At 38.4% G+C, this 72,089-nt stretch overlaps 1 long non-coding RNA gene across 1 annotated transcript; it reads right to left on the reverse strand.

Moving 5' to 3' along the window:
- Nucleotides 1-19,537: 19,537 nt before the first annotated feature.
- Nucleotides 19,538-52,721, reverse strand: LOC135231745 (uncharacterized). Its single transcript, XR_010322503.1, has 3 exons — nt 52,705-52,721; nt 25,508-25,573; nt 19,538-19,952 (listed from the first exon to the last, which is right to left on the reverse strand). It is a non-coding gene; the product is annotated as an uncharacterized LOC135231745 (long non-coding RNA).
- Between the last annotated feature and the right edge of the window lie 19,368 nt (nt 52,722-72,089).

The following is a 72,089-nucleotide window of genomic DNA, read 5'->3' on the forward strand; positions in this document are numbered from 1 at the left end:
TCACTTCAGTATCTTCTGCATTTAGCATATTCCATGGTAGAATTAAAAAAAAAAAAAAAAGAGCTTGTTGCCACTGAGTCGATTCTGAATCACAGCGACAGAGTAGATAGGATAGAGTAGAACTACCGCATAGGGTTGCATGGTAGAACAGGACTCAACAAATACTGAGCTGAAATGATTTCCACATCACAGAAGTTAAAACATTTTAAATGAAAGTGACTCTTGGTCACAACTCACAGAGCCTTTGTTGAAGGAAGCCGATTACCGGGACTTACTTCCACGGGGTAGATTTGAACTGCCAACCTTTTAGTTAGTAGTCCAGTGCTTAATCATCTGTACCACCCAGGGACCTTTATCTTTCCCACAACTCACAGAGCCTTTACACTACCTTAATGCAGTGTTGGAATGGCACTTAATGGATCTGCATATTTAAAGGTAAACTTTGGTGGGTTTGTTTTTCTTGTTTGTTTGGTCTGAATCATCTGGGAAACTTGCTTACCTTAGCATTTTCCTGGTCATACCTGCCTATTAACTCAAGTTGAACCTAAAGTACTAACAGAAGAGGAAAGAAAAACTGATGCTACCTACTATAGGACAGGGTAGAACTGTCCCATGAGGTTTCCAAGGAGTGGCTGGTGGATTTGAACTGCTGACCTTTTGGTTAGCAGCCAAGCTCTTAGCCACTGAGCCACCAGGGCCCCAATGCTACCTAGTAGAGACCAAAAACTAAACCAGTTGCTGACAGGAAGCAGATCCCCAGGCCTTCCTTCTGAGGCAGCTCTGGGTGGATGAAAACCTCCAATCTTTCATCTAGTAGCTGAGCGCGTAACTGTTGGTGTCACCTAGAAAATCCCTAGTAGAAAAAGAGGGTAGTTTTCATTTGAAGGAAACCCCGGTGGCATAGTGGTTAAGTGCTACAGCTGCTAACCAAAGGGCTGGCAGTTTGAATCCGCCAGGCACTCCCTAGAAACTCTATGGGGCAGTTCTATTCTGTCCTATAGGTCACTATGAGTCGGAATCGGCTTGACTGCACTGGGTTGTGTTGTGGGTTTCATTTGAAAACTTCCAAAAACTTATATGAGGTGGGAGTGATGTATCTCTTAAATCTAAAGATTAGACTTTGCCATTTGTAGCTCTGCACAGAGCCTGGTTCCTTCTGGGAATTCTCACTCAGCATATAGAGCCTGGGTTTTTCTGAGGACTCTTACACTTGGCACACAGCCTTGATCCTTTTGAGGAATCCTGCCACCTGGAAATGGTCTTCTGAGCTCTGAAATTCACAGGAGTACTTCCTAATTATTTCATGGTTTTTCCGCTTCACAACTGTTGAAACAACATTCAAGGCAAATTTGCTGCACAAAGAAATTTTGTTCGAAAAGTTCCTGAGCAAAATATTCTTAAGAAAATGGTGTTTTTCCTGGTCATAACGTAGCTTTCTTAATATCAATCTTACAAAAGACACTGAACTGGGGAATCAATGACATGCCACGGCTCTAATGCAAGGCAACAGAGTCCAATATTTTTAATGACAAGTTTCAACATAACAATAAGGTGTTCTGTCCCCCATTAAATATATTTTCTTCACAGGGCTAAAATGGAATGAAGTCCTTCAAACACTGGAAATAGGATGCTTTACATATCCAGATTGGAACCACTGAGGGCTAAAGAGGATTCGTGTGTTACAGCACAGCACACCATCTTGCTTGCTCCTCTCCTCCTCTCTTTTTCTTCTCTTCATTTCCTTCTTTTCAAATCCCCCTAATCTCTCAGTATTTCTCCTTCCTCTAAAACCTTGAGGAAACCCTGATAGCAGAGTGGTTAAGAGCTTCAGCTGCAAACCAAGAAGCTGGCAGTTTGAATCCACCAGGTGCTCCTTGGAATCCCTAAGGGGCAGTTCTACTCTGCCTTATAGGGTTGCTATGAGTCGGAATTGACTCGACAGCAACTGGTTTTCTAAAACCTTGACACTAGCCAAAACCCAGATTCTGGTGGCTAAACATCTACCTTAAATTGATCTTTTAAGGCATATTTCACAATGAAATGGAATGCATCCTAACTAACAGAAATACTTGTACTAACTGATAGGGAAATCTTAAAATCTGCGTTTTATTATAAATTAACGTGGAACAGTTGTGATATCAGAAGTGAAGTAGAACACCCATTTGGGTCAAAAAAAGAGGGACTGGCCAGCTATATCTAGGAAGGTTTATGAAGATTCTACAAAGGACATGACACTTAATCTTTTTTTTTTTTAACAGCTCCTGACTCAGGTTTATTTGTACAAATAGCACAGGAGGACACCAGCCCCAAGCAGATGATGGCAGCCGAGGGGCCACACCAGTATTTCTGTCCTCATGTTGGCATCTGGAGGATTCTACCACTGAGCCTTTGTGGAGACCTGATCAGCCTTGGGAGCCTGACACCCAGACCCAGAATCTGAGTCAGAACCTTAGCCTTACTTTGATCCTTTGCCGTGACCTTGGCCTTGGCCTTTGGCCAGCAGAGCCTGAGGGCATAGGCGAGGCAACGTTTTGTTCTGTTATACGTAAGGTCATCGTGAGTTGGAGCTGAGTCTGCAGCAACTAAGCCCAACCTAATAGGGTTGTTGTGAAATGCTTGTTTGTAAAGTACTTCGTGACATTTTTGGCACAAACCATTCACTCAGTAATGCTGTTTTATTATTGTTGTTACTAGTAGTAGTAGTAATATTTTATTTCATGTTTTACATACATTGTTTAATTTAACCATGTAACAAACTTGTCAAAAAGCATCACATATATATTTTTATTTCACATTTTGTTAGACTATCGTGATTTTCATGCATTATATTTATTACCTCATTTCATTTTGACACCACATCTATGAGTTAAGCATTTTTTACTCTTTAACCAGGCAAGGAAGGAGCCCTGGAGGCACAGCGGCTAAGCACTCAGCTGCTAACCAAAATGTTGATGGCTTGAACCCATTAGCCACTCTGCAGGAGAAAGACCAGTCAGTCTGCCTCCATAAAGATTATAGCCTTGGAAACTCTGTGGGGCAGTTCTACTCTGTTCTATAGGGTCGCTATGAGTTGGAATCAACTTAACCAGGCGATGGAATTGAGGCTCAGAAAAGCTAAATGATTTGCCCAAAGCCGTACAGCTAATGAGTGTCAGGCTGGGTATTGGAATCCTAATCTATGTTCTTTACTCCATACCAATGGGCTAAAGAAAAATAAAACTCTTACAAATATTGAAAAAAAAAAGAAAGGAAAAAGTGTGAAAAAATTATTAGTTGAAGAAAAGTTAGATGACAGTAGTTAAACAGAATGTAACTAAATAGCATTACACATACGCAGTGGCTGATAGTCACTAAACTGCCACAGGTAAGTAAGCAGTAGATCAACCACCCGCCTTGTGTATTGGAAGGATTAGTTTCCCCATCTCATACAGTAAACAGGTCTACTCTCCTATTATGTAGGCTGTGCATTTTGGTTGTCGAAATGAGAGTCACTTATTTTGACTCAGGTGATAAAAGGAGGGACATATGTGTTCCTATGAGAGGGTCAGCAAGAAGGAAAACAGGGCCTTGGAAGGGGGAAATGGAAGGAAAAAGGAAGAAACGGGGAATGCTAGGTTAAATAATGGCCCCCCAAAGATGTCCACGTCCTTATTCCTGGAACCTGTGACTATGTTACCATACATGGTAAAATGAATTTTGTAGATGTGATTAAGAATCTTGAGCTGTGAAGATTATCCTGGACACAAGTGTCCTTATAAAAGGGAGGCAGGAGAGCTAGAGTCAGAGAGAGTATGTAGGAGGGAAATGGAGGTCATAGAGGAGAGAAGATGCTGGGCTGCTGGCTTTGAAGACAGAGGAAAGGGCCACAAGCAAGGAAAGCAGGCAGCCTCCAGAAGCTGGAAAAGGCAAAGAAACATTCTACCTTAGAGCCTCCAGAAGAATCATTGATGTGCCAACACCTTGATTTTAGCCCAGTGAAGCTGATTTTGGACTTCTGACCCCAGAATTGTAAACTTATTATCTTATGGTGACTCAAGCTACTTAAATTTCCCACTCTTTGTTACAGCAGCAATGAGAAACTAATACATAGGGAAAGACAAGAAAGGAGGGAATGAAGGAAAAAGAAGGGACAGGAAGAAGGGGAAGGAATAACAGAAGGAAAGGAAAAAGCAGAAGCAAATTAAGGAAATGTGAAGTCAGAATATTTGGAAATTCAATCACTCTAAATATAAAAAAATGGGGGGAAATTTGTACTTACTAGAATTTCTCTTAGGAGAGTTTCGTATGTGGTTGAAAGAATGTGGAAGAGGTGAGATTAGATCACACAGAGTATGTCCAAGCAACAACAGTTGGTCCCTAGTCTTCTTAGCCTTGGGGAGAAGGAAATGGAGGGAAATTTACATTTGTATTTAGTAAGTACAGTACCTACAATGAGTTAGTCATTGGTTTTTGCAATAGAAATTATTATTCCCAATTTTATAAAGGAGAAATATGGAGATTCAGCAAGTATGAGTAAAATATACAGTCAGAATTCAAAACCAAGTTGGTCTCCTTCTAGAATAAGGAATTTAAGTATTTGAAAGGGAGAAAAATAGGTAGAATAAGAATGCCCAAAGAAGAAAAGGAAAGAAAGGGTGTATGTGAGAGAGAGAGAGATGAAAGGAGTCTGAGAGTTACTGATGTGCTTGCCAAAATATTGGTTGATAAAACAGTTAACAAGGAATGAATTTCAAGATTTCTGGGTCTCTACAATGTATGTTAACTTTAATTTGTGGCAACCTTTCTGGAAAGCACTGATGTCAGTCCACAGACAGTATCTTTCCAATTGAGTCACTTCCAGTACCATTGCTTTCTATAGCTCTCCTGATGCATTTCTCTTTATAAACATGTTTTATCAGGCACAAATAAGTCAACCCTACTTAGACTCTGCTTTTACTCTCCTATGAACTGAAATGACAGATTCTATTATTGATCTTAACTGCTTCTTAAAAGTGTCTTTGTACTTTCTCTCTGATACATACTCATTGACAAAATTCCCCTGTACCAAGCCCCCTTTTTAATTTTTCCTCGCTATTTTTTTATACATTTTTTTAAAAACAAAGCAAAACTTGATTTGAACTCCTACCATGTGCCAGACAATGAGCTAGAGGGTACAATAGGCACCGTCCCGTATGCTAATAGGAGTAATAGGAACTTATGCAATCTTCCAAAATCTCAAATGTGATGAGGTCAGTGATACTGAATGTCTAGGGTGGAATAGGTGTTCTATGAAGGAGCATGCAACCGAACATGTGGAGTTAGGAAAGCTCAAGTGGGCTGGATTATACTGTGGAGACTTGGGTAAATTGGCAACTATGTTTTCTAGAATTCCTTTTCCTATATGGTTCTAGGTTAGAGTTGATCAAAAAGAAACCTGTACAAAATTTTCAAGGCAGAAGTCTATCAGTGGTTATTAACCTTGGAAGGTATTTGAAGTCAGCTACAATGATGAATAGATGTGGGCATGACCAGATGATGCCAGACTGTCCTTGCTCTTCTCTGGTCAGTATCTAGCTCATCTTCCTAAATGCTGGTTTTGCTGATGAACAGAAGCCTCAGGTCCCCCACCACACGGTTGGCAGCAGACCAGTAGAGACACTAGCTATACAGAGGCAACAGCTTCTTACTGGCCTCTCTCACAAGCTCCTGTTCTATGAGCTCACCCAGGCACGTTCCCATGCTTGCCTTCTCAGATATCTCTGTGCTCTGGCTTGCCCATAGGCAGTACCTTCTCTGATACTCTGACTACCCCTTCTAGATCTTCACTTCCCAGCTTTTCCCACAATTGTGTAAGGCCTCATTTGTATGATTAATTCTTTCTCATGATACTCATAGTGGCTCTGCTTCCCTGGCTGAATCCTGATGTATAAACAAAGCAATAAAAAAAAATGATGGATCTGCAACATCTGTAACAAGATTAGGAGCATTTTATTCTCCAATATCCAAAATACAAGGGGTTGAGGATAAAACCTTGATATCAATAGTGTGTAGTGGTATTTCCTGGTTGGTTTAATTTGCAATTCTCTAATGACATTGATATTGAGAATCTTTTAATATACTTATGTGCAATCTGTATATTTTGAGTCTGTTCAGTTCTTTTGCCCACTTTTTAATTTTTTTTCTTATTGTTGAGTTTTGAGTGATCTATGTATATTTTGGATACAAGTCCTATATCAGATACTGTTTTGCAGATATTTTCTGCCAGTCTATGGCTTTTCTCTTCATTCTCTTAGTATTATCTTTCACAGAGCATAATTTTTTTAAATTTTAATCAAGTCCGAATTCTCAATTATTTTCTTTTATATATTGGGCTTTTGGTGTTATATTTAAAGTCTTTGACAAATGCAGGGTCACCTAGATTTTCTCCTGTATTATCTTCTAGGTGTTGTATAGTTTTGCATTTTACATTAAGGCCTATGATCCATTTTGAGGTAATTTTTTAAGAAAGGTGTAAATTTTGGTTTAGATTAATTTTTTTTTCTTTTTTGCATGTGGAAGTCCAGTTGTTCCTGCACCATTTGTTGAAAAGACTATACTTTCTTCACTAAGTTGCTTTTGTGTCTTATCAAAAATCAGTTGACTATATTTGTGTGAGTTTACTCCTGGACTCCCTATTCCGTTTCACAGATCTATTTGTCTATTTCTTCACCAATATTGCACTCTCTTGATAACTGTAGCTTTATAGTAAATCTTGAAGTTGAGTAGCATCAGTCCTCCAACTCTGTTCTTCTTCAGTATTGTATTGGATAATTTGGGTCTTTTCCCTTTCCATAAAAGTTTAGAATTATTTTGATGATATTCACATGGTAACTCTGTGGGATTTTGATTGGGATTATTTCAAATTTATAGATCAAGAACTGATATCTTGGGAATAACTAATATCTTAAAAATATTCCCTTCCATATACATGGAATCTATTTATTTAGATCTTCAATTTATGCCATCAGAGTTTTGTAGTTTTCCTCACATATATTTTGTACATATTTTGTTAGATTTATACCCAAATAGTTCATTTTTGGGTGCTAATATAAATGGTGTTGTGTTTTTAATTTCTAATTTCAATTGTTTATTGCTAGTATATAAGAAAGAAATTGACTTTTATATCTTTAAAAAAAAAACTCACTATTGCAGGTTCCCACTCAAACTTCCCTCATTTTTCAAATCTACCACCTCTGTTTATCCAAAGATATCCCAAGTCTTTAGTCAAAACTCATTCATAGACCATGCTTTCCTCTATCTTCTCATGACCATGGATAATGATGCAGATGACATTTAAATATGCACTTATATACATTATCTCACTTGCTTTTTATAACTCTCTAGCTGGCTATTATTACTGTCCAGAAATCCACAGAAAAGGAAGGGGTGGCATGGTGATTCAGGCAACTTGTTCGGAGTCACCACAGTGAGTAGGCATTGGGTTTGAACAACCATCACGGTATATTGTGTTCTTATGAAAACCCCCATGTGTTCTTATGAAAACCCCCATGTGTTCTTATGAAAACCCCAAGTTCAAACTGTAGAAGGAAGTAGAATCAGGGGTCATTAAAATGACAATATATTTTAGTTACAAAGTCATAATTACTCTACTTCGTATCACTAAAAAATCAATTCAAAAAGAAACAATTGCTGGAATAACTGAAAAGACTAGTATCTGCTTTTCCCTGAAGGTAAACTTTGGTGGAGATACTCTGAACTAGGCACAATGAGTACTCTGGAATATGACCTTGGCAGATCTTTTGTTTATTCCGGTATCTTTCCTAGGTAGCACCTTGTGGAGTGGTCCGTGGGACAGTATTGCTGAAGTAACTGAGGTAGCCCATAAGTTCTGTTACCGTTGGGTCGGTTCCGGCTCATAGCAACCCTATAGGACAAAATAGAACTGCCCCGTAGACTTTCTAAGGAGAGCCTGGTGGATTTGAACTGCCGACCTTTTGGTTTGCAGCTGTAGCACTTAACCACTATATCACCAGGGTTTCCAGCCCATAAGGAGTTGAACCCTAAAACCTGCTGCATGACTGTGTTATGAATTGAATCTCTCTGAGTGTTAGTTTCTAAATCAGAGGAGGTAACAATTTTTTTTTTTAAATACTGCTCAAAAAGTAATATTTAGGATTGAATGACCATCACAGTGGCCAGTAATGCATATTGTTCTTTTTAAACTAAAATCCATAAGGCAAGTTTAGTCTCACCTTTTGAAGCTGGTGGAAGGGTATATATAAGAAAAAAAGAAAAAAAAATCAAAAAGAAGGGCTTCACAATGATGGGGAAAAGTCTTGTAGGCAACACTTAGTCTGGATAGAATCAAACCTCTTTTAGTATAGATACAGAGAATACTCACAAGGCTTCTTTTGTTTGTAGGCAGGACATTGGTAGAACACCCTGACATTCAAGAAGAAAAATACCTTAAAGATACCCCAAATTTGCACATATATGGGCATAAGAATTAGGAGATATAGAGGAATATCTAGAGAACTAGAAACACAATTGATGGAGTCTGAGGTCGAAAAGGCAGCCTCTGTACTTTATTAAAATAAATACTTTACATTTAGCTAATAGTTATCCTGTATCAGATACTGTTCTAAGTGCTTTATGCATATTAATTCACTGAGTTATCATTGGAATCCTAAGAAGTAAGTAACATTATTACTCTTATTTTACAAATGAAGAAACTGAGACTCAGAAAAATTAAATAACCTGCCTTGGCTCACAGTGCTCATAAATGACAGATAAGATTCAAGCCCAAACTACCACCTGTAAGCCAGGGCTTTATCCATTACACTGTGCTGTGTCTTACACTTGAAAAGACAGAACATTGAACTGTTTCGGGTGAAGAGGCTGAAAACCCTCTGTAGCTGACATGCCAGAACTGATACATGGAAATGACCAATTGGATATGGAATACCTTGAAACGTGGACCACTATGGGACAAATCCCTGACAACAGAAATTAAAGAGTGATCCAGATCGGGGCTTAAAAGGAAAGAAAAGAAAAGATACATTTGAGGATAGCCACACAACGAAGCCAGTTACTCCTAGCCGAGAGCTTCTCTTAGACCCTATGGAGGAAGTATGGTAGTTATAAGAGACACTGTTGTTGGTAGCCTGTCCTTATCCCCTTTACTAGCTGGTGTACTCACTTCACTGCTGTGAGCATTTCCCCATTCTCAGGAAGCTCCCCGTCCCCCCTCCCTCAGATCCATAGATTGTGGCCAGTGACTGACTGGGGGATAGCAAATCCTCCCTCGTGCCCCACTGTGAGACCAAGACTGTGGTGATCTTTCTGCTTCAGAGTTTCCCTGTGAGAACAAACTGAAGCGAGTTTCCACTGAGACTTCCTTCTAGATTCACTTTTCTACTGCCCTATGCTATATCTGGAAACCCTGGTGGTGCAGTGGTTAAGTGCTACAGCTGTTAACCATGAGGTTGGCAGTTCAAATCCATCAGGCGCTTGTTGGAAACTCTTTGGGGCAGTTCTGTTCTGTCCTACAGGGTTGCTATGAGTCAGAATCGACTCAACGGCAGTGGGTTTGGTTTTGGAAACCCTGGTGGCATAGTGGTTAAGTGCCACAACTGGTAACCAAAGGGTCGGTGGTTCAAATCTGCCAGGCGCTCCTTGGAAACTCCATGGGGCAGTTCTACTCTGTCCTATAGGGTCGCTATGAGTTGGAATTGACTCGACAGCACTGAGTTTGGTTTTTTTGGTTTATGGTATATCCTGCTTCTCTTGCTGCCCATTAGAATTTAGGGAAGCAAAAGCATAAAATCAACTGTTTTGGATGTCACTACTACTTGTGGCAAACTGCCTTTTACTGTTCTTTGCGGCATGATCTTTTCTGCTCTCACCAACCAAATCATAAGGTCCTAGGTCAGTTACCAAATCAAAAGCAACTTAAGCTAATACTGTGAAAAAAATTTAAGGTACTAGATAATACGTGCTAAAAATCAGAAAAATCTGTTTGAATTTTAAACATAAAATTAACTATATGTATGCTTATCCTTAAATGATATAATATTAATCATCTTAATATCTGTGGATAGAAATCTAGAAAAAATAAGAATCTTTCTAAAATTTGTAACATTGAGTTTGAAATAAGATTCACTATGCTTCTTTAGCCTTCTAAAGTACACTTATTTGGGACTTTTAAATTGCTGATTTTACTATTCACATGCCCACAATAAATATTTTTTATGACTGCATCAAAAACAAAAGATTTTTATGGGGCTATTTATAGTACTTCCTCACAAAAGCTTGTACAGTTACATTCAAAAATCTCTATATACTCCGAATGTTAACCGTATGACCATCATTAGCTGTGAGTCCTGGTGAAAATGGCCAGAAACACTGTAGTATAGGGGCGTAAAAACAGATGTAAACCAAAGCTGAAGTATGTGTTCTGTTTATACAGCTAGGCACACTCATTTTCATTCTAGATCTGATTTTTTAAAATGGCTTTCATCATATTAAAAAAGAAAAACTTAATAATTCTATTGCCATCAGGGCTCCATCGCTTAAACTATGGTCTTTGACTCCACTGGCTCTTCAGGTCATACTAAATTTGTTTATTTATTCTCACTTTTCCTTTCATGTTTCTGAGCTAAGACAGCATCCTACCTGTATTTTCTAATAATATTCAACATTAAAATAAGATGCCAACTGTCTTCATTTCCTAGAGCTGTGGTGATAAAATAAACAAAATGGGTAGCTTTCAAAAACAGAAATTTATTTTCATGCAGTACTGGAGGCTAGAAGTCCAAATCAGGGTCTCAGCCATGTCACTTTCTCTTGGAGGCTTCGAGAGAGTAACTGTTCTATGCCTCTCTCCCAACCTCTGATGGTTGCTGGAAATCCTTGGTGTTCCTTTGCTTGTAGCTGGATCCCCACATGGTGTTTTCCCCCGTATGTGACCCCATCTACACGTCCATGCTCCCGTTTCATTAAACGCCATTCCAAAAGGATTAGAACTAGGACTCACCCTGCACCAGTATGTTGTAACTGATAATATCTTTGAAGAAAGACCTTATTTCCCAAACAAGGTCACATTGACAAGTACAGGGGGTTAGGACTTTAACATATCTTTTTACAGAGCACAGTTAAATCCATTCCATAAATCTAAAATAAACTGCGGCAGGAAAACAACAGCTCAATCCCAGTTCCTAAAAGATAGACTCAAATTCTGAAGCTGGGGCTTAGAAGCCATAAGGGAAATAAGGGCTGGAACATGACAGCCTCATAATCCTCCGGGATTTTTCTGAGTCTGGTGTTTGTCTTGGTTTGACTGTATGTTTGTATTTTTGTTGAGACCAAATGAAGACTATTGTTTTTCATTCATAATGCAATAGTATATTCCTGTATTTTTATGCAATTGAATATTTTATGCCAAGTCATAGCATTATGGTTTTGTTTTACTAGATTCTGCAAAATGATAAACTGTTTCATAACCATGTTTTATGTACAAACTATTCCATTTGTTCCAAACCGTAATCTGAACCCAAACACTGGGTTTAATAGCTATAGATTAAACCAAACAATTTTGAGAAAATCGTTTTTATGTTTAGTTGATTTTACCTGAGGTTCCAAACATGATTCAAGTTTGTTGTCAGCCTGTTTGTCAAAGCATGTCATTGTGTATTCTCAATGCCTCCAGGACAAGCTGTGCAAGGTTTAGATTCCAGAGCAGCAGACTGGGATCCATTTTCAACAACCCCTCCTTGCCTTCTGCCACCAGCTTCCATGAATCAGCAATCAAAAATAGGCAGGCTCTGCTTAGGTAACGTGTCAGGCTTCATGTGAAAAAATGCTACATCTACAAAACAAATCTCCCAATATGTGATATGTGGTAGGAGTTTATTTGAACTTTGTCCCCAAGTTTGTGGTGTGCAAACACACACACAAACACATACACAGGTTTTAAGTCTTTTTTAAATGTCTTCCAATAAAAATTTTTAGTCCATAAAAACCCTGTACATTTTCAAGTACACTTTTATGGAGATAAACATACAAAATTATAGATATACAGTTTAATGATTTCCACAAAATAAGCACAAGCATGTAACAACACTCACATTCGGAAACAGAATATTTTACCTTGTGCCCCTTCCTAGCCACAGCATTTTCTCTGTAGGTAATAAATATCCTAACTTCTAACATCATGGATTAGTGTTGTCCGTTTTTGAAATTTATATAAATAAAATTGTCATGGATTGAACTGTGTCCCCACAAAAATATGTGTCAGCTTGGTTAGGCCATGATTCCCAGCATTGTGTGGTTGTCCTCAATTTTGTAATTGCAATTTTATGTTGAGAGGATTAGGGTGGGATTGTAACACCACCTTTACTGGGGCCCAATGTAAACGGAGTTTCCCTGGGGTGTGGCCTGCACCACCTTTTATCTCTCAAGAGATAAAAGGAAAGGGAAGCAAGCAATGAGTTGGGGACCTCATACCACCAAGAAACCAGCACCAGGAGCAGAGCGCGTCCTTTGGACACAGGGTCCCTGCACCTGAGAATCTCCTTGACCAGGGTAAGATTGAGGACAAGAACCTTCCTCCAGAGCCGACAGACAGAAAGCCTTCCCCTGGAGCCGACGCCTTAAATTTGGACTTGCAACCTACCAGACTGTGAGAAAATAAATTTCTCTTTGTTAAAGCCATCCACTTGCGGTATTTCTTTTATAGCAGCACTAGATAACTAAGACAAAAATCATAAAACCTATATATATTTTTTTTTTAACCTAAGGTTTTGTGAAATTTTATCCATGGGTTGTATGTTGCAATGGCTTGCTCGTTTTCATTGCATTGAACTGAATAAACATATCACAATTTATTTGACAATTCAATCGTTGATGGTCATGTGGCTTATTTCCAGGTTTCTTTATTACAAATAATGCTGTACGTCTTTTAGTAAACATGTGCACATATTTTTGTTGAGTATATATCAAAGAAAAGAATTTGAGTCATGGAATCAACCTTAGAAGATAGTGCTACACAGTTTATCAAATTGACTTGTAAATTTACCAATTTACAATCCCAGCCACTGTATGAGAATTCCAGTTGTTTCATATCCTCACCAACGCTTCATCTTGTCTGTCTTTCATATTTGCTATTCTGCTGGGCATAGGGTAATATCTCATTGTGATTTGCAGTCCTAGATGTTGAACACCTTTTCATATGCTTATTAGTCACTTAGATAACCTCTTTTCTAAAAAGTCTGTTCAAGTTTTTATCCTTTTTTAAACTGAATTTTTAATTGGATAGATTTTAATTTTCTTTTCCTTAATGATTTGCCAGAGTAGACATACATTCTGCATAATAATCCTTTGTCAGATATATGTATGAAAAATATCTCCTCCCAATATGTGGCTTGCCTTTTCACTCTCTTAGTGTTTACTTCTGATAAACAGAGGTTATTAATACAATAAAGTCCAATTCATCAGTCTTTTTACTGTTGATGGTGTTTGGTCCATTTAAGAAAACTTTGCCTACTCCAAGTGTATGAAGATATTCTATGTTTATTTTTAGAAACTGTATTATTTTACCATTCACATTCAGATTTATGATACATCTGAAATTAATTATTGTATATCATGTGTTTTGTGTGTAGTGAGTTCAGGTTTGCTTCTTTTTTTACTATCCAATTGACCCAGCACCATTTATTGAAACGATCTTTTCTCCGTTGCACTTCAGTATCATAGGCATAAATGCTGATTGTTGATCTTTTGCACTTTGATGTAAGTCTTAGATTCAGTGTGTCAATTTACAAAAAAACTTCCTGTTGGGATTTTGATTGAGATTTCACTTAATCTATAGATCCATTTGGGGATGATTTATATCTTTACAGTATTGAGTGTGCCAAATGATTAAATAACATAGTTTCCCATTTAAGTATTATTATTTTTTCTCATTCAAAAATTTATACACAAATTGTTTTGTGACATTGGCTGCAATCCCTGCAGGGTCAGCACTCTCCTCTTTTCTGCCCCGGGTTCCCTATGTCCATTCATCTAGTTTTCCTGTTCCTTCCTGCTTTCTTGTCGTTCCTTTTGAGCAGGTGTTGCCCATTTGGCCTCTTATACTTGATTGAACTCAGAAGCACGTTCCTCACGTGTGTTATTGTTTTTATTTTTAATAGGCCCGTCTAATCTGTGGCTGAAAGGTGGACTTTGGGAGTCGCTTCAGTTCTGAGTTAGCAGGGTGTCTGCAGACCATAATCTCCAGGGTTCCTCTAGTCTCTGTCAGACCTTTTTTTGTGAACTTGAATTTTGTTCTACATTTTTCTCCCACTCTGTCTGGGATCTTCTATTGTGATTCCTGTCGAAGTGATCAGTGGTAGCAGATGGGCACTGTCTAGTTCTGGGTTCAGGCTGGTGGAGGCTGTGGTTCATGTGATCCATTAATTCTTTGGACTAATATTTTCCTTGTGCCTTTGGTTTTCTTCATTTGCCTTTGCTCTGGACAGGATGGGACCAATAGATGTATCTTAGATGGCTGCTTGCAAGCTTTTAAGACCCCAGATACTACTCATCAAAGTAGGATGTAGATTATTATCTTTATGAGCTATGTTATGCCAATTGATCTAGATGTACCCCGACACCATGGTCCCCATCCCTTAGCCCCAGTGCATCGGTCCCTCAAGGTGTTTGGATGTGTCTAGGAAGCTTCTTTGACTTTGTCAAGCTGTGCTGACTTCTCCTATATTGTATGTTGTCTTTCATTTCACCAAAGTTAACACTTGTCTACTATCTAGTTAGTGATTTCCCCTCCCCACTCCTCTCCTCCCTCATAACCATCAAGGATTGTTTTGTTTTGTTTTTCTGTGTGTAAACATTTTCTTGATTTTTTATCACAGTGGTCTCAGACAATATTTGTCCTCCTGTGATTGACTTGTTTTACTCAGCATAATGTCCTCCAGAGTATAGTTTTCAGTTGTAGTTTCAGGTTTCGAATACTTTTCTTTTTTAGATTTGTTCCCTAGGAATTAAAAATTTTTTGATATTACTTTAAGTAGTAAATTATTTAACTATTATTTTATAATTTTTGTTTTTTGGTTATAGCAATATAGTTGATTTTTTTATATTGACTTACTGTACAACAACCTTGCTAAAATTCATCTATTAATTTTTATAATTAGCCTACTCTTTCAGATCTTCTAAATCTACAATCTTTTAATCTGTACATGATCAAAGTTTTTATTTCTTTCTCTCCGTTTCTTACATGTTTATTTCTTTTTCTTGTCATGCTGGACTGGTGAGTACAAAAAAAAAAAAAAACTGGTGAGTACACAGCTCTAATACAATGCTGAACAGAAGTGGTGATACTGAGACTCTTGTCTTGCTTCAGCCAAGTGTTGAACCCAGAACATTTGGCTCCAAAACCCACATGTTTAATTATTACTCTATAATTTTCTCCAATATTCCACTGTGGACGTTATTGGGGATAGGTTTTGAGACAGCCATGAAAACACACTGCTAAATTTTCCTACTGGTCAACCAAACCAAACCCACTGCTGTTGAGTTGATTTTGATTCATAGCAAATGAATAGGACAGAGCAGAACTTTCCCATAGAGTTTCTGAGAAGCACCTGGTGAATTCGAACTGCCAACCTTTTGGTGAGCAGCTTTAGCTCTTAACCACTATGCCACCAGGGTTTCCTCTCCTACTGCAGGCAGCATAAATGAGCAGCGGTTCCAGCTGCTGCTATTCTGAATCAACTACCACGTTTATGTTAATGACTGAGCAAAGCAGATGCATACTACAGAGACAGAGGACTCCCCATGTGGGTAACTTTGGCATAATGAAGACTCCTCATCAGTCCTTTTTTACTTCAGTCCTCTTCCCTTCTATCCCTCCTTCCACAGATATCAGGCCAGCATTATGGTCTAAAGACTTTGTTGAATGTCTTAGGCTGTGTTCTCTAGAGAAGCAAAACCAGCAAAGTGTATAAATATCTATATAAAGAGATTTATATCAAGGAAATGGCTCATGTGATTGTAGAGGCCGGAACGTCCCAAAACTGTAGGTCAGCTTGGAGGCTTCTCCTAATTCACGTAGCTGCAGGGGCTGGCAAACCCAAGATCGGCAGGTCAGAGAGCAGGGCTCTTGCTCACGGGCAGTGAAGACCAACGAATTCTAAGATTGGCAGGCAAGACCACAGGTAAACTACTAGCTCAGGTCCCAAGAACCGGAGGTCAGAAGAACAGGAGCCAGCTGCAAGGTTCAGTGTGAGCAAAAGCCCAGGAACCTTGCCAGAGAGTCCCCTCTAATTCGACTCAGGCCACACCCCCAAGGAAATCCCCTTTCAACTAATTGGCTGTTCACAGCAGATCCGATCACGGAGGTCATCACATTATCATACGACTGCCAAACTATATCATACCTGCCAAACCACAGAGAATCATGGCTCAGCCAAGTTGACATACAACCTTAGTGATTACACCGTGTATTCTCTCACTCTTTCCCCATTAAATCACTTGTGTATATAATCTTGACTTGGTGTCTTATTCTCAGCAAATACAAACTAACACAGTTCTGATCTAAAAAATAATGCAATGCTAGAATGAAAGAATAATGAAAATAGGACAGTGTCTTAGTAAGGGTTCAAAAGAGAAACAGAACCATTAAAAAAATAAAATAAAATAAGGAATTGGTTCACGCAGGTGTGGCAGCTGGCAAATCTAAAATCTGTAGATCAGACAACAAACAGGAGATTCTCTCTTGTGTTCCAGAGTCTACAGGTCAGGTGACTGGAAGAGATTCCTGCAGTCTTGTGACCTAAAATCTGTAAGTCAGGCAATGGGAAGACCAGATGTCTATTTATAGCCTGAAAACAGGATATTCCCTAGGGAAAACTCCCTTTTTTGCTCTTAAGGCCTTCAATCGATGGATGAGGCTACACATTATGGAGGGTAACCTGTCTACTTAAGGCAGCTGATTTAATCACATGTAACTACTTGACGACACTGGGTTTGTTTTTTTTGCTTTTTTAACTACTTCATAATAGTGTCTAGACTAGTGTTTGACCAAACAACTGGACACCACAGCCTATCTAAGTAGATAATAAAATAACCATCACAGAGAATTAGAAAGCTTCTGGGGCTTTCAGATCTGTGGGAGGCTAGTATGAGTCTGTGGCTTTTCGTGGTTGGACTTTTCTTTGGAGCTCCTGCACACCTTTGCATTTCATTCAGGTCTCTTTCTGTTCTTTGAGCTTGGAAATCCCTTTCTTAGAAGACCCTCTAGAATGTTAGTGAGGCCTGTGTGGGGCCACTGTCCAGAGTCCAGTTTTACATAAAAAGAGAAGGAAATGATGTCCTTCAATGCTGTTCAGCTCTGTTTACCTGGTAGAAGATAAGCAGTGCTATCAAGCATGTTTTCTCCATTGTCATTCTATTCAGTATTTCTATCAGCATCTCTCAGGGGATTGAAAATGGGGTACAAGTGCAAGAGAGTGATGAATCTCAACAGAGCAAATGGGCGTTTGAAGAAAGCTTAAACCAAATGTTGAATTTATGGCTCTTTTCAAACACCATCTCAGTATAATAATGACAGGGAAATGTTACCCTCTTATCCCCCCCAAACCTAAGGACAACAGCACCATCCACGGGACTACCACTCATGCTGAGGATTTTGTCCATAAAACTAGAACCTCTTTATTTACTACTTCTCTTTCACTGATGCTGCAATGAGTGACATAATTCAAAGATTATAAACTTGGGAATTAGATAAACCTCACTTTGAATATCAGCTTTCTTTCTAATGAGTGCCATTAAGCAATTCGCTTCTATTTTTCTGAGCCTTAATTTTCTCACTTGAAATCAGGGGATAATAATGTGTACATTGCAGGATTTTTAAGAGGAATAAAGAAAAATTATCTTCTTTAGTAGATGCCAAGTAAATATTAGTTTTCTCTCTCCCCTCTCCCTGGCCCCACCTTCATACAGCTTCCGTTCCTTACTAACCCTGACTCCTACTTGCTTGGTAAATACGGCCACTACCATCCCTCCAACACATCCAGACTCAAATTTTCTTTCCTTCATATACTGCATCTAATATATTGCCATATTATTTAGTTTTAACCACCACCATACTGTTTTGGCTTTACTTCTCTTACTATTGGTATTGTTGAGCCCTAAGTGAAGAGGTCTTAAAGTATTTACTGATGAAGATCAAAGCCTAGAGTCTTCAATATGGATTACATCTCGACATAAAGAAAACAAAAATCCTTACAACTAGACCAATAAGCAACATCATGGTAAATGGAGAAAATATTGAAATTGTCAAGGATTTCATTTTACTTGGATTCACAATCAACATCTGAAAAAGGTACAGCCAAGAAATCAAACAACATATTGCATCAGGCAAATCTGCTGCAAAAGACCTCTTTAAAGTATTAAAAAGTAAAGATGTCACCTTGAGGACTAAGATGTGCCTGACCCAAGCCATGGTGTTTTCAATTACCTCATACACACGTGAAAGATGGACAATGAATAAGGAAGACCGAAGAAGAATTGATGTCTTTGAATTATCGTGTTGTCAAAGAATATTGAATATACCATATCGTTCGGAAGAATAAATAGATTTGTCTTAGAAAAGTATAGCCAGAATGCTCTTTAGAAGTGAAGATGGCAAGATTTCATCTTATATACTTTGAACATGTTATCAGGAGGGACCAGTCCCTGGAAAAAGATATCAAGCTTGGTAAAGCAGAGGGTCAGCAAAAGAGAGGAAGACCCTCTATGGAGATGGATTGACACAGTGGCTGCAATGATGGGCTTGAGCATAGCAACAATTGTGAGGACGGCAGAGGACCTGGCAGTGTTTTGTTCTGTTGTGCATAGGGTTGCTATAAGCTGGAATTTACTCAACGGCACCTAACAACAATTATGCCTTTATTTTCCATTCCCAGATACTCCACTTGCCTCCTCACTGTTCTCTCTTCTTCTAGTCTCTCTCCCTTTCCTGATTGGGCTCCACTTGGCTACTAGTTTAAACTTTCTAAAGCAGATTCATTTTCATAGCTGATATTCCCTTTCAGGTCTACTTTACTATCTGGGTTATCACAATAGTCATCCAATCAGTCTCTCCTTCTGTTACATTCTCATCCTACACTGCCAGACTTCTCGCTTGTCTTATCGGCTTCTTGAGTGCATGAAAAATCTCTATTAAAATTGTTCCATATCATGGTGTCTATTCTGTTATTGGAACTCTATGCATTATTTATCCTTATAACATGATGCAAATAAGCATTGTTATTCCCACTTTGCAAATATGGAAAATGAACCTTAAAGGTTTAAATAAATTCTCCACAGTAACGCAGCTGGTATGAGATGGGGTTGGGCTCAAGGCTCATTTTACTGGACTCCAAAACCTATGCTTTCTCCATTTTACTTTTTTTTTTTTTTTCTTAACTACTCTTGTGTCTCTGATGCTTAACACATGCTAAAAAAAATATTTAATTTGAATTAAATGAACTCAGTATCATACTTGTGAAAAAAAAAAAAACTTGTGAACTTCCTGGTTATTCAGCTCAGAAAACAGCAGAGGGCAGTGTAAGAGCTTCACATTACATAAAGTAGTCCACAAAATGCTATAAAACTTCAAAATAAAGAGGAAATATTCTCCCGGCCCACAGTTTCTGGAAGAATTCATCCCTAGGCAATGTTGAGCATGTCGGAGAACGTTTTCATCAAGGATTCTCTAGATTTTTGAAAAGCAATTCTCCTTGCTGACAGTGAGACTGTGCTAAAAATTGCTTTGCCCACTCCCCAGCTTCAGCTCCTCTTTACTTAGTTCATGTAACACCATATATGGGTAAGCAAATCACGGCAGGACAAGCCAGCTGCATGCCACTTACATCTGCAAAATTTGCAGGCTTCTCTGGGTGAGCTCCTTGTTCAACACACTTTTTTAATCCACCCTGGAGAGAGAAAAATGTGACTTTGGATCAAGAATGAAACTGTTACCCCACCTCATTATATAAAAAAAAATATATAAAAAAATCTGTTCTTTCCACATTATTGCAATGGAAAATTTCCAAGACAACTATCTTATCCTAGTTGGCTTTTCTAATTTGCAGAGCATTTATTTATTTATTGACTCAGTGGGAAATGTATATTGCCTAGGAATTTAAATTCAGGCAGAGGGGGTAGTGGAGGGGAGGGGGGGCAGGTTATATTAAATCTAGACAGAACACTAGTCATTTTTGCTTTGCTTATTTACTGTGAGAAGATAATGGTTTCCATATTAAGAATATCATAAATATCAATTGCATTGTTTAGTAATTCCTACATCCCTCACCAAAAGAAAAAATTACCTAAACTGAGCATAAAATTTCTCATTTACTTGGATAGGGACTGTGTGAACTCACTAATACTATATGTTTATGTGAATATATAACCACATTGTCAGGACCTAAAAGAAAGCACCCTGTTTTCTTTGTTTCATTATATGTTTTCATTATATATATCAAACCAAACCTGCTGCAGTCGAGTTTATTCTGACTCAAAGCGACCCTATAGGACAGAGTAGAACTACCCCATAGGGTTTTCAAGGAGTAGCTGGTGGATTTGAACTGCCAAATTTTGGTTAGTAGCACTTAACCACTGTACCACCAAGGAGATATATATATGTGTATGTATATATCTATATACATATATAGATATACATACATATACAGAAATACATATAGACTCACATACACACACACCACACGCACACACAGACACACACACACACACATATATATATATAGCTGGACTGTATGAGGAAGGATGTGGCATCAGGATCGGACAAAGACTCATTGACAGCCTGTGATGTGAAGGTGACACAACTTTGCTTGCTGAAAGCAAAGAGGACCTGAAGCACTTACTGATGAAGATCAAAGACTACAGCCTTCAGTACACATATACACACACATATATTTACATATATATATTATGAAAGCAGATTGTCACATCTTTCTTCCACAGGGCAACTGGTGGTTTTGAACTGCTGATCGTTCAGTTAGTAACTGAGTGCTTAACGATTGCGACACCAGAGATCCTATATACATTGGGTTGGGTTATATATACATAAATAAAATTTTCCTGACGATAATTCAAAAACATTTGCAGCAGTACACCAAAAGGAACTGCCAGAAATTCAAGATGGATTCAGCAGAGGATGTGGAACGAGGGACATCATAACTGATGTTAGATGGATCATGGTCGAAAGCAGAGAATACCAGAAAGATATTTATCTGTATTTTATTGACTATTCAAAGGCATTCAACTGTGTGGTTCATAACAAATTATAGGCAACATTGGGAAGAACGGGAATTCCAGAACACTTAATTACGTTCATGTAGAACCTGTATATACACTAAGAGGCAGTCTTTCGAACAGAATAAGCAGATACTACGTGTATGCTGGGCAAATAATCCAAGAATCTGGACTACATGAAGAAGGATGTGGCAACAGGATTGGACGAAGGCTCATTGACAACCTGGGAAGTGCAGGTGACACAACTTTGCTTGCTAGAAGTGAAGAGGACTTGAGGCATTTACTGATGAAGCTCAAAGACTACAACTTTTAGTATAGATTATACCTCAATCTAAAGAAAATGAAAATCCTCACAACTGGGCCAATAAGCAACATCATGATAAACAGAGAAAATACTGAAGTTGTCAAGGATTTCATTTTACTTGGATCCACAATCAACAACCATGGAAGCAGCAGTCAAGAAATCAAAGGACATACAACATTTGTAAATCTGCTGTAAATGACCTCTTTAAGGTGTTAAAAAACAAAGAAGTCACTTTGAGGACTAAGATGTGCCTGACCCAAGCTATTGTATTTTCAAACACCTCCTATGCATGTGAAAGCTGGACAGTGAATAAGGAATGCTGAAGAGGAATTGAAGCATTTGAATTATGGTGTTGGCGAAGAATATTTAATGTACCAGGAACTGCCAGAAGAATTAATAAGTCTGTCTTGGAAGAAGCACAGCCAGTATGCTTCTTGGAAGCAAGGATGGCGAGATTTTTATCTCACATATTTTGGACATGTTATCAGGACGGAACAGTTCCTGGAGAAGGACATCATGCTTGGTAAAGTAAAAGGTCAGCAAAAAAGAGGAAGACCCTCAACAAGATGAACTGACTCAGTGACTGCAAGGATGGGCTCAAATATGGAGAAGGACTGGACAGAGTTTCATTCTGCTGTATACAGGGTTGCTATGGGTCAGAACTGACTCAATGTCCCCTAAAGACAACAACAATATGTATAATACTTTGAGGAGGCAGCTCTTCCTCAGTCATATTTTGAGTGCCTTTTTTCCAACATGAGAGGCTCATCTTCCAGCAGTGTATCAGACAATGTTCCACAGTTATTTATTAGGTTTTCAAGGGCCAGTTTTTTCAGAAGTAGACCATCAGGTCCTTCTTCCTAGTCTAAGTCTGAAAGTTCTGCTGAAAACCGTCCATCATGAGCGACCCAGCTGGTATTTCAAATACCGGTAGCATATATCTGTGCATGTGTGCAGCTAAGGATATCCTCAAGGTCGTACTTTGGCTCTCATGGACTTGTTTTAATTTTCTTCAGCTTCAACTTGGACTTGCATATGAGCAATTGATGGTCTGTTCCCTAACTGGCCCCTGGTATTCTTCTAACTGATGATATTGAGCTTCACCATAATCTTTTTCCACAGTTGTAGCGAATTTGATTCCTGTGTATTCCGTCCCTCGAGATCCATGTGTGTAGTTGCTGTTTATGTTGTTGAAAAAAGGTATTTGCAATGAGTAAGCAGTTGGTCTTGCAAAATTTTATCATGTGATTCCCACGTTGTTTCTCTCACCAAGGCCATATTTTCTAACTACTGATTCTTCTTTATTTCCAACTTTCACATGCAAATTGCCAGTAATTATCAATGCCTCTTGATTGCGTATTTGATCTATTTCAGACTGCAGAAGTTGGTAAAAATCTTCAAGTTCTTCATCTTTGCCATTAGTGATTGGTGTGTAAATTTAAGTAATAGTCGTATTAACTAGTCTTCCTTGTAGGCATATGGATATTGTCCTATTGCTGACAGCGCTGTACTTCAAGATATGTCTTAAAATGTCCATTTTGAAGATGAATGCATGCCATTCTTCTTCAATTTGTCATTCCTGGCATAGTAGATCATATGATAGTCTGATTCAAAATGGCTAATACCAGTCCATTTCATCTCACTAATGCCTAGGATATCAATCTTTATGCACTACATTTCATTTTTGATGACTTCCAATTTTCCTACTTTGTATATTCCATGTCCTGATTATTAACGGATGTTTTCAGCTGTTTCTTCTCATTTTAACTCCTACCACATCAGCAAATGAATGTCCCGAAAGCTTTACTTCATCCGTGTCATTAAGGTTGTCTCTACTTTGAGAAGGAATCTATTCCCCAGTCTTATTTTGAGTGTCTTCCAACCTAATGGGCTCATCTTCCGACACTATATCACTATATCAGACAGAGTTCCACTGCTATTCATAAGGTCTTCACTGGCAAATTTTTTCAGAACTGGACCATCAGGTCCTTCTTCCTAGTCTGTCTTAACCTGGAAGCTCTGCTGAAGCCTGTCCATAATTGGTAACCCTGCTGGTATTTGAAATAATGGTGGCATAGCTTCCAGCATCACAGCAACACACAAGCCACCACTGTTTGACAAACTGACAGATGAGATTTGATGCAGTGAACATCAATGACCAAAGACCAGACTAGTAGTGGCATGACATCAAGGCCATTATACATGAAGAAAGCAAGAGGTAATTAAAAAAAGAAAAGAAAACAGGAAAGAAAGACCAAAATGGAAGTCAGAAGAGACTCTGAAACTTGCTCTTGTATGTACAGCAGCTAAAGCGAATGGAAAAATGAAGAAGTAAAGAGGTGAACAGTAGATTACAAAGGGTGGCTCAAGAAGACAAAGCAAAGTATTATAACGAAATGTGCAAAGACCTCAAGTTAGAAAACCAAAAGGGAAGAACATGCTTGGCATTTCTCAAGCTGAATGAACTGAAGAAAAAGCCTTGAGTTGCAATTTTGAAGGATTCTATGAGCAAAATATTGAAAGATACAGGAAGCATCAAAAGAACATGAAAGGAATATACAGAATTATTGTATCAAAAAGATTTGTTCAATGTTCAGACATTTCGGGAGGTAGCATGTGATCAAGAACTGACAGTATTGAAGGAAGAAGTCCAAGCTGCACTGAAGGGAATGGTGAAAAACAAGGCTCCAGGAACTGATAGAATACTAATTGAGATGTTTTGATAAAGAGATGCAGTGCTAGAGGTGCCCATGCGTCTATGCCAAGAAATTTGGAAGACAGCTACCTGGCCAACCAACTGAAAGAGATCAATGTTTGTTCCCATTCCAAAGAAAAGTGATCCAAAAAATTGGGGAAATTATTGAACAATATTATTAATATCACATGCAAGTAAATTTTTGCCGAAGATAATTCAAAAGCTGTCACAGCAGTACATTGACATGGAACTGCCAGAAATTCAAGACGGATTCAGAACAGGATATGGAATGAGGGACATCATAACTGATGTCAGATGGATCATAGCTGAAAGAAGAGAATACCAGAAAGACGTTTACTTGTGTTTTATTGACTACGCAAAGGGATTTGACTGTGTGAACCATAACAAATTACGAGTAACATTGGGAAGAATAGGAATTCCAGAACACTTAATTATGTTTCTGAGGAACCCGTATATAGGTCAAGAGTCAGTAGTTCAAACAAAACAAGGGGATACTGCATGGTTTAAAATCAGGAAAGGCATGTGTCAAGGTTGTGTCTTTTTCCCATTTTTATTCAATCTGTATGTTGAGCAAACAACCTGAGAATCTGGACTATATGAAGAAGAATGGGGCATCAGGACTGGAGGAAGATTCATTAACAGCCTGCAATATGCAGATGACAACATTACTTTCTGAAAGTGAAGAGGACTTGAAGCAGTTATCGATGAAGATCAAAGATCATAGCCTTCAGTATGGATTACTCTTCAACATAAAGAAAACAAAAATCCTAACAACTGGACCAATAAGCAACATCATGATAAACACAGAAAATGGTAAAGCTGTCAAGGATTTGACTTTACTTGGATCCCAAGCAATGCCTGTGGAAGCAGCAGTCAAGAAATCAAACGACATATTGCATTGGGCAAATCTGCTATAAAAGACATCTTTACAATGTTAAAAAAGCACAGTTGTCACTTTGAGGACTAAGGTGCACCTTACCCAAACTGTTGTATTTTCAATCACTTCTTTTGCATGTGAAAGCTGGACAATGAATAAGCAAGACTGAAGAAAAATTGATGCATTTGAATTAGGGCGTTGGTGAAGAATATTGAATATACCATGGACTGCCAAAAGAAAAAACAAATCTGTCTTGGAAGAAGTACAGCCAGAATGCTCCTTAGAAGGGAGGATGGTGAGCCTTTGCCTTACGCACCTTGGGCGTGCTATCAGGATGGACCAGTCTCTGGAGAAGGACATCATGCTTGGTAAAGTAGAGGGTCTGTGAAAAAGAGAAAGACTCTCGATGAGATGGATTCGCACAGTAGCTACAGTAATGGGCTCAAGTATAGCAATGATCGTGAGATGGCGCGGGACGGGACAGTGTTTTGTTCTGTTGTATATAGGGTTGTTATGAGTCAGAATTGACTCAATGCCCCCTAAAAACAACAATATGTGTGTGTATTGCAGTAACTGAGATTTTTAAATTGGGATATAAGCAGACCATGAAAAGAGTTGTTTAAAAAAATAGAGCCCACTGGAATGGTTCCTATATAAAAGGGTCTCTTCCTGGAATGGGAAATATGTGAGATTTACTCCTAGAGGTTTGTGTAGCCAGCTAAGGGGATAGGATGTAGAGTGGGTTTTTCTGTCCCTTCTGGTCCCTCCTCACTAAGGAGCTAGTGAGAATCTCTGTGTGGTCATGTAATAGCCTCTATGATTATCTCATGTGTGTTCTCTTCTGGGGTTTCACATCATTTTCATTGAACATGATCTAATCTGGGGCAAACTATCTAGTTCTTCTTTTAGAAAATTTCACCACTAAGGCTAATCACTGCCTATTCAGTTGCTTGCAGCCATTGCTTACTGTGTAACCTGGAGCAAGGTGCTTATTTTCTCTAAGCCTTACTTTACATATCTGTAAAATGACAGTAATAGTGTCTATCTTCTAGGGTTGAAAAAATTAAATATGATAATGTCTGTAAGGTGCCTGGTACACGCTAAATGCTCAAAATGTTAGTTGTTATTATTATTTTTTTTACATATTATAATTTTTCTATAAATTGCTGTGCTTTCTGTATCAAAGCACTCATCCTCCTTCCTTGCAATGCCTTATTTGTCTTTCCTTCCAGAGTGTAAGCTATAAGAGAATGGAAACAGTACTATACAATAATAATTTCATATGTATTCATCAAAAGAATTAATATCTGATTATTGAATCTTTATTAAAGGATTTCTACAGAATATTTTGCTTTCCATCTGTACTTACTACACCTTGGAGCCCTGGTGGTGCACTGTTAAGAGCTTGGTTCCTAACCCAGAAGTGGGCAGTTTGAATCCACCAGCTGCTCCTTGGAAACCCCCATGGGGAAGTTCTACTCTGTTCTATAGGGTTGCTGAGTCAGAATTGATTTGTAGGGAACGGGTTTTTGTTTTTTTAATTTGTCATGACTGGAAATACCAGAGCTCCTTTGGTTTTTAACTGTAACTTGAGACAAAGTCATGTGCTCACAAAACCATTTTATTTTCTTCCTTGGCACACTAAAAGACTGTATGCCCCACCTCCTTACAACTAGGTGAGACCATGAAATGGAATAGCATTGAAGTGACATGTCATGCACAATCTTTCATTCTTTCTCTATCCCCATTTTATGGCCTTAAAAAGAAGGGCTTCAAGATGATGAAGGAGCCATAACATGGAAAAAACTCAAATCTCCAAATGACTGCATTTAGAAGATTTACTCAAAGGGCTGTAATATGAAGGAGAAATAGCATTTTACTTACTGTGTTAAGTGACTGAAGTTGAAGGATTTATTTTTACCACAGCTTAGTTTAGATTACACGACTAATATGCTGTTTCAAGTTTGGAGATTTTATGTTCTATTTTGGTGAGAAGCATCAGTTTGGAGTGGGGGCTGAAGTTAAATACCTTATGTACCCAATAACATTAAGAGAAAATCTAGTGCCATCGAGTCGATTCCGACTCATAGAGACCCCATAGGACAGAGTAGAACTGTCCTATAGAGTTTCCAAGGAGTGCCTGGCGGATTTGAACTGCCAACCCTTTGGTTAGGAGCCTTAGCACTTAACCACTATGCCACCAGGGTTTTCTTACTCCTTCTATATTAAATGCTTGATAAAATATCTCCTGAGAAGTACCAGTTCAAAAGAAACTCAGAATTCTCTGCTTAATCACTTGATGCCCAATATTATTCACTCACTCACTCATTCATTTATTCAGCAAATAGTGAGCGCCTACAAAGGGTATTGAGAATACAGTGGTAAACAAGAACGACAAGTCCTTTCCTCATGGAGCCTACTAGTGTGTGGGAGACACACTATGGACAATTTTTAAAAAGGAATTCATAATTTAATGTCAGTGATACATGCTATAGTATAAAATAAAGTAGGGACTGTCTTATTTTTATTGGTATCCCCAATATTTAACAACACATGGCACATAGAAGATGGTGAATGAAATGGGATTTAGGTTGTTTGGGAAGAAATATTTCTGCCCCTTTTGCCCTCATGTTCAGAGCTCAGAACATTGGGTGGTTCACTTTTTGCCAGTGGAGTATTCACTAAAAAGACAGATTCCGGACTAGGCACTAAGGTTTTGGATGCTTGGCCAGTTGTTAATAAAGTAATTCTGGTACTTTCTTTGCCCTTTGTTTCTCCTTTTACTTTTTTTCCCCCATCCATTCCACACCACTTTATTTCTACTTTTATTCATATCTTTGAGGCATAAACTTATGCTGAATTTAGAGGTTACATCATGCCACACAGTATTCTAATTAATTTTTTTTCTTTATGCTCATTGTTTCATTATAAGCAATTTTTCTTTGATGACACTACATTATCCTATGACTAACAATAGGATTATAATGACAACAACACAACTATTTCTTTGGATCCAGATACCTGAGAATTCTTGGTACATGTGTCTCTTATGAGTTCCACAAATTAGCCTTCTTGGCCACCAAGTATTTTTTCCTCTTCCCCCCATTTTCTGCTCTGACTTTGTAGTCACAGTCCTGTAACTTCACTACCAAAACTCAGAACCATGTTCTTACTCCTGGTAAAAGCACAACAGCTAAACCTTGCCAAAAGTGCCCACACTGCTCTTCATGCCTAAGTGTTCACACCAAGATCACCACTGCCCAAGGTGCAAAGGGCTGGCTGGTGTTTGGGCAGAGGTCACTATCTTCAGTAGTAACCTGTACTGATCCTCCTTTATTGTCATTACAATTGTCCATTGTCCTTGAACTAAATTCATGTCCCTCAAATCTCTCCTTTTAAGTTGAATGATTATCAGAAGACTCCTCAGTTCCTTACCAGTCCTCCAGACCATCTCAGATAGAATTGAATCCTAACTGTACCCTGGCTCTCCTATATAATTTTAAATTTCTTGGGAATAAAGCTCATCATTCTGATATCTTCAACAACTTCTGACCCAACTTTGGGCACACAGGAAACTCAAAATGAGCAAAAGAAGTTCACCTATGCTTTTTCATAGGGAATGTTAACTCAAGCTTGGCTTTTAGCAAATTGGAATCTAACATGTGGCCCATAAATTTCTGTATTATTGTTGTTTGCTAGCTATCATTGAGTTGACTCTGGCTCATGGTGATGCTATGTACAACAGAAGGAAATGTTGCCCAGTCCTACATCATCCTCACAATCACCAGCATGTTTGAGTCCATTACTGTGGTTACTGTGCTGATCCATCTCATCGAGGGTCTCTCACACAACTTGCTGGCTCTCTACTTCATTGAACATGATGTCTTCTTCCAGCGATTGATCCCTCCTGATGACATGTCTAAACCAAGAGAGTTGGACAATGTTCTGTTGTGATCCATAAGGTTTTCACTGGCTATTTTTAGGAATTAGATCACCAGGTCTTTCTTCCTAGCCTGTCTTAGTCTGGAAGCTTCACTGAAACCTGCCCACTTTGGGTAGCCATGCTTGTATTTGAATTACCAGTGACATAGCTTTCAGCGTTATAGCAACATGCAAGCCACCACAGTACAATGAACTGATAGACAGGTGGTGGTATATAAGGGTTGTTGTTGTCAGGTACCACTCATAGTGACCCCATGTGACAGAGTAAAACTACCCATAGAGTTTTCTAAGCTGTAATCTTTACAGGAACAGATCTCCAGGTCTTTTTCTTGCTGAGCCTCTGGGTAGGTTCAAACTGCCAATTTTTTGGTTAGCAGACAAGTGCTTAACTGTTGTGTCACCAGGCTCCTTGTAAAATAGTAAAACCAAAACCAAACCCATTGCTGTTGAGTCAATTCCAACTCATAGTGACCCTGTAGGACAGAGTAGAATTTCCACATAGGATTTCCAAGGAGCAGCTGGTAGACTCAAACTGCCAACCTTCTAGTTAGCAGCCTGAGTTCTTAATCACTGAAGCTGGATGCATATCAGAATCCCGTGCATGGCTTTATAAAAATGTAAGTGCCTGGGCCTCACACAGATGCTATAGTTGAGAATATTTATGATAGATATGGGGACCTTATAGCTTCAGGTCTCTTCAGGTGATTTTAAGGCTGCCAACCTGAAGATTTTTTTGGGGAACTGCTCTACCAGGAAAATGTAATATTCAATTCCAACATTTACTAAGCACTTACTTCCTGTCAGACACTGTGCTAAATGATGTGCATACAAATTGAACAAGTTAGTCCCTGTCCTCAAATTGCTCATAATATAATAGAGGGTGGCATCTGAAATGTAAAGAAACAATTAGAAGAGGATGTGATAATGAAGCAAGAAGTCTCTATAGCACTAGCTGTAGCTACACTCTTTTCTTTCTCTCTGTCACTGCCACTTTTTGCTATCAGCAGTAGAATTTTAGCATTGGGAACCATTTCCATGGAAACTGAGTTAACCTATTTTCTTAAATGGTGTTTGGATTATTTTTCAGAAAGAGGCTTTATGAGGCATAGTCCTTGTAAGCTTCCCTTCTCTCCCCAAAAGGACAATAAGTCTAGCTGAGATTAAAATGGAATTCACTCTATTTTCCCCATTTTTATTGCTTTGAAAGACAACTCTGAGTTCCAACACACTTATGTTAGATTTGTTTAATTTTTACTGATTTATTTTTACATTTTTCTATCTTGTATGTGATTGTGGTGGACAAAGCTTGGTGCAGTCAACCTAGCTACAGTCTTGAAACACTCATGGTGCTTTTTTTTTGTGGTTACTGCAGGTGGTCACTAATAACAGAAAATGTCATACTGAGCAATTTTTATTTTCAGCATCAAGTCTAGCTCATTCCATACATCTCTGAGAATAAATATCCCCCTCTACCCACACCACAGCAACCCAATTGTTGCCATGGAAATTCTTTGCTAAATCAGGAAATTGGTTTACTGAATCCTTGATAGGGGAGACAGCAGAAGGAGGTGGATAAGAACACAGGCTTGGGAATTAGAAAACTTCAGTTCAAATCTCAGCTAGGTCACCTTTGGAAAGCTCATCTCTTTGAGTCACAGTTTCCTTTTCCACAAAATGAGGATAATAATATTCATATGATGGCATTGTTAAGGGGATAATATACAAAAAGCACAATAAAAGGTAATCATTTGTAGTAGGCAGAAAAATGGTCCCCCCAAAATGACCATATCTTAATTCCAGAACCTGTGAATGTTACCTTATGTGGCAAAACGGACTTTGCAGATGTGATTAAGGCTAACGACCTTGAGATGGGGAGATTAGCCTGGAATATCCAGGTGTGACCAATACATGAGTCTTTAAAAGTGAGAACCTATCCAGGCTGTGGTTAGAGAGTGAAATGTGAGAATAGAAGAAGGGCAGGGCTTCCAAATGGTTATTTTCCATTCAGCCACCTGCTAAGACTTTGCATTTTGACCCCAGATATAAGGAATCAGGATCTACAGATTCTGTAGATCTGGGATCGAAAGTTAGCAAAAGAGTCAAACCCATTGCTGCTGAGTCAATTCCAACTCATAGTGACTCTATAAGACAGAGTAGAACTGCCCCATAGGGTTTCCAAAGAGTGGCTGGTGGATTTGAACTGGTGACCTTTAGGTTAGCAGCCAAGCTCTTAACAACTGCACCACCAGGGCTCCTTGTTTTGCTCCCTCCTCGACTTTCCCTCTGACTCCATTCTGCTTTTTACTTTGCTGGGGCCAAATAGAACAGCTTGTAGTGAACACCATGACCACCCAAACCACACATGCTCTTTCCTCTGCCTGGGATGAATCATCTGCCTTTTTCTCGCCTACTTTATTTCTTCTCATCTTTCAAGAATGAACTCAAGATCAACTCATCCAAAAACCTATTTACAACTTGTTCAGGCTAAACTACTTGTTACTATCTGTGGGTATCAATAATAATAGCACTGGAAGACAGTGACCTTGCCAAGTGAATGGAAGTAAGCCATAAATGTGCCCTTTCCAGAGTAAGGTGACCCAACAGAATGTGGAAGTTATCGAACTATATCATTAATATCACACATAAGTAAAATTGTGCTAAAGACAATTCAAAAATGATTGCAGCAGTACATCCATATGGAACTGCCAGAAATTAAAGCTGAATTCAGAAAAGGACATGTTATGAGGGTTATCATAGTTGATGTCAGGTAGATAATGGCTGAAAGCAGAGAATACCAGTGAGATGTTTACCTGTGTTTTATTGACTATGCAAAGACATTTGACTGTGTGGATCATAGAAAATTATGGATAACATTGCAAAGAATGGGATTTCCAGAACACTTAATTGTGCTCCTGAAGAACCTGTATGTAGACCAAGTGGCAGTGGAATAGAACAAAGGGATACTCAGTGGTTTAAAGTCAGGAAAGGTTGCATCAAGGTTGTATCCTTTCACCATATTTATTCAATCAGTATGCTGGCACAAAATCTGAGAAAGCTTGACTATATGAAGAGGAATGAAACATCAGGATTGGAGGGAGGCTTATCAATAACCTTCAATATGCAGATGACACATTTTGCTTGCTGAAGTGAAGAGGATTTGAAGCACTTATGGATTAAGATAAAAGACTACAGCTTTCAGTATGGATTTCACCTCAACATAAAGAAAACGAAAATCCTCACAACTGGACCAATAAACAACATCATGATAAATGAAGAAAATACTGAAGCTGTCAAGGGTTTCATTTTACTTGGATCCACAATCAACACCCATGAAAGCAGATGATGTATTACATTGGGCAGATCTGCTGCAAAAGACCTCTTTAAAGTGTTCAAAAGCAAAGTTGTCACTTTGAGGACTAAGGTGTGCCTGACATGCCTCATACTCATGCAAAAGCTGGGCAAGACCGAAGAAGAATCGATGCCTTTGAATTACAGTGTTGGTAAAGAATTTTGAATATACCATGGACTGCGAGAAGAACGAACAAGTCTGTCTTGGAAGAAATACAGCCTTGCAAGCAAGGATGGTGAGACTTCATTTCATGTACTTAGGACATGTTATGAGGAAGGACCAATTCCTGGAGAAGGTCATCAGGCTTGGTAAAGTAGTGGTTCAGTGAAACAAAGGAATACCCTCAGGGAGATGGATTGACACAGTGGCAGCAACAATGGGCTCAAACATAGCAATGAATTAGAGCCAACTGGACAGAACTTAACAACAAGTAGAGAAAACTTCATGGTATTAAAAATACAATAATTTTTGATGGCTATATTAACTGAATAAAATTATATAAACTATAAATTATAGAATATTATATTTGCTAAAGGTAGTTGCTAGGCACAGGGCATTATTGTAGATATTAAATATATGGTGGTAAAGAAAAAAATCTACCTTTCCTCTGTTGTTGTTTTTAGGTACTGCCGAGTTAGTTCCGACTCATATCAACCCTATGCACAACAGAATGAGACATTGCCCAGTCCTACACCATCCTCACAATCATTGTCATACTTCAGCCCATTGTTGCAGCCACTGTGTCAACTGATCTCGTTGAGGGTCTTCCTCATTTTCACTGACCCTCTACTTTACCAAGCATGATGTCCTTTTCTAGAGATTGATTCCTCCCGCTAACTTGTCCAATGTATGTGAGACATAGTCTCACCATCTTTGCTACTAAGGAGCATTCTGGCTGTACTTCTTCCAAGACAGATTTGTTCATTCTTTTGGCAGCCCATGGTATATTCAATACTCACCAATACCATAACTCAAATGCATCAATTCTTTTCCAGTTTTCCTTATTCACTACCCAGCTTTTCCATGCATACGAGATGAATGAAAACATCATGGCTTGGTTCAGGTGCATCTTAGTCTTCAAGGTGACGTCTTTGCTTTTTAACACTTTAAGGAGGTCTCTTGCAGCACAGTTGCCCAATGCAATACATCGTTTGATTTCCTGATTGCTGCTTCGATGAGTGTTGATTGTGGATCCGAGTAAGATGAACTCCTTGACAACTTCAATCTTTTCTCCATTTATCATGATGTTGTTTATTGGTCCAGCTGTGAGGATTTTTGTTTTCTATATGTTGAGGTGCAATCCATACTGAAGGCTATAGCCTTTGATCTTCATCAGTAAGTGCTTCAAGTCCTCTTCACTTTCGGCAAGCAAGATTGTGTCATCTACATATCTCAGATTGTTAATGAGTCTTCCTCCAATCCCGATGCCCAATTCTTCTCCATATAGTCCAACTTCTCAGATTATTTGCTCAGCATACAGATTGAATATGTGGTAAAAGGATACAACCCTGACGCATACCTTTCCTGACTTTAAACAACCCAGCATCCCCTTGTTCTGTTCAAACAACTGCCTCTTGGTTTATGTACAGTTCCTCATGAACACAATTAAGTGTTCTGGAATTTCCATTCTTTACAGAGTTATCCATAATTTGTTATGATCCAGTTGAATGCTTTTATGTAGTCAATAAAACACAGGTAAACATCTTTCTGGTATTCTCTGTTTTCAGCCAAGACCCATATAACATCATGTCATGTCCTCTTCTGAATCCAACTTGAATTTCTGGTAGTTCCCTGTGGATGTACTGCTGCAACCACTTTTGAATGTGAAATTGTTCACTACACATGATCTGTGAAGCAGGATAAGTACCATGCTTACCTTGCCTATTGGATAATCTGCCTCTGGGAGAATGTTCAGCCTTGGTTTGCTTTTCTAAGTACATTCCACATAGCAAACAAGGGTGAGGACCTACTTTGCGTTAACTATTCGGCCTCACAGAAATGAAGCAGACTATGTTGATAATATAGTTAAGAAGACAGATTCATTTTTATAATTCTAAGTGCTGAGCAGATTGTGATGAGAACTATAAGTGAAGGGTACAAAACAAGTCTTCAAAAGGAACATTTCCTGAGCACGCCATTCTCTCATGTATCTCTGTGCCTTTGTATGTGTTCTTTTGTTCTCCCATTTCTTTTTAAATGATTTCAGCCTCCTTAGTTTTTTGAGTCAGTTAATACTTCAGATGCCTTTTAATAATGTTATTTATTGGGTAAATACCATACAATCAAACCTGTACCAGGTACTGAGGAAGATGCAACAAATTAAAAGATTGAATCCTATCCTTCAGAGCTGAAGGTAATGAAAGATTAAAGTCAAAATGTTCTGAACTGAAATTCTGGTTCAGCCACTTACCAGTTGTGCGACTGTAGCTGACTCACAAGCTTCCCAACTATCTATTTTCCACCCAGACATTTAGATGGTGGACATTTGGACAGATACATGCCAAGAGACCATTAAACACTTATCTACAATCTGTTGTGAGAGTCTCCCGTGCTCCAGACCACATTATGTACGCACCAAAAGTGGTACATTATGGGGAAGTGTAAACATCTGATTTGAGATCAGGACAGTGTTTGCTGGAATCTGGGCCAGCACATCTAGGAGAAAGAAAACTGTTTGAATTTGGGTGCAGAAGTACTATATCAAGCGTATGTTTGCTGAGCATTTCATGACAGAGAAGAGCCAGAGCCTCCAATTCGCCATTAATCCCAAAACACAGCTGCTGAAAAATATCCAATGCAACCATCTCCTGTGGATGTCAGGCTAAAGAGCAAGAGAAGTAGAAATAATTGGTTATCCTTTCGATTAATACTTTCAGGCTGTGAAAAAAAGAGGAGGCACCTCTAAGCCAGACAATATGGGTTCCAGTCCCAGATGTGTACATGGCGCAATTTACTCTGTGAACCATCAATTTCTTCCTTTGCAAACTAGGCTGGTGTTACCTATGTTACAGTTTCTTTGTAAATATCAAGGAGTTTAATATATATGTAAGGTGTGTAGCAAAGGGCCTGACACATATTCGACACTCAAAAGAGCTAGTGTCTTCCTCCATTCTACATTCAGGTTACATTTATCCTACTCAGATTTCTTCAGGCACTGGAGCTATTCATTAATATTTTACTTGCTGGTGGGAAGACTCCATGTATCTCTTTCTCTTGAAGCCAATCTCACTGATCTTTCTTTTGCCTTTTAAGTGCATACATCTGAGGAACTCTATAGCTTAGGAAAAAAAATATATTTTTATCATCAATTGGAGCTTAGATGCTTTTAAAAGTAAATGGAGTGAAATTATGTAAATATGCATTTAAAACAATTCTTTAAAATATGCCTGATAATCAATGTGAATAATAAATAAAGATTCATTTCCTTCTTGGTAACCTCTCCCATGTGCCTGATTGTGCCTACAGATCTATCCTCAAAGTCCTACCTACTGATACTTTCATTAGTATTCCAGCCATGAAAATTGTAAATATTTTACTATTATAGGTTTTTGCAAACACTGGTATTTTTAATGCCTTCAGCAATTCCCAGCTTCTAAATATTTCATCTTCTTGGGTAGCATGCAATATGTGAAATGAGGTTCTGCTGCCAACTTCCCAGATCTTAAAAACCTGCAGGTCTTCAAGTTAATATTGAAGAGTGTTAAGATAGGTATTTTTTTTTATTTTCTGTGTAAGTTTGTTGTTGTTTCCTTTTAATGAAACTGAAAAGTAGCAGACATGTTGATCAATGAAAGAATTTTCCCCCAAATTTCCAAACAAATGTACACATTTGTATGGATTTTTCATTGTTTTGCAAAGCACTGGTCCATATGAAATTGTACTTAAGAGCCAAGAAAGAAGGAATAGCTCTAGTATTGATTCAATGGCAAAGCCACCTTGTCACGTAAATGAGATGAATGCTGTACACTCCCATCTTTATTGCACAAAGGAAAAGGTCACCTCGAAGTACTTTTCAGCTCCAGGGGTAAAGATCTTTTCCTACTTTCCAAGACAAAGGAAGGAAAACAGAGTGGTCTGAACACTAACATCAAGTTAGTAACTGACTACAGATGGGGGAGATGGGACATGGCAAAGACAAGCCTCAGAATTCCTTTTCATGATACGCTTACAGGCAACCACCATGAATCTGCAAGGGCTGGTGCTGGAAGTCATAACTATTTGTCGTTTCAGGATTTTATTATTATTATTTTGTCTACAGATTTACCTTATATGCCCCAGGGAGAGGAAAAAAAAAAAAAAAAGAACTATTTCAACTATTCAACTGGACACATGGAAAGCCTCCAAAGCTACCAACTACCAACTCAGTACATTGCTCAGTAAAAATTGAGGAGAAACAAAATGAGCATCTGATCATTGTCAGGGAAAGGCCCCATCAGGCACTATGATCTCACTCAGTCTCTGCTCTTCCAGGGCACTGCTCTTGTTTCATTCCCCCAAAGCGCCATGCTCTTGCCCACCACAGAGTCTTTACACACGCTGTTTCTTTTATAAGGAAAAACCTTTCTCTCACCGCTCTACTTTTCCTTGTTTTCCTCAGATCTCAGTCCAGTCATCACCTCAGAGTCACTTCCCTGAATCTCCTGACAAGCACTCCTTTAGAGTGCAAATCTCGGGGTAATTTCACTTTTGCTTGTGATTTTTAGAATTAAAGTCTGACTCTGCAATGGCAGGGGCAGGTCTGGTTTTGCTCATCGTTGTTTCCTGAGCACTGAGCTCAACATCTGGTACATATCAAAACCAGTTGCCATCAAGTCAATTCCAACTCGTGGCAACCCCATATGTGTCAGAGTAGAACTGTGCTCCATGGGGTTTTCAATGACTAATTTTTTTTCTTCTGGGGCACCTCTGAGTGCACTAGAACTTCCACATTTAAGTTAGCAGCCAAGTCCATTAACTGTTTGCAGCATCCAGGAACTTCATTGGGACTTATTAAGTGCTTAAATATTTGTTGAAGGAGTAAATCAATGACTAAAGGCCATGTACGTTTTCCCACACTTCGTTATTACCAGGACTCTAATAAGGATAATTGTCACAGTCTTTCTGCCCATTTTTAAATTTACTGGGGTAGAGAAAATCAGTTTTTCACTAATTCCCAACTGTGCTTTTAGGTTTGTTAAGAGGCCCTTGCCGTAATCCCAGGTGTTGTAATCCAGCACAGTGAAAATGTAGCTAAGGCATCATGGCAGAAGAAGATGCCAAGAACGTGGCTATAAGACAGACCAGAACTTCCTTGTGTAGTAAAAATTGATAGGGTCCATAGAGGAACGTCTATGTGACTCGAATATAACTGGATTTTTCATAGATTTGCAAAGAGGGACCCAAATATCACTCCAACAGACCCCTTCTAGTGCACAATTAGAGCTTTATTGTTTCCTGTTGACATATTTTGTCTTTTTTTTCTTTGGAAATATTCTCAGAAATGGTGGCATGTAAACTGATGCCTAGCACAACACTTAACACAGGAATTAGCTTATCAGTGCATATTTATTGGTACTAGCCATCAGAATGGAGGGAGATAATAATTAAAACCTTTCAACAGTGGGAATGATCTGCCCAGGAAAGAATGAAACGCCCATTGCTGAGGACAGTCAAGTAGAAGCTGGACATTTAATTGTGAAGAATGCAATGGAGGGGATTGTTGCAAATATGGAAAGGATGACCCGAGATTCTTTCTGATTATAAAATGGTATGAGCTTCTGGTCCTGTTTCTAAGGAACTAGAGAGGAATGCCTTTCAAATGCAGATGAAAGGCACAGAAGGGTGCTGTCTGATACAAATCTGAAAAATGACGTTTGCAAGGTTAGTGACAGGCAAAATCATAACTTCCCTAAGCTTCAGTTTCCTTTTCTTCATAATGACTATTTCAAGGGTTTTAAACTCATCAGAGAAGGATGAAACTGTAAAATTTTATGTAAATTATATAGAACTCTGTGCTTTTTTTGGCTGTAATTATATCAGTAAAAACTCCTTGTCTCTTCATGGCTATAAGTTTCTGGACAAGTAACATCAAAGGAGTGCTGTTATTTCTCCCTTCCCCATTTTCCTAAAGGCAGAAAGGTGATAGACTTGTCCAGGGCATTTGAATTCACCCATGAGTTCAGTCAGCTTCTTTCTTGGGACACCAGAACACAACACCTCTGTATTTGAACTTTTCAGAGTGAAAAAGAAAAAAGTGGAAACAGGACACAAATACCAAAAGCCATGAAATAAGGCACATGTTTTTTTTAGGGAGCCCTGGTGACACAGTGGGTAAGAGATATGACTGCTAACCAAAAGGCTGGCAGTTCAAATCCACCAGCCACTCCTTAGAAACTCTATGGGGCAGTTCTACTTTGTCCTGTAGGGTTGCTATGAGTTGGAATCAGTTCAATGGCAATGGGTTGTTTTTGATTTGTTTACGCTTCTTATAAACAGAGATGATTTGAAAACAGCATCAAAGCAAATTTCTCTTATCTCTTGTAAAATCTCAGTTTGTTCTCCAGCTGCCACCATCAGCTTGTCTCTTTGTTTTTACTCCCTCTCTTCTTCCACATTAAACCAGTAAGCCAGTTGTTGTTGAGTCAACTCCAATTCATGGTGACTGCATGTGTGTCACAGTAGAACTGTGCTCCGTAGGGTTTTCAGTGGCTGTGATCTTTTGGGTGAGCCCTGGTGGCTTAGTGGTTAAAGAGCATGGATGCTAACTAAGCAGAAGGTCGACAGTTTGAATCCACCAACCGCTCCTTGGAAACCCAATGGGGCAGTAGTGCTCTGTCCTATAGGGTTGCTATGAGTCAGAATCACCATGATGGCAACAGGTTTGGTTTTTTGGTTTTGATCTTTTGGAAATAGATTGCCAGGCCTTTCTTCCAAGGCACCTGTGGGTGGACTTGAACATCCAAACTTTTGGGTAGCAGCTGAGCATGTTAACCATTTGTATCACCCAGGGACTCCTCTTCCCCATAATAATTCCACTATTCATTCATTTATTCATTTGATAAATATTTACTGAGCCCTTGTTCTGAACCAGACATTGAGCTAGGTGGTGGAGAAATAGTGAACAAAATGGACATGGTCCCTGCCCTCATGAAGCCTACATCTTATGCAGAAAGACATGTAAAAATTAAAAAAAAAAAAAACTATTTTAGAAATAAAAGTCAAATAGCAATGGTGATAGAGATATGAAGCAGGGGTATACAGGAGACTGACACTGTGTAATAGAATTATTGACCTGGACAGATAGGTCAGGATGATCAAGCTGAGTTCTAAAGGATAAACTGAGCTGAAGTTACCTGGGACAAAAGAGGCTTAGGGATAAGAGCAAAGTAAAACTTTGTAGAGGAAGAAGTCAGAATGTCTTAAAGGCTAGAAGCTTTAGAAATTGCCTTAGATGAACTAGAACTCCACAGGCTCTCCAAGACCCTTCACCTGGATGGGGGAGGAAATTATGAGATCATTTATTGTCCAGGTCAGACCATGATCCATCAAACCCATAAACTTGCTCAAAAACAAAGCAGAACAAAAACATTTAAGCGTGTGTTTGAAGATGGCATTGTTCCCTTCTTGAATATTCACCTTCACCAGCTTAGAAACTTGCTCCAAGGTTACTTTCTCTCTGACACATCAGCTAGAATTTACCGTTCCCAATATTTTTTTTTAATATTAATCTAAATATAATCTCTCCTGTGTACTCTGACCCTCTGTCACACACCCACGTACACACGTATACACACACACAAAGAAAAGGAAATAAAAAGAAAGGGAAGAAGAAATAGAGGGAAGGAGAGAAGAAAGAAAGAATGAAGGAAAGAAAGGGAAGGAGGGAGAAAGGAAGGGAGAAAGAGAGAGGGGGAGACAAAAAAGCCCCTGGTGTTTTCCTCTTTCTTACCCATTTCTCTTCTTTTATGCATGTTTTACTTCTATTTCCTTCCTTTATTGATTACCATCCAAATCCTTTCTGCTATGCTTTCTGCAACTCTCATTCCTTTTTTAACTAACTTCTCTGAAACCCCAACCTTTATATAAAATTTTTCTCTACATTCAGCATCAACTAAACCACAGCTTTCTTGGGAGGGCCCAAGTTTGGCTACTATTCCTGTTTTCAGCCTTTAGTATAATCCTGGCTGCACATTAGGTCAACAGAGGTGCTTTTAAAAATTACAGATACTTGAGTTTCATTCCCAGAGATGAGGCTTTAATTGGCCTGGTATGTGTCCTCTTCATAAATATTAAAACTGTCCCAAATGATTAATGTGAACCAAGGGCTGAAAACCACTGCAGAGACTGAGTGATTCCAGGACAGAGTTTTTATCTTACATACTTGAATTTTTCTAATCCTTAAACAGTGCTGGCACATGATATGGTCTCAATAAATGCTCACTGCTTTAAACAAAACTTCAACCTCCCCTTATATTTTATTCACTCACTGCACAGAAATCCACAGGGTTCTCATTTCCTCTTCCATAATTGTTTTGGAGAATTTAGAGTTCAGCATTCCATGAGGAAAGCGTGTAGCTTGTTCCCTAAAGAATTTTTTCCTTCTGCTAGCCTCATTCAAGTTTTATCAACAATAGGTCTCTAAACATCAGCTTGCAAGCACATGGAAGCATATCACAAGGCTGCTAAACAAGTCATCTCCTCCATCCCAACAGACAAACAGATAAGCTGACTTGCAATTAAATTAATAAACAGAGCATATAAGGTCAGGGATTTTAACCAGGGCTTCCAACTGGTTCTTCCCAGTTTGGTCATGCTGAGGAAGCAAAACTGGAACAGCCCTGAATTTTTAAAATTTAGGTGAACCAGAATGATAACCCAATCTCCCTCTTAGGAAACAAGGGCAGCATACTTGTTGCATAGCAACCAAATCTCTTTCCCTTAGGATTTTGAACAGAGTTGGAAACAGTGGTGCCCCACTCTAACATGGCAGCCCATTGTGCCACTTTGAATGTGTATCACTCTCCACAGTCCCGCCAATAATTCTATCTCATGCATCAGGCTCCTGAAAGGGCTTACTAGTCTCTTCTGAGTCTCCCACTCCAGGGCTTAGACTTGTAATTTTTCCTGTTCCAGTTCTCATACCCGATCACCCAAATTGTAAAAATTTGGATCTGTTGGTTCCACTTCATCAGCCGTGATTGAACTAGTTTGAACTGGTTCCAAGCCCTGATTTTAAGTGCAGAACAAATCCCACACATTCAAATTAAACAGTAAGTCATTCTAGGATATTGTAGTCACCTGGGCTGTACTTACCTTAACCAAACCAAAACCCGTTGCTGTTGAGTTGATTCTGACTCATAGCGACCCTATAAAAAAAGTAAAACTGCCCACAGGGCTTCCAAGGCTGTACATCTTTGTGGAAGCAACTGTCACATCTTTCTCCCACAGAGCCACTGGTGGGTTTGAAGAGCCGACCTTTCAATTAGCAGCCAAGTGTTTAACCACTGCACCACCAGTGTTCCTAGTACTTACCTTAGGACTCCTAAAAATATCATTCTGTTATACAAAAGGACTTCGGGAGCATTAAGAATCATAATCAGGCAGGAAAGTACTTCAATTAATATTTCAACCAAAACCATCTTAATGTTATAGAATTTGTCTTGGCCTACAGAGAGTCTAGAATTCCTAGCTTCATTGAATATATTACTGTTTTACTGATTTTCCCTTCTTTACCTCAAGACATACTGAGAAAATTTATGCTAAGGAAGGAGAGGGCACAAGATCTATACCAACGAAAGAAAGTGTGAACATTGGATCATGAGAGAAAGCACGTGAAAAACATAATTACTGCTTGATTATAACAGTATATATATGAACACAGATGTTATCTTTGATATTGCCTTACGTTTGAAAGAAGGAAAGGCATATATTAACAACTCTGTTTTACAGATGAAGAAATTAAGGTTCAGAAAAGGACTCATGGCTGGTAATTGGTGGAGTGAAAACTAAAATACTGGTGTTTTGACTTCCAGTTTAGGGCCCTTTTCAATATACTATACTATCTTTCTAAAAAGATACATCCAGCATTTGAGAGAAATGGCATTTTCTGTGGTAGGGCCACCAAATTTTTAGTGTATCAAGCAAGATACACTGTTATTTCTTCTAGAAATTATCCCTTATGCAAATATGTTTCATATGGACATCTAATTCTTACATCCCCAATTGTTGAAAAGATGTAGTTTCCTTCAGTGAATTATTTTGGTGTCAATATAGAAAATCAACTAACTGTATGTACGCGGTCTATTTCTGAATTCTCTATTTTGATCCATTGACTAATTTTATCTAATTTTACAGTACCACATTAACTTGATTATTGTAGCTTTATAGAAAAACATGAAATCAAGTAGCATAAGTCCTTCAATTTTTTTCTTTTTCAAGATTATTTCGTTTTTTTTTTTTCCAGGTCATTTGCAATGCTGTTTAAATTTCTCAGAAAGCTTATAAATTTATACCAAAAAAGCCTATTGGGATTTTGATTGTTTTGAATGTATATAACAGTTAGGGTAGAAATTACACGTTAACAAGATTGAATCTTCCATTTCATAAACATGGCATATCTCCCCATTTATTTAGATTCTCTTTATTTTATTGTTTTTGGTGTACCTGGTTTTGCACATATTTTTCTAAATTTATCTCTAAGAATTTTATATGTTCTAATGCTATTGAAATGATATTTTAAAAAATTTGTTACAACAGCTCAATAACATGTATAAATATACAATTGATTTTTATGTTAAATTTGCATCCTGTGACCTTTCAGATATTTTGTAGATTCCTTTGAATATTTTACATCCTTTCTAATCATTATGCCTTTCTTTCTTTTTCTTGCCTAAATGTGTTAGCTAGAATCTCTAGTACAATATTAAATAAACATTGCGAAAGTGGACATTTTTAGTTTATCCCAGTCTTAATGGGAAAGCATTCAGTCTTGCTAGTTGTCTTTCTTTTTTCTTTTTTTTTTTTTTATTAACTTTTATTGAGCTTCAAGTGAACGTTTACAAATCAAGTCAGTCTGTCACATATAAGTTTATATACATCTTACTCCATACTCCCACTTGCTCTCCCCCTAATGAGTCAGCCCTTCCAGTCTCTCCTTTCGTGACAATTTTGCCAGCTTCCAACTCTCTCTATCCTCCCATCCCCCCTCCAGACAGGAGATGCCAACATAGTCTCAAGTGTCCACCTGATATAATTAGCTCACTCTTCATCAGCATCTCTCTCCTACCCACTGTCCAGTCCCTTTCATGTCTGATGAGTTGTCTTCGGGGATGGTTCCTGTCCTGGGCCAACAGGAGGTTTGGGGACCATGACTGCCGGGATTCCTCTAGTCTCAGTCAGACCATTAAGTATGGTCTTTTTGTGAGAATTTGGGGTCTGCATCCCACTGATCTCCTGCTCCCTCAGGGGTTCTCTGTTGTGCTCCCTGTCAGGGCAGTCATCGATTGTGGCCGAGCACCAACTAGTTCTTCTGGTTTCAGGATGATATAGGTCTCTGGTTCATGTGGCCCTTTCTGTCTCTTGGGCTCTTAGTTGTCGTGTGACCTTGGTGTTCTTCATTCTCCTTTGCTCCAGGTGGGTTGAGACCAATTGATGCATCTTAGATGGCCGCTTGTTAACATTTAAGACCCCAGACGCCACATTTCAAAGTGGGATGCAGAATGTTTTCATAATAGAATTATTTTGCCAATTGACTTAGAAGTCCCCTTAAACCATGGTTCCCAAACCCCTGCCCTTGCTCCGCTGACCTTTGAAGCATTCATTTTATCCCGGAAACTTCTTTGCTTTTGGTCCAGTCCAATTGAGCTGACCTTCCATGTATTGAGTGTTGTCCTTCCCTTTACCAAAAGCAGTTCTTATCTACTAATTAATCAGTAAAAAACCCTCTCCCTCCCTCCCTCCCCCCCTCGTAACCACAAAAGTATGTGTTCTTCTCAGTTTATACTATTTCTCAAGATCTTATAATAGTGGTCTTATACAATATTTGTCCTTTTGCCTCTGACTCATTTCACTCAGCATAATGCCTTCCAGGTTCCTCCATGTTATGAAATGTTTCATAGAATCGTCACTATTCTTTATCGATGCGTAGTATTCCACTGTGTGAATATACCACAATTTATTTACCCATTCATCCATTGATGGACACCTTGGTTGCTTCCAGCTTTTTGCTATTGTAAACAGAGCTGCAATAAATATGGGTGTGCATATATCTGTTTGTGTGAAGGCTCTTATTTCTCTAGGGTATATTCCGAGGAGTGGGATTTCTGGGTTGTATGGTAGTTCTATTTCTAACTGTTTAAGATAACGCCAGATAGATTTCCAGAGTGGTTGTACCATTTTACATTCCCACCAGCAGTGTATAAGAGTTCCAATCTCTCTGCAGCCTCTCCAACATTTATTATTTTGTGTTTTTTGGATTAATGCCAGCCTTGTTGGAGTGAGATGGAATCTCATCGTGGTTTTAATTTGCATTTCTCTAATGGCTAATGATCGAGATTATTTTCTCATGTATCTGTTAGCTGCCTGAATATCTTCTTTAGTGAAGTGTGTGTTCATATCCTTTGCCCACTTCTTGACTGGGTTGTTTGTCTTTTTGTGGTTGAGTTTTGACAGAATCATATAGATTTTAGAGATCAGGCGCTGGTCAGAGATGTCATAGCTGAAAATTCTTTCCCAGTCTGTAGGTGGTCTTTTTACTCTTTTGGTGAAGTCTTTAGATGAGCATAGGTGTTTGATTTTTAGGAGCTCCCAGTTATCTGGTTTCTCTTCGTCATTTTTGGTAATGTTTTGTATTCTGTTTATGCCTTGTATTAGGGCTCCTATGGTTGTCCCTATTTTTTCTTCCATGATCTTTATCGTTTTAGTCTTTATGTTTAGGTCTTTGGTCCACTTGGAGTTAGTTTCTGTGCATGGTGTGAGGTATGGGTCCTGTTTCATTTTTTTGCAAATGGATATCCAGTTATGCCAGCACCATTTGTTAAAAAGACTATCTTTTCCCCAATTGACACTGGGCCTTTGTCAAATATCAGCTGCTCTTATGTGGATGGATTTATATCTGGGTTCTCAATTCTGTTCCACTGGTCTATGTGCCTGTTGTTGTACCAATACCAGGCTGTTTTGACTACTGTGGCTGTATAATAGGTTCTTAAATCAGGCAGAGTGAGGCCTCCCACTTTCTTCTTCTTTTTCAGTAATGCTTTGCTTATCCGAGGCTTCTTTCCCTTCCATGTGAAGTTGGTGATTTGTTTCTCTATCACCTTAAAAAATGACATTGGAATTTGGATCGGAAGTGCATTGTATGTATAGATGGCTTTTGGTAGAATAGACGTTTTTACTATGTTAAGTCTTCCTATCCATGAGCAAGGTATGTTTTTCCACTTAAGTATGTCCTTTTTAATTTCTTGTAGTAGAGCTTTGTAGTTTTCTTTGTATAGGTCTTTTACATCTTTGGTAAGATTTATTCCTAAGTATTTTATCTTCTTGGGGGCTACTGTGAATGGTATTGATTTGGTTATTTCCTCTTCGATGTTCTTTTTGTTGATGTAGGCAATCCAAATGATTTTTGTATGTTTATCTTATAACCTGAGACTCTGCCAAACTCTTCTATTAGTGTCAGTAGTTTTCTGGAGGATTCCTTAGGGTTTTCTGTGTATAAGATCATGTCATCTGCAAATAGAGATAATTTTACTTCCTCTTTGCCAATCTGAATGCCCTTTATTTCTTTGTCTAGCCTAATTGCCCTGGCTAGGACTTCTAGCACGATGTTGAATAAGAGCGGTGATAAAGGGCATCCTTGTCTGGTTCCCGTTCTCAAGGGAAATGCTTTCAGGCTCTGTCCATTTAGAGTGATGTTGGCTGTTGGCTTTGCACAGATGCCCTTTATTATGCTGAGGAATTTTCCTTCAATTCCTATTTTGGTGAGAGTTTTTATCATAAATGTGTGTTGGACTTTGTCAAATGCCTTTTCTGCATCAATTGATAAGATCATGTGGTTTTTGTCTTTTGTTTTATTAATATGGTGGATTACATCAATGGTTTTTCTAATATTAAACCAGCCTTGCATACCTGGTATAAATCGCACTTGGCCGTGGTGAATTATTTTTTTGATATGTTGTTGAATTCTGTTGGCTAGAATTTTGTTGAGGATTTTTGCATCTGTGTTCATGAGGGATATAGGTCTGTAATTTTCTTTTTTTGTAGTCTTTACCTGGTTTTGGTATCAGGGAGATGGTGGCTTCATAGAATGAGTTGGGTAGTATTCCGTCATTTTCTATGCTTTGAAGTACCTTTAGTAGTAGTGGTGTTAACTCTTCTCTGAAAGTTTGGTAGAACTCTGCAGTGAAGCCGTCCGGGCCAGGGTTTTTTTTGTTGGGAGTTTTTTGATTACCGTTTCAATCTCTTTTTTTGTTATGGGTCTATTTAGTTGTTCTACTTCTGAATGTGTTAGTTTAGGTAGGTAGTGTTTTTCCAGGAATTCATCCATTTCTTCTAGGTTTGCAAATTTGTTCGAGTGCAATTTTTCGTAATAATCTGATATGATTCTTTGAATTTCAGTTGGGTCTGTTGTGATGTGGCCCTTCTCGTTTGTTATTCGGGTTATTTGTTTCCTTTCCTGTATTTCTTTAGTCAGTCTAGGCAATGGTTTATCAATTTTGTTAATTTTTTCAAAGAACCAGCTTTTGGCTTTGTTAATTCTTTCAATTGTTTTTCTATTCTCTAATTCATTTAGTTCAGCTCTAATTTTTATTATTTGTTTTCTTCTGGTGCCTGATGGATTCTTTTGTTGCTCACTTTCTATTTGTTCAAGTTGTCGGGACAGTTCTCTGATTTGGGCTCTTTCTTCTTTTTGTATGTGTGCATTTCTCGATATAAATTGGCCTCTGAGCACTGCTTTTGCTGTGTCCCAGAGGTTTTGACAGAAGTATTTTCATTCTCATTGCATTCTATGAATTTCCTTATTCCCTCCTTGATGTCTTCTTTAACCCAGTCTTTTTTCAGGAGGGTATTGTTCAGTTTCCAAGTATTTGATTTCTTTTCCCTAGTTTTTCTGTTATTGATTTCTAGTTTTATTGCCTTGTGGTCTGAGAAGATGCTTTGTAATATTTCGATGTTTTGGATTCTGCAAAGGATTGTTTTATGACCTAATATGTGGTCTATTCTAGAGAATGTTCCATGTGCGCTAGAAAAAAAAGTATATTTTGCAGCAGTTGGGTGGAGAGTTCTGTATAAGTCAATGAGGTCAAGTTGGTTGATTGTTGTAATTAGGTCTTCCGTGTCTCTATTGGGCTTCTTACTGGATGTCCTGTCCTTCTCCGAAAGTGGTGTGTTGAAGTCTCCTACTATAATCGTGGAGGCGTCTATCTCACTTTTCAGTTCTGTTAAAATTTGATTTATGTATCTTACAGCCCTGTCATTGGGTGCATAAATATTTAATATGGTTATGTCTTCCTGATCTCTTTTTTCTTTTTTATAGATGCCCTTTATCAGGAAGTTTATTGAGTCAGTTTACTTCTAGTACGTTGAGAGTTTTATCATAAATAAGTATGGCATTTTGCCTTTTTTTTTTTGCTTCCTTTGAAATGATTATATATATATATTTTTTTTTCTTTTATTCTGCTTGTATTTTGAATTACATTGATGGGTTGATTCTGAATGTGAATCAAAATTGAAATACTGGGAGAAACCTAACTTGTTCATGAGATTTTATATTTTTATACAATTTTATTTAAAATATATATATATTTGATTTATTCATAAACCAATATGCTTGATGAATATTACTCTTAATAGGTTTTTCTTGTGAATTATTTATTTGATTTTGGTTTGGTATTTTTTTTTTTATCAGGTAAGACAGCCCCATAAAAGGATCTGGGAAGTATTTTCTCATTTTCTATTTTCTGAAAAAGTTTAGTATATAATATTCCTGATTAGCTAATTCCAACCTCTTTGTCATTTCTGCATCTCTTTATATTGATCAGTTTTTCTCCTGGCTATAAGTCACATATTTCTGCTTCTTTTTTTTTTTTTTTTTTACTCGTCGAGTAATATTTTATTTAATCCTGGATTTTGTGGATGCTACATTTTTGCTTTTCTTATTTAAAGAGGGCTGAGTTTTGTGCTTGTAAACTCTTAATTTACTGTGTATCAGCTGGGTTCTTTTGAGACTTGTTTTTATGCTTTGATAGGATTGACACGACAGCTGAGCGTTTGGGGTATTCAGTAGGTCTTTCTACTCTGGATGGTTGAAACATAAATGTTTCCAATACATATGCACGCTCTGAATCTCCATCGAGATCTCGGCCTCTGGTAGTTGTTCTTTGCCTGGCCTTTCAGAATCTCACCCTATGAATGCACAGCTTTGTACTGAGCCAAAGACTAAATGGGAGCTACTTTTTTGCACACCTGTCTGGAGTCCCTGGGTAGTGAAAGGATTAACACGCCCCACTTCTAACAGAAAGGTTGGCTATTTGAGTTCATCCAGAGGTACCTTGGAAGAAAGGCCTGGTGATCTAATTGTGAAAGCCCTATGGGGTGCAGTTCTACTCTGACACACATGGGGTCACATTGATTTGATACACCTTTAAGGCAATTACATGATGTGTGTGTGTGTGTGTGTGTGTGTGTGTGTGTGTGGTTTTTATCTCCTTTCTAGTACTCTGCCCAGAAAATTCTAGCCCCGACATTATCTCCAAACTATGATCTCTTTTCTCCTCACTAAAATGATTTAAATTTTAAATGTGTGCTCTTCTTGATCTCTAGCTTCAAGTGCTATTGTCAAGAAAGTGCCTCTGAGCTGAAAACTGGGGCAATCACGAAGCCTACCTCATTTGTTTTCCTTATTCTGTTCTGTCTGTTACACAATGTCTGAAAATACTTTTACTTTTCATATATTTTGTCCAGTTTTATAGTTGTCTGTGGCAAGAGGGATAGACTAGTGCCAGTTACTGTGTCATTGCCAGAATCAGGAGTTCTCTCCCTACCCACGAACACTGTAAAAATCAAGTGAATAAATAGAGAAGATAGCAAATTATCCCCATTTTCACAAATATGCTGAATCCTGACATTGGTGCTTAGGAGCCTCAACTTCTATCTCATTTAGTTAATGAGATTTTAGGGTGGAGTAAATATCACACTTCAGAGTTATGTGAATTTTTGCAAGCTTTTTTTAATGTCTCTGAGCCTTCCTTCCCTCGTATTTAAAACAAAGAAATAAACTATGTTATAGTCTTGAGGTTTAGAAATAGTGTTTTAAAAACATAGCACAGCATTTGATACATGTTAAGCACTCAGCTAATGGATATTATTATTCTGAAGTCAAAATTTAAATCATTTTAGTGATGTTTAAAAATATTTTTATTGTTATGAAAATAGTCATATAATAAAAAGAATCCAGGTAATATAAAAAGTTACACACTAAGAAGCATCTGTCTACCACCCTAGACCTTCAATCTTACTTCTGTGAGATAACATTATCAACAGTTTCATATGTATCCTTCCAGAATTTTGACAAGGTTATACAGGTATGAGTGTCTGTAGTTTCATTTCGTGCAAATTGGAGCTTTTTATACATACTTTTCTCTACTTTGTTTTTACTCAGTGTTATATCTTGAGTTCTGTCCATTTCGACACATACAAATATGCCTCATTCTTTAACAGCGACATTATATTTCTTTGCATAGATGTGACATAATTTATGTAAGCATCCCTACTGACAGAATTAAGGTTTATTTTTATTTTTTCTATTAGTAATAAAACCATAATGATCATCGTTGTACAACACATCTCTGTGTACATGTATAAATGTGACTCTAGTCAAATTTTGAATCATAAGATTGCTGGATTAAATAGCTATGTGTATAGCTTTGCATTTTGGTCAGTATAGCCAAGATTTCTTCCGAAGAGCTTCTTCAATTACACTCCCACAAACATTGCTTATTTCCCCAGACACTTCCCAACAATTTTTTTTTAATCTTTCTCGAATGATGTGGGAAGCACAGAATCTTAATATGTTAATTTGCATTTCTTTTACTCTGACTGAAATACAGCATTTTTATCTTTTATGAGCTGTTTGTGTTTTTTTCTCTTTAAACTGCCTGTTCTTCATCTTTGATCCCTCTCCTATTTATTTTCAATTGGCTTGTCTTTCTTATTGATTTGGAAGATGTTTAAGTAGAATCAAAGGATTAGTTTAATCTTTGATATGCATTGCAGATATTATTGACTTTTTCATACAGAGGTTTAATTTTCTTTTTTTTACAATTTGTTATTTTATTTGGCTTGGGGGTTTCTTTTTTTTTCCCTTTAGAGGTTTAAAATTTTGATGAAGACAATCTAATTTTCGATCATTTCCATCAAGGTTTTCAGGTTTTGCAAGATTGTTTAAAAATTATCCTGTGACATATATATATACACACACACATATATACATACATATATATATATATACACACATAGGTATACATATTTATATATACATACATATATATGCATATATAATCTGTATTTGAAATTTTTTTAATATTTTAATTTTTATTTTTGTATAAGGACTAATGTAATGATCCAGTCCGTTTTTTTATTTACTAGTAAAACACTTGTCCCAATGTCACTTATTGAATAATTTCATTTCCTTAGTGACTCACTGGAAATCCAAATCAATGCTATGTTTTATTTTTCATTTTGAATGCTGTGTTTCTATTCTAACTCTAGAAGCTTTTATAAATCTACTGTAGTGGGTTAAATTCACTAACTTGTTTTCTGCTGGAAATTCTAATTCATGTATATATACATACACATATAAAATAAATATACCATATTAGAAAAGTTTCTGATTTATTGATTCTGATGGTCAATCTAAATTGTACATGATATTTACCATATTCATTCTCTCTACTATTAAAACTAAAATACATTCTATAACAGCAAGCCCGAGTCATGAGGCTTAACATGAATTCTCTCAGTGAGAGTTTCTGTCTGGCCATATAGCAGTTCAGAGGGATGCCTTGCTCAGGAGAGGGAATGAGATCTGTGCATTCAACTGCCAGTGTGATTGGATTTACAAATTAACAAAATGAGAAAGATCAAAGTCCTCTTGTCAAGCAGACCTACAAGCCTAGAGCTTGCTTTTGAAACAAATATTGTTCTGTGCTCCTAATCTTTCTAATCTCAACCCCACAGAAGGGGATTTTGGGTTTAAGACTATGTCATCAAGATGCAAAATTCAGTCCCAGGTCACATTCCAGTTTCTTTTAACATGGTTGAACCCTCCCTTGGTGAGTAAGTAGGTAACACTATGGAAACTTCAGGCCTCAGACAGAATTTCCAATGCCACTTAACTAGTGTTCAGCAAGCACGTTGAGTTTCGTGGTTACTAAAGAGAAGACCAGGCTTGCATGCCTATTCTTAATCGCAACCCCATTTTTCCCAAATACTACGAACTCTGTCATTCTTATATTTGTAACTTCTGCGCCTAGCGCTGTGCAGGCCACACAGCAATTTTTTCAGAGGATAAATATTTTTTGTTTGTAAAGAATCAAAGTAAAATATTCAGATCGTACAGCTTTTAAATTATAGGTTTGAACCCTAAACCTATACTGATTCAGAGCTAGGCAGGAATGCAAGTTGTTTGGGAAATTTGAAATTGAGAGTATTTTTCTTTTTTTAGGCAAAGAATGAGGTTCTCACCTTTCGGACTCATGTTATGCAGAAACAACATTTCCTTAGTTATGTTAGTGAGCTCTTTCTTATCCTGTTAAAAAGACTGGAGCATTTTGAAATGTTTGTTTTAGCAGAAAATTTATCATGCACAGATTGCTGTCTTGGAAAAAATTAGAATTCCTCAAAAATGCTCAGTTTGAAACTGTGATGAAAACTAAACTTATGGAAGCAGGGGAGGCTTCAGCCTAGTCCAGTTCCTCAGGGTCACTGTTATAATGTCATTGATCTATGTATTCACCGGTTCCCTTACTGCTATCATTATTCTACTTAAGAATCGTTTTCGGAGTTGATGGCAACAAACAAAAACAACAAGTTCCCGAAGGAGTTCTTGGTTGGTACAAACGGTTAGCATGCTCGGCTAACCAAAAGGTTGAAGGTTCAAATCTACCCAGAGATGCCTCAGAAGAAAGGCCTGATGATCTACTTCCCAAAAATCAGCCATTGAAAACCTTATGGAGCAAAGTTCTACTCACCATGAGTCGGAGTCAACTTGGCAGCAAATACTTTAAGTTCCTTCTCTCCTTCACTTTTGAGACTTTGCTTATGCAAGACTCCCTAGTGGGAAAACACCTTCTGCTATTTCCCTTTTCACTTAGCTCCTTCTACTGGCCTTAAGAAGCTATCATCTTTCTGAACTGATAAACTTGGCTTCCAAAGCTTGGTTAGATGATCTTCTCATGTGTTCCCACAGCACTTATGCATATTTCTCACAATCGGCAGGAGTTAAGAAGTACTTTCCTCATTTATGAAGCATATAAACCATACTTGTTCTCAACTGAACCTAGATGGAGCCCCAGAATACTCTTTTATTTGGGGTCACTATGAGTTGGAATTGACTCTTTGGCAATTTTTTTTTTTTTTTTGGAATGAGGTATAATTGACATACAATAAATTGTGTATGTTTCAAACGCACAGTTTGACAGTTTGATGTGTTTTTACATATATACACATCCATGAAACCATCCCAAAAACCAGATAATATATGTATCAAACCCCAAAGATTCTTCATCCGCCCCCTTTTTTTAATAATTTTTATTGTGCTTTAAGCGAAAGTTTACAAATCAAGTCAGTCTCTCACACAAAAACCCATATACCCCTTGCTACACACTCCCAATTACTCTCCCCCTAATGAGACAGCCCGCTCTCTCCCTCAACTCTCTCTTTTCGTGTCCATTTCGCCAGCTTCTAACCCCCTCCACCCTCTCATCTCCCCTCCAGACAGGAGATGCCAACATAGTCTCAAGTGTCCACCTGATCCAAGAAGCTCACTCCTCACCAGCATCCCTCTCCAACCCACTGTCCAGTCAAACCCATGTCTGAAGAGTTGGCTTCGGGAATGGTTCCTGTCCTGGGCCAATAAAAGGACTGGTGGCCATGACCACTGGGGTCCTTCCAGTCTCAGTCAGACCATTAAGTCTGGTCTTATGAGAATTCGGGGTCTGCATCCCACTGCTCTCCTGCTCTCTCAGGAGTTCTCTGTTGTGTTCCCTGTCAGGGCAGTTATCAGTGTAGCCAGGCACCATCTAGTTCTTCTGGACTCAGGATGATGTAGTCTCTGGTTCATGTGGCCCTTACTGTCTCTTGGGGTCGTAATTGCCTTGTGTCGTTGGTGTTCTTCATTCTCCTTTGATCCAGGTGCGTTGAGACCAATTGATGCTTGCTAGCGTTTAAGGCCCCAGACGCCACTCTTCAAAGTGGGATGCAGAATGTTTTCTTAATAGATTTTATTACGCCAATTGACTTAGATGTCCCCTGAAACCATGGTCCCCAGGCCCCTAACCCTGCTACACTGACCTTTGAAGCATTCAGTTTATTCAGGAAACTTCTTTGCTTTTTGTTTAGTCCAATTGTGCTGACCTCCCCTGTATTTTGTGCTGTCTTCCCCTTCACCTAAAGTAGTTCTTATCTACTATCTAATTACTGAATGCCCCTTTCCTACCATCCCTGCCTTCCCCTTCTCGTAACCACAAAAGAATGTTTTCTTCTCAGTTTAAACTATTTCTCAAGTTCTTATAATAGTGGTCTTATACAATATTTGTCCTTTTGCAACTGACGAATTTCACTCAGCATAATGCCTTCCAGGTTCCTCCATGTTATGAAATGTTTCACAGATTCCTCACTGTTCTTTATCAATGCCTAGTATTCCACTGTGTGAATATTCCATAATTTATTTATCCATTCATCCATTGATGGGCACCTTGGTTGCTTCCATCATTTTACTATTGTAAACAGTGCTGCAGTAAACATGGGTGTGCATATATCTGTTGGTGTAAAGGCTCTTATTTCTCTAGGGTATATTCCAAGGAGTGGGATTTCTGGGTCATATGGTAGTTCTATTTCTAGCTTTTTAAGGAAGTGACAAATCGATTTCCAAAGTAATTGTACCATTTCACATTCCCACCAGCAGTGTATAAGTGTTCCAAACTCTCCAGAGCCCCTCTGACATTTATTATTTTGTGTTTTTTAAATTAATGCCAGCGTTGTTGGAGTGAGATAATATCTCATTGTAGTTTTGATCTGCATTTCTCTAACAGCTAGTGATCGTGAACATTTCCTTATATATCCGTTAGCTACCTGAATGTCTTCTTTAGTGAAGCATCTATTCTTATCTTTGGCCCATTTTTTAATTGGGTTATTTGTCTTTTTGCAGTTGAGTTTTTGCCGTATCATGTAGATTTTAGAGATCAGACGCTGATCAGAAATATCATAGCTAAATACTTTTTCCCAGTCTGTAGGTAGTCTTTTTACTCTTTTGGTGAAGTCTTTGGATGAGCATAGGTGTTTGATTTTTAGGAGCTCCCAGTTATCTAGTTTTTCTTCTGCATTCTTAATAATGTTTTGTACATTGTTTATGCCATGTATTAGGGCTCCTAATGTTGTCCCTATTTTATTCCATGATCTCTATTGTTTTAGATTTTATATGTAGGTTTTTGATCCATTTTGAGTTAGTTTTTGTGCATGGAGTGAGGTACGGGTCTTTTTTCATTTTTTTGCAGATGGATATCCAGTTATGCCAGCACCATTTGTTAAAAAGACTGTCTTTTCCCCATTTAACTGTTTTGGGGCCTTTGTCAAATATCAACTGCTCATATGTGGATAGTTTTATGTCTGGGTTCTCGATTCTGTTCCATTGGTCCATGTATCTGTTGTTGTACCAGTACCAGGCTGTTTTGACTACTGTGGCGGTATAATAGGTTCTAAGGTCAGGTAGAGTAAGGCCTCCCACTTTGTTCTTCTTTTTCAGTAATGCCTTATTTATCCGGGGCCTCTTTCCCTTCCATATGAAGTTGGTGATTTGTTTCTCCATCTCACTAAAGAGTTTCATTGGGATTTGGATCGGAATTTCATTAAATGTATAGATCGCTTTTGGTAGAATAGACATTTTTATAACGTTAACTCTTCCTATCCATGAGCAACGTATGTTCTTCCACTTATGTAAGACTCTTTTGGTTTCTTGCAGAAGTGTGCTGTAGTTTTCTTTGTATAAGTCTTTTACATCTCTGGCAAAATTTATGCCTAAGTATTTTATCTTCTTGGGGGCTACTGTAAATGGCATTGATTTGGTGATTTCCTCTTTGATGTTCTTTTTGTTGGTGTAGAGGAATCCAACTGATTTTTGTATGTTTATCTTGTATCCCGATACTCTGTTGAAATTTTCTGTTAGTTTCAGTAGTTTTCTGGAGGATTCCTTAGGGTTTTCTGTGTATAAGATCATGTCATCTGCAAATAGAGATACTTTTACTTCTTTCTTGCCAATCTGGATGCCCTTTACTTCTTTATTTAGCCTAATTGCTCTGGTTAGGACTTCCAGCACAATGTTAAAGAAGAGTTGTGATAAAGGGCATCCTTGTCTGGTTCCTGATCTCAGTGGGAATGTTTTCAGGCTCTCTCTATTTAGGGTGATGTTGGCTGTTGGCTTTGTATAAATGCCCTTTATTATGTTAAGGAATTTTCTGTCTATTCCTATTTTGCTAAGAGTTTTTATCATGAGCGAGTGTTGAACTTTGTCAAATGCCTTTTCTGCATCAATTGATAAAATCATGTGATTCTTGTCTTTTGCTTTATTTATGTGGTGGATTACGTTAATTGTTTTTCTAATGTTGAACCATCCCTGCATACCTGGTATGAATCCCACTTGGTCATGGCGAATTATTTTTTTGATATGTTGTTGAATTTTATTGGCTAGAATTTTGTTGAGGATTTTTGCATCTATGTTCATGAGGGATATAGGTCTATAATTTTCTTTTCTTGTGGTGTCTTTACCTGGTTTTGGTATCAGGGATGTGGTGGCTTCATAGAATGAGTTTGGTAGTATTCTGTCCTTTTCTATGCTCTGAAATACGTTTAGTAGTAGTGGTGTTAACTCTTCTCTGAATGTTTGGTAGAACTCTGCAGTGAAGTCTTCCAGACCAGGGCTTTTTTTTGTTGGGTGTTTTTTGATTACCTTTTCAATTTCTTCTTTTGTTAAGGGTCTATTTCGTTGTTCTACCTCTGTTTGTGTTAGCTTAGGTAGGTAGTGTGTTTCTAGGAATTCATCCAATTCTTCTGAGTTTTCAAATTTGTTTGAGTACAATCTTTCATAGTAATCTGATATGATTCTTTTAATTTCAGTTGGGTCTGTTGTAATATCGCCCATCTCATTTCTTATTCAGGTTATTTGCTTCCTCTCCTGTTTTTCTGTTGTCAGCTTGGCCAGTGGTTTATCAATTTTGTTGATTTTTTCAAAAAAGCAGCTTTTGGTCTTATTAATTCTTTCAATTGTTTTTCTGCTTTCTATTTCATTTAGTTCAGCTCTAATTTTTATTATTTGTTTTCTTCTGGTGCCTGTGGGTTTCCTTGGTTGATCTCTTTCTATTTGTTCAAGTTGTAGGGATAATTCTTTGATTTTGGCCCTTTCTTCTTTTTGGATGTGTGTATTTATTGATATAAATTGGCCTCTGAGCACCGCTTTTGCCGTGTCCCGAAGATTCTGATAGGAAGAGTTTTCATTCTCATTGGATTCTCTGAATTTCTTTATTCCATCCTTAATGTCTTCTGTAATCCAGTCTTTTTTGAGCAGGGTATTGTTCAGTTTCCAAGTGTTTGATTTCTTTTCCCTGCTTTTCCTGTTATTGATTTCCACTTTTATGGCCTTATGGTCAGAGAAGATAAAAAAAAAAAAAAAATTGTATTATTTCAATGTTTTGGATTCTGCTAAAAAAAAAAAAAATTGTGATCTAATATGTGGTCTATTCTAGAGAGTGTTCCATGTGCACTAGAAAAGAAAGCATACTTGGTTGCTGTTGGGTGGAGTGTTCTGTGTATACCTACGAGGTCAAGTTGGTTGATTGTGACATTTAGATATCCTGTGTCTTTATTGAGCTTCTTTCTGGATATCCTGTCCTTCACTGAAAGTGTTCTGTTGAAGTCTCCTACTATTATTGTGGAGCTGTTTATCTCAATTTTCAATGCTGATAGAGTTTGTTTTATGTATCTTGCAGCCCTGTCATTGGGTGCATAAATAGTTAATATGGTTATATCTTCTTGGTGTATTGTCCCTTTAATCATTATATAATGTCCTTCCTTATCCTTTCTGATGGATTTAACTTTAAAGTCTATTTTATCAGAAATTAATATTGCCACTCCTGCTCTTTTTTGATTGTTGTTTGCTTCATATATTTTTTTCCACCCTTTGTGTTTTAGTTTGTTTGTGCCTCTAAGTCTAAGGTGTGTCTCTTGTAGGCAGCATATAGATGGATCTTGTTTTTTAATCCATTCTGCCAGTTTCTGTCTCTTTATTGGTGCATTTAGTCCATTTACATTCAGGGTAATTATGGATAGGTATGAATTTAGTGCTATTATTTTGATGTCTATTTTTGTGTGTTGACACTTTCTTTTTCCCACTTGATTTTATGTGCTGAGTAGATTTTCTTTATATATTGTCTTTTCCTCATAGTTCTTGTTGTTGATTTTGTTTCTGCTGAGTCTGTATTTTTCCCTTGTATTTTATTTTGATGAGTAGGGTAGTTTGTCTCCTTTGTGGTTACCTTATTATTTACCCCTATGTTTCTAAATTTAAAACTCGCTTTTATTACTTTGCATCACCATATCTTCCTCTCCATATGCAAGGTGTATGATTACATTTCTTAGTCCCTCTTTATTATTTTAATGTTGTCTTCTTTTATAAAATAACATCATTGTTACCCTATTTTGGGCTTTTTTTATTAATAATCTTGCTTTGATTTTTTGGATTTCCCTGTCTGGGTTGACTTCTGGTTGCTCTGCCCAGTGGTTTAGTCTTGGATTCATACCAGATATTATTGATTTTCTAACCAAAGAACTCCCTTTAGTATTTCTTGTAGTTTTGGTTTGGTTTTGACAAATTCCCTGAACTTGTGTTTATCTGGAAATGTCTTAATTTCACCTTCATATTTGAGAGACAGTTTTGCTGGATATATGATTCTTGGCAGGCAGTTTTTTTCCTTCAATTTTTTAAATATGTCATCCCATTGCCTTCTTGTCTGCATGGCTTCTGCCGAGTAGTCTGAACTTATTCTTTTTGGCTCTCCTCTGTGGTGGCTTTTCGTTTATCCCTTGGTGCTCTTATAATTCTCTCTTTATCTTTGGCTTTGGCAAGTTTGATTATAATATGTCTTGGTGACTTTCTTTTAAGATGTACCTTATGTGGAGTTCAATGAGCATCTTGGATAGATATCTTCTCATCTTTCACAATATCAGGGAAGTTTTCTGCCAACAAGTCTTCAACAATTTTCTCTGTATTTTCTGTTATCCCTCCCTGTTCTGGTACTCCAATCAGTCGTAGGTTATTTCTCTTGATAGAGTCCCACAGGATTCTTAAGTTTTCTTCATTTTTTTAAGTTCTTTTATCTGATTATTCTTCAAATATATTAGTGCCAAGTGATTTATCTTTGAGTTCAGAAATTCTAGGTTCTACTTGCTCATTTCTGCTCCTCTGATTTTCTGTTGAGTTGTCTACTTCTGTAATTTTATTGTTAATCTTCTGAATTTCTGATGGTGTCTGCCTATGGATTTTTCCAGCTTATTAAACTTTTCATTATATTCCTGAAAAATCTTTCTAATTTCTTCAGTTGCTTTATCTGTGTGTTTCTTGGCTTGTTCTGCATATTACCTCTTTTCCTTCCTGATGTCTTGAAAGGTTCTGTATATTAAACTTTTGTATTCTGCATCTGGTAATTCCAGGAATGCACTTTCATCTAGAAGATCCCTGGATTCTTTTCTTTGAGAGCCTGTTGAGGTGATCATGGTCTGTTTCTTTATGTGACTTGATATTGCCTGTTGTCTCCAAGCCATCTATAAGTTATTGTATTAGTTTATGCTTCCTTACTGTGTTGTAGCTGCTTGCTTTGTTTTGTTTTGGTATACCCCTATGGGTTGCTTGAGTGAGCTAGCTTGATTATTTTCACCTTTGGATCTCTGGTGTCCTGTCCCCAGCTGGCTAGAGCTGTTATAAGGTATATCAGTCTAGGAGTCCATTTAGTTTTCTTGTATGAATTCAGCTCAGGTTTCCAGGTAGCTGATCATCAAGTGTATGGTATAGGCTCTGTCCTACAGTCTTAGAGAGGCAGGGGTGATTGGCGTATATACCGGTATCTGATTGCAACAGGGGGTCATGCTCTGAACAAGGCAGGGGGCTGAGAACTGACCCCCAAGTGTCTCTGAGGAAAACACATCTCTGTTCCCTAGAGTGTGCTGATGGGTGAGTTCTGCAGAGGGAACTTGGGCACCCAAAGTTTTGGGTTGTAAGGACTGGGAGGTACCAGTTATCTTTGGACCTCTGCCATGGGTGGCTGGGTGACCTGAGTGGAGCTACTAGTCCTTAGGTCCCTGATGTGGGTAGATGAGGACCTTGTTTAATAGGCAAAGCAATGTCAAACATCAAACACCCACCTCTCCACTGCATAGCTGAAATGGTTGGAGTCTTCCAACAAGGGCCTATTCTCCTGAAACAGGCCCACACAGGTCCAGGTCCATGCAGAACGGAAAGGTACTCAAGGTCCACAGTGGGTTTATGCCTGGACAGGAGCTGCTTCTGTCCTGAGCTCCCCCAGTTAATGGAGCTAGCTAGCAAATTATCTTTTCTCCCCAGTTTCAAATTTTTTCTTTCCCCAAGTTTGGGAGGATGGCTCTAGGTGTTCACCAGGGTCTATCTCAGGCCCAGAGATTCAGCCACTGAAGCCGGCTTGGGGGTGGGGGGCATGGTAAAATATACGCAAGTACTTAGCTTTTGCCGAGAGTGCTGTTCTCCTCAGGTTCTGGAGGTGTGAGTGGGCTGTGTGGCTGGCTGCTTCTCCCTGAGGAAACTGCGGTGGAACTCTAGTACCAGCCCACTGCTGTTGCCGCCGCTCCAGGAATGGCGCCTGAGGGCTCCCACGATTCAGGTCTGGTAACTCCTCTCTGCTTCTGAATGGTCTTTTCCACCCCCTGCCCCTCAGTTCGTTGTCTAAGCTTGCCTTTGATGCTCAGGGCTCCCAGCTTGTCACAAATATACTCGTTTCACTTGTTTTTTCAGGTCTTTGTTGTAAAGAGGGCTCAGCGGAAGCATCTGTCTATTCTGCCATCTTGGCTCCACCTTCATGACTCTTTTTAATCCTTTCTTGTGACTCCTTGCCCCCACTCCACCCTGGAATCTTACAGTATATACTGTTCTTTTCTTGGGTTCTTTCATTTAGCATAATTGTTTTATGGTTTATTCATATTGTTACACGTAACCAATTTTTCATTACTTTTTATTGCTAGCTAGTATTCCATTGCATGAATATGCCACATGGGTTTATTCATTACATTGTTGATGTACATTTGTGCATCGTTTTCAGTTTTGGGCTACTAAGTAAATTTTCTATGAACATTCATGTGCAAATATTTACATATATGTATGCATTTATTTATCTTGCGTAAATATCTAGGAGTGAAATGGCTGGTTTACAGGGTACCTTGGCAGTCAAGTCAACTCCGGCTCATAGTGACACTATAAACCAGAGTACAACTGCTCCATGGGGTTTCCAAAGCTGTAATATTTATGGAAGCAGACTGTTCCAAAAACAAGCTGTTGTTGGGTTTGATCTACCGCCCTTTTGGTTAACAGCTGAGCACTTAACCACTTTGCCACAGGGCTCCTTGTTTATAGGGTAGGTATACCTTTTTTTATGCATATAATGTACACCTTCTATGTTTGTTTGCCAACTGTGCCCTCCCTCCGCAAGGCATTTTCATAAGCATGGTATGCAAATTTTTTTGTTTTTTTCTTTTTACAGCAACATGAAAAAAAAAATGGCATAGAGGCACTTGCAAAAATACTGTGGGGGAGGAGGCAAGGAGCATGGTTGGCAAACAAAGGGAGAAGATTCACATTATTTGCATAAAAACATTTTTTTTTGTTAGTGGCCATCAAGACAGTCCCAACCCATAGTGACCCTATGTATAACAGAACAAAATGCTGTCCAGTCCTGTGCCATCTTCACAGTCGTTATTCTTGAGCCCATTGTTGCAGCCACTGTGTCAGTCCATCTCACCTAGGGTCTTCCAAGTTTCCAACTTTTACCAAGCAAGAAGTTCTTCTCCAGAGACTCGTCCCCTCTGAAGACATGTCCAAAGTACATGAGAAGTCTAGTCATCCTTGCTTCTAAAGAGCATTCTGGCTGTTCTTCCAAGACAGATTTGTTTGATCTTCTTGCAGTCCATGGTCCATGGTATATTCAATATTCTTCGCCAACACCATAAATCGAAAGCATCAATTCTTCTTCAGTCTTCCTTATACATTGTCCAGCTTTCCCATGCATATGAGGCAACTGAAAATACCATGGCTTGGGTCAGGCACACCTCAGTCCTCAAAATGACATCCTTGCTTTTTAACACTTTAAAGACACCTTTTGCAGCAGATTTGCCCAATGCAATATGTCATTTGATATCTTGACTGCTGCTTCTATGGGTGTTGATTGTGGATCCAGTAAAATGAAATCCTTGACAACTTCAATCTTTCCTCTGTTTATCACGATGCTGCTTACTGGTCCAGCTGCGAGGATTTTTGTTTTCTTTATGTTGAGGTGCAATCCATACTGGCGGTTGTAGTCTTTGATCTTCTTCAGTAAGTGCTTCAAATCCTCTTTACTTTCAGCAAGCAAGGTTGTGTCATCTGCATATTGCAGGTTGTTAATGAGATCTCCTCTAATCCTGACGCAGTTTTCTTCTTCATGTAGCCTAGCTTCTCTGATTACTTGCTTACCATTCAGTTTGAATAAGTATGGCGAAAGGATACAATCCTGACTCAACCTTTTCTGACTTTAAACCATGCAGTATTCCCTTGTTCTGTTCTAACAACTACCTCTTGGTCTATGTACAGGTTCCTTATGAGCACAATTAAGTGATCTGGAATTCGTGTTTTTTGCAATGTTGTCCATAATTTGTTATGATCCACACTGCCCAGTGCCTTTGCATAGTTATTAAAACACAAGTAAACTTCTTTCTGACAGTCTGTGCTTTCAGCTGAGATCCATCTGGCATCAGCAATGATATCCCTCATTTCATGTCCTCTTCTGAATCCAGCTTGAATTTCTGGCGGTTCCCTGTTGATGTACTGCTGCAATGCTTGTGTATGATATTAATGATAATGTCCCCATTTTGTTGGATCACCTTTCTTTGGAATGGGCACAAATATGGATCTCTTCCAGTTGGTTGGCTAGGGAGCTGTCTTCTAAATTTCTTAACATAGACAAGTGAGCACCTCCAAGGCTGTATCCGTTTGTTTAAATATCTCAATTGGTATATCGTCAATTCCTAGGGCTTCATTTTTCACCAGTGTCTTCAGTGTAGATTGGACTTCTTCCTTCAAGATATTTGGTTCTTCATCATATGCTACCTCCTGAAATGGTTGGACATTGACCAATTCTTTCTGGTATGGTGACTCTGTATTTCTTTCATCTTCTTTTGATGCTTCCTGTGTCATTCAATACTTTCCCTGTAGAATCCTTCAATATTGTAACTCGAGGCTTGAATCTTTTTCTTTAGTTCTTTCATCTTGAGAAATGACAGGCGTACTCTTCCCTTTTGGTTTTCTAACTCCAGTTCTTTGAACATTTCATTACAATACTTTGTCTTCTTGAGACAACCTTTAAAATCTTTGGTTCAACTCTTTTACTTTATCATTTCTTCTATTCACTTTATATACTCTACATTCAAGAGCAAGTTTCAGAGTCTATTCTGACATCCATTTTGGTCTTTTCTTTCTTTCCTGTGTTCTTTATGTATGATGTCGTTGATAACATCCCACAGTTTGTCTGGTTTTTGGTCATTAATGTTTAATGCATTAAATCTATTCTTGAGATGGTCTCTAAATTCAGGTGGGATATACTCAAAGTTATATTTTGGCTCTAATTTTCTTTAGCTTCGACTTGAGCTCTCATCTGAGCCATTCATGGTCTGTTTCTCAGTCGATCCCTGGCCTTGTTCTGACTAATGATATTGAGCTTCTTCATTGTCTCTTTCCACATCGTTTCTCTCACGAAGGCCATATTTTTCCAACTACTGATCCTTCTTCTTTGCTTCCAACTTTTGTATTCCAATCACCAGTAATTATCAATACATGTTGATTGTATGTTTGATCAATTTCAGACTGCAGAAGTTGGTAAAAATCTTCAATTTTGTCATCTTAAGTCTTAGTGGTTGAAGCATAAATTTGAATAATAGTCATATTAACTGGTCTTCCTTGGAGGCAGATGGATATTATTTTATCACTGACAGAGTTATACTGCAAGATGGATCCTGAAATGTTATTTTTGACAATGAATGCGATGTTATGCCTCTTCAATTTATTTCTGGCACAGTAGACCATATAATTGTCTGATTCAAAATGGTCAATACCAGTCCATTTCATCTCACTAATTCCTAGGATATTGATCTTTCTGCAGTCCATTTTATTTCTGATGACCTCTAATTTTCCTAGATTCATACTTTATACATCCCATGTATTGATTGTTAATGGATGTTTGTAGCTGTTTTTTCTCATTTAAGTCAATGCCACCTCAGCAAATGAACTCCTTGAAGGCTGAATGACACTCCATGTCATTTAAGGTTGACTCTACTTCGAGGAGGCAGCTATTTCTCAAGTTTTATTTTGAGTGCCTTCCAACCTGAGGGGCTTGTTTTCTGGCACTATATCAGACAATGTTCCACTGCTATTCATAAGGTTTCCACTGGCCAATTTTTTCAGAAGTAGACTATCAATTCATTCTTCCTAGTCTGTCAGTCTGGAAGCTCCACTGAAACCTATCCACCATGGGTGACACTGCTGGCATTTGTGTTGGCTGTGGCATAGCTTCAAGCATCACAGCAACACGCAAGACACCACAGTATGACAAACTAACAGACTCATGGACTGTGTAAAAATGCAATATGTTTAACTTTCTAAGAAATTGCCAAAGTTTTTAGCAACATAGTTATAAAATCAGGGTCTACCAGCCACAAGGAAGGAGCAAAATAGCTGCTAGGTAGACAACCAATGGTGTCTGCCAAGCTTTGGACAGATATGTGTTTTCAAAAGCACATGTATTATTTGTTCTGAAGAGAATGTTTTAAACACATTCTAAGTCAGGAGTTTAAACAGTGCTTTAGACTGGTTTCATGACAGCATCTAACTTATATGACTGTAAATATTTCCAGAACACAATAAACCCCACTTCTGTGCCAAGATGGTTCATGCGGTGTGTCACTTTAGATGGTAATTATGCCACATTAGGGAGACAGACTGTACAGCCTCAAAAGTGGGAAGAATATACTGGTAAATCTGTCACTCCCACAGTGCACACCCTCTAAAGAGGATAATTCTACTTTTTTCTGGGACCATCTTCATTTCACATTTATTATTCCAAAAAAAAAAAACTACTCAAGCTACAAATTTTAAATAATATTGAGGGGCAAATTAGCTCCTAAAGAGCAAGTACTCATTTCAGCCATATAGAAACCAAAAAAGCTTCTTACCATTTATCAATTCCGACTCATAGAGACCCTATAGGACAGAGTAGAACTGCCCCCATAGAGTTCCCAAGGAGCACCTGGTGGATTAGAACTGCCGACATTTTGATTAGCAGCCTTAGCTACTAATATGCCATCAGGGTCTCTTGAGTTTTCCCTATGGGCACATTTTCAAATACAGAATTTACCCCCGCTTTTTTTTTTTTCAGCTTATTGATAAAGGATGAAGTTCATCTGTCATATTCTTATTAGAAAAGTCACTCAAGTTCTCAGTTTTCTCATCTGGAAGCAAAAACCTACCCTACAGAGGTCTCTTTCATTCTTAAAATGAAAGAGTGAAAATTCTTTGTACACTGTAAAGCACTGAGCAAATTTTCAATTGTGGTGTATCGAAATTTGGTGGTTACTTATCTTTTTATCCAAACAACCTCATACTGTGACTATACAAACATAGCAGACACTCAATACATATTTTAAAGGAATAGAGGAAGGAAAAAAGGAAGGAAGGAAGGGAGTGAGGGAGGGAGGAAGAGAGGAAGGGAGGGAGAGAGTAAGGAAGTATGGAAGATGGAAGGGAGCAAGGGAGAAAAAAAGAAAAGAGGGGGAAAGACAGGATAGGAGAGAAAGGATAAAATGAAGGAGGAAGAGAGGAAATGAGGGAGGGGTAAAAAAGAGAGGGGGCAAGAATAAGAGAGAGAAAGGAAGGAAGAAGGGGGAGGGAAATGAGGGAAAGGTAGAGAAAAAAGAGAAGACAGGAGGGAGAGAGAAAGAAGGAAGCAGGAAGAAAAGGAAGAGAGGAAGGAAGAAGGAAGAAGGAAAAAGAGGAACAGCCATGACTATTATGTGACCAGCTAACTAGGTTGACTTTCAACTTTACGTGATAACAACTAATAAATACTATAGGAAGGAAGTAAGGGAGGGAGGGAGGGAGGAAAGGAAGGAAGGAAGGAGGGAGGGAGGGAGGGAAGGAAGGAAGGAAGGAAGGAAGGAAGGAAGGAAGGAAGGAAGGAAGGAAGGAAGGAAGGAAGGAAGGAAGGAAGGAAGGAAGGAAGGAAACTATAGCTGTTTCTGTCCTAAATAATATAAACAACACGTGCAAAAAAGTAACTAATATTACATGAATTTTAGACACTGTTACCTTATGCTGGGGGGGGGGAAGTGGTGATATTTACTATTTTATTAGCATTAATATTAACCCTAGTGGTGTAGTGGCTAAGAGTTCTACTACTAACCAAAAAGGTCGGCAGTTCGAATCCACCAGTTGCTCCTTGGAAATCCTATGTGGCAGTTTTACTCTGTCTATAGGGTCGCTATGAGTCAGAATCGACTCAATGGCAAGGAGTTTGGTTTTGGTTTTGGCCTTTGAGGATGAAACCAGAAGAAAATGGTAATGTTCCCAAATGCTTTGTGACTAAGTAGAAACCTAGAGGAGGCTCATTCAAAGGAGATTACCTTTTTTTTTTTTTTTCTATTTCCCAGAGGATTTATATAGGAAACACCAAGGTACTTTTGAAACCTTCTTAGATTCTGATGCCCAAAATAAGAAATAATTTCTTAACTTATTTTGCCCTTAAGTGTAAACTTAATTCAATATTGGAGCACACAAATAAACAGAATCAGCACAAGAAGATAAGAGGTATTTGGCTTTTTTTTCCAGTAAGTCAAAGTCAATTAATTCTGTATGTGCATATATGTCTGTGTTTCTGTGTGGTGGCTTTTTGGCAGCCTAAAGCAGATACTTTCAAGAATAAAGTTGGTAACATTATTTCTCATGCAAATCAATAATTCTGGAGTTGCAACAGGAAGTGACTTGGTGCCAAAGATGCATTTAATGATAGCATTTAATAATCGTTGCTACCATTAATTAAGTGCCTGCTCTGTGCAAGGAACTGCACAGATGCCATCTCATTTAATCCTCATGGCAACATGGTGAAGTTAGCATTATAACCATAGTTTTGTAGTTGAGGAGTCATAGCTTCAGAGAAATTTGGTAACTCTTCCAGAAACACTAGCTGGCAGTGCTTTCATTATGTCAACCTCCCCCGAGTCAGAGACCAGCTAAAGATCAGAGCAAAAAAAAAAAAAATTTCAAGACCTTTCATCTCAGAGGATAAAACAAAAAGGTGCTAAGGGGATGAGTGAACACCACCCCCCCCCCCACCACACACACACTCTAAATTAGAAAGTACTGCTTTAAGTTCTTTTCTAATATAGTCTAGTTAGTCCTCTGACACACTTGGGAGATGGATTTTACTTTATTTGACTGATGAGAAAACTAAAATTAGCACAGGTTAAATTGTCCAAGTTCCCTGGCAAGTGACAGGATCTGCATTTGAACAAAAGTATACATGCCTTGGAAGCCTGTATCCTTTCTCCATGTCACACTGACCTTTATCCGTCCGCAAAGACTTGCAGAACACTCATTGAGTAAAAGCACTTTGCCAAGGTGGAACACTTAGAGCAATACAAAAATAAAGAAGACTTCGAACCTCCAACAGCAAATTCCAATCTCTTAGAAAACAACTTAGCTGGTGCTCCATCAATGACAAATATGAGGTGGTTTGCAAAACTGTCCTTTGAGATCATAAACTGGGACATTAACTGATGATTCTTTCCCTGTTGGGCAAATTTCTGACAGAAAGTGGGCCTGGATAGTGAAGTGGTGGCTCAGTAATTAGATGCATGACACAGCAAAGGAGACCTTCACTACACCAGGCAACAGATTTTTAGAGTGAAAGCACACCTTCTTCTATCTTGAAGAGTGTCATGGATTGAACTGTGTCCCCCCAAAATGTGTGTCAACTTGACTAGACCTTGATTTCCAATATTGTGTGATTGTCCACCATTTTGTCACCTGATGTGATTTTCCTATGTGTTGTAAATTCTATCTCTATGATATTAATGATGCAGGATGAGAGGCAGTTATGTTAATGAGGCAGGACTCAATCCACAGGATTCAGGATTCGGTTGTATCTTGAGTCACTCTCTTTTAAGATATAAAAGAGAGAAGTGAGCAAAGAAAAGAGGGACTTCCTACCACCAAAAATGAAGAACCAGAAGACTTTGCCCATTGGACCCGAGGTCCCTGCGCTGAGAAGTTCCTCAGCTGGGGAAGATTAGTGACAAAGACTTTCTCCCAGAGTCAACAGAGAGAGAAAGCATTCCCCTGAAGCTGGCACCCTGAATTCAGACTTCTAGCCTCATAGACCGAGAGACTAAATTTCTTTTGTTAAAGCCACCCACTTGAGGTAATTCTATTATTAAAAAAACCCGGTGCCATATTATAGCAGCACTAAATAATTAAGACAGAGTAGAAAGGACATTTTACATACATGCTATCAGATAATCCTTATAATATCTCTGTGGAATGGGAACTCTTAAACTCTTATTCTCCTTTTACAATGAGGAAACCGAGATGTGAAGATGAAGGGATTACCTTGAGTAGACACAGGTAGTAAGTGGTAGAGTCAAGGTTCACACCAATGTCTACCTTACTTCAAAGATCATATTTTTCCATTGTACCATATTGTCCCTAGTATGTGTGCATATCATGCTTCAGAAGAAACAAGAAATGTTCATTTGTCTTTCTTGTCTCCTTGTCCTCTCCCCAGGGATCTTGAGAATAACTGATAGAGTGTATAGGGCAAAAGGGGCAAATGTTGCATGTTATGTATGCTCAGAGCTGTGAACTATTTCAGAGCTCAGCCTTTCTGGAGGACAGTTGTTGCTTTTCATTTTCTCCCCAACATGTCCACACTCTGTGGGTGTTAGGGATAAGTTGAGGAGAGGTGGGTGTGCTAAGGAGATGGGAATGGTGATGTTCTGAATTGAGAAAACAAGAGAGTCTGCTGGTGGTGGCAATATTTCCCACTGGAAATATTGGAAAGCCAGAAGTGGACATGGTGGTAGCTCCTGTCCTGAACACCCATCAGACTTGGCTTCACTGTTTCCATTAAAAAGGTAAAATTGAGTTTAGCATAAACCCAGTACCGTGGAGTCGATTCCGACTCATAGCATAAAAAAAATAGCTTCTCTTAATTAGTGTAGGCAGTAAGTACTAACTTAGCTTTTAAATGCTTAATTCAAATGCCGGTTCATCCCCAAAATTCTCTAATCACTCTCTTCTTACTGCCAACACCAGGAACTTTTTATTTATTTATTTTACAAATAACCATTGAACAAATACTAGGAGCCAGACATTGTGTTAGACATATTTGTTCATTCCTATATCTGCATTTCCTTTTTATATGCTCAACCCATTATAATTATATTTCTAAATATCTTTATCATGAACTAACAAGAACAGTCTCTTATCTGCTCACTATTCTCAGCTTTTAGCCCAGTCCTGGGCATATAGTAAGTGTACAGTGAATATTTGTTTAATGAAGGCATTCAGAGGAAGGATGAATGCTTTCAGGTGGGGATGGTCTTTGCTAGTTACCTAATCGAGGAAACCAAAGATTGCCTGAATTGGTTGGTCTACAAGACCTCAGTGGATAGTCTTATACTCCTCGGAGGAAACCAGTGGATGAATGTTATAGGAGGCAGGTGGCTGTACAAAGAAAGGAAGTACTTCCTTCCTATTAAGTTATCCTATTGTGGCAAGTAGTATCTCTAGAGGTAATGGGCTTCCTATCACAGTGTTTAAGCAAAGTCTAATGCATCCATCTATCTGGAGTGTTCTGGAAGGATTTTCTACAGTGGTTTTGGTATAGGCTTATTTAAATTCTCTCTTAGCATCAAGATCTGCCATCCTATGATTGGAAAGTATTTATGGAGGAATGGTCACTGTTATACCTTAAATAAACCAGGAGAGGATAGTTCATGTTAGAATGCCCTCATCCCCCAGCCCATTCAAACCCTACTCATCTATCCTTCACCCAGCACTGCAGGGAGGGGGCACTCTGTTTACCTAGAGTTCGATGCTTAGTACAGAGCTCATCATCCATGAAAACCAGCAGAGAGGTCAACAATGAAGGAGTCTCCATTAGCCTGTTTTGTTGTCGTTATCACCAACCTCATATGTGCCTCTTCAGGTCTTTCTCAGACTGCTATCTAATTTCTCTTTCACACCTCTGTTGCAAAAGCCCTCAAGCTATGTTCCTGATTGAAATTTCAGAAACATTATTGCATTCTCTAAAATAAAAATAAAAATCACAACATTTACCAAACGGAGTTAAATTAACATGCAATGGGAAAAGCACAGGCCTTGAAGCTAAGCAATCACTTGACTAGTTAATGCCAGCTGAGACATCAAAGAGCTGTGTGGCCTCAGGAAAGTCACTTCATCTTTCTGGCTTCATGTGTAAAATGAGATTGGCTCCTAAATAATCTCTCAAGAAGTTTCCAACTTTAAATTTTGATAAATCAGATAGTGTTATTTCTCCCACATTCTCAATCTCAAAGAATAGCAAGTTTTCCCTTTAAGAAAATTTTTGTAAAAAAGGCTGAGTAATTGTTGTGGGTAGGAGCCCCAGTGGCTCAACAGTTAAGTGCTCAGCTGCTAAATGAGAGGTTGGTGGTTCGAATGCACCCAGCAGCTCTGCTGGAGAAAGACCTGGTGATTTGATCCTGTAAAGATTACAGCCTAGAAAACACTATGGGGCAGTTTTTCTCTGTCGAATGGGGTCACTATGAGTCAAAAATCAATTCGAGGTTACCTAACAACAACCAGTTTTACTCTGTCGCTATGAGTCGGAATCGACTCAATGGCAACGAGTTTGATTTAAATGAAGATTTAGGATAAGAAATAGAGCTGGCAGATGACGGTCTGTGGCTGGTGCCACTAAGGGGTTGGACTTCATTACAAGGAGATGAGCGAGGGGCTGGATTTCATGCCAAGGAGAAATCATCCATCAATGCCAGGGGACAACTCCAGTGCTGAGCTACGGCTCTGTCTTCCACTCAGGCTTCATTCACACCACCTCATCCATCCCCTTGGGAGCCCTGGCTCCCCTAGTTTGATCCATTCTAGAACAGCAGCAGTGGTAGCAGCAGAGGAGAGGGCAGAACCAACAGCTCAACTAGTTCAGAGATAAGTAAAATAATGACATGTGGACTTGGTGTCTGAATGACAAAGTATAAACAGATTTGGGCTATACTGTCCCAATTGTTACTCTATATGTTTCCTATCCCAGGAAGTTATGAGGAACAACTACAGGTAAGGATTGCTCAGAAAGAGACTGCCCACTGTACTAGAGATATAACATTCTTATGACTATATAATAAGGAGCCCTGGTGGTGCAAATTGTTAAACACTCAGCTACTAACCGAAAGGTTGGTGGTCTGAACCCACTCGGAGGCTCTGTAGGAGAAACACCTGACAATCTGCTCCTGTAAAGATTACAGCCAAGAAAACCCTGCAGAGCAGTTCTGCTCTGTCTGTCACATGGGGTCGCTATGAGTCGAAATCTACTGGATGGCACCTAACAACAACATGACTATATAATCTACAGATGACAATGTAATAGTTATAAAATATTCCTATCTGTTCATCCCTAGATTGTGAGCTACTTGCAGACAGGAATTACGTTTAGTATGTCTCTACATTCCAGCACCCAAAAGAGCACTAACAGAGCTGGTGTTCAATATAGGCTTGATAAACAAAAGAAATAATTGGGAATCACTGTTTTACAGTCATTGGATTATAAACTACTTTTCTTTACTTTCAGACATACCATAATATCGTATTTTGATTTTCATCTAGAGGTGAGTTGTCTGAAGTGTGGCCTATCTTCTTGAACTTGAGCTCTTTAAATGGTATCTCCTTCTTTTCCTAGGTAACTAATCCATTTGCTCATCTATTTAACATACCATAGATTCTACAGCTGAGCATCCAATCTGATAAGCCTTCCTGGTAGCCACAGAGAAGCCA

Source organism: Loxodonta africana, chromosome 7 (genome assembly GCF_030014295.1).
Source record: "Loxodonta africana isolate mLoxAfr1 chromosome 7, mLoxAfr1.hap2, whole genome shotgun sequence".
NCBI lineage: Eukaryota > Metazoa > Chordata > Mammalia > Proboscidea > Elephantidae > Loxodonta > Loxodonta africana.